Here is a 72,089-nt window from a genome sequence, read left to right as displayed (position 1 = left end):
GTAAGAAGGAAGCAATACATTTGGGAAGGCTGATGCAGCTTAACTGGTTCTTGCTTTGGGCTGCACCTAAAGGCACAGGCTTGCCTAAATAAACAATCATTCCCAGGAGATCTGCAGCACTGGATATGTTTCCATATAACAGCAGATAGGTTTGGTGAAACCTTGTGAAGAAATTCTGAAATCAACTTGTATAAACCCCTAAGATTATTACCAACTGACACATATTCTCTTCCTGCCAAGAATCAGTTCTACCACACCCAAGTTTCTCCTTGATTTTCCTAAATTCAGGAGAATATTGCATCAGACACCATGTAAATAATTGGTCAGGCAGACTTTGCTGGATGTGCAACAAGGATGTCCAGATGTCACTAATCTGCTGGTCACTGAGCTGTTTAAGTGTGTAACAAGCATCCCTGCATCTGTAAGAATACCACTTTGCACTTTCTACTATTAAAAACCTTACTCATTTCTAATATTTCAGTTCTTGTGGTTATCCAAGTGGGTAATTTTCCTGACTCACCACAGCTTTGTCTGAACAATATTCTACATTCAACTCTTCCAATTTTTGCATTTATGCTAGTACTTTAAAAAAATAAATTGGGCAGATACTTGAGGAACCCTAGCCATGTTTCTGATGCACACACTGGTAGCTGTGATCTTCCTGTAAAAGCTTTAGATCATACCTTAATCTCTATTCAGTTAAATTCACTGCTTCAGAGGAAGCAGACTTCTGGAGTTAACCATTTCCTATAATCTCAACAGAGAACAGAGATGAAAAGTTCAAAATTTTGATCCAAATTTGAACCAGACTTTACTTGCAGTTCAAAATTGTCTAGCCAACTGCTGTCTTCAATTTCTGTTCCTGGTTGTGGCTAACTAAGAAAAAATATCAAGACTGTCTCCAGAAAATTACCAGATTACTCTGGAAGATCAAAGGTATTGGTGCATTTCAAAGAAGAATCCCAAATGCTTGATATTGCACATCCAAATCTCATATTCACCTCTCATTAGAGAAAACAAAATATTCCAGTTGGTGAACACTCTGCAAAATAGGAATCCTTTAAACAAACCAATAAAAACTAAACCACACCATGACTGGCTTTGCAGATACATTTGTGATCTCATTATGGTTATTTAAGCTGAACATCTAAATCAGTAAGTGCTTAACTTTCAGAAGGAAATCAAGGAAGAATAAAAATTGATTTAGTGATATAAATACTGGAAGTAATAAAGACTTCACGTGATGTTTGACCTCCTGATAAACTGTGCTACTAAATGATTCCTAGTTTCAGAGCAGTGATGGCATAGTTTGGCAAGTAAGACATTGCTTCTATAATGTACACATGGGTAAAATAATTTATTCACTGTAGACTGAAGACAGACTTTTGGGGAAGAATTTAGTAGACCAAAAGGGATCAACCTCATACATGTTTTTCTAAGTCTGCATCCATCCAAAGCGTGTAGTGATTCCTCTGATGTGACTCAACTATGCAAAATGATAAATCCAGACAATTTTATTCTTTGAAAACATAACTTAATAAAATCCCTAGTTGCCAGCTTTTTTTTTTTTTTTTTAACAATACTCCTATCTTATACATAGTGGTGGAATATAGAAAGATGCTTTGGAGTCTCTTGCAAGATTGGTTCCATCCTTAGTTCTATTACAGGCTTTGCATCATGCTTCATCAGGGAGAAAAAGGCAAAAATTTTCTGGGGGGAGGGAGTTGGGCGGTGTCAAAATAGTACAAAAATAGAAAGAAAAAAAAAAAAGCACTATCAGATGCAAGTCAGTAAGCAACAGGACAGGAGAAATTGGGAGTTCAGTAGTACCAGGCCAGAAGTAGGGCATAGGACCAGTAATCTAGGTTTTCTTTTCTCCTTCAAATTTATGAAGTTTATATTCCCTAGGAGGCCCAAAAGTACTCCTTTCAAGTGTAAAAATCCCCTTTTGGAAGTACTAATAGTTCAGGAACAAACCAGGACTAGAGTTCAGTGGAGCACAGTGTGTGAACTCTTAAACAAGCCGGACCCCAAACTAGCTCTCCTATGCCCACAAATCCTTCTATAACCCTGCTGTGGAACACAGCTACTATACACGTACATATGGCAACCTCCAGTCAGGATGAATTTCTGGACAGAAAAACCCCTACCAACCAGCACAAGCAGCACTGCAGGCAAACTTCCTCCTTGTTCCCAGATTATTTTGATTTCTAACTATTTCAGCATTTTCTGCACATGGATCCTATGTCTCTTCTTTTTCCAGCTGCATTTAAAAACCAAATTCTAGTGGATTTCAACAGGGACTCTCAAAGGAAAATTAAACATATCCCCAATAGAAGCATCAGAAATAATCCTAAAAATATTCCTTAAAGATTCCCAAATACTTTCTTCTCTTCTGAAGGTTGGAAATAAAACAAGGGACAGTAGGGTCTCTACCCTCTTAAAACTCCTTTCACCAGATTTGTCAGTTTGAGACCATTTATTTATTTGAGGGTTTGTTAAATACTTTGAAACATCTTGCTAGTGGAAGTCCTAGGGAACATGCAAAGAAGAAAATGGCTTAATATTAAAAAAAAAGTGAAACCTGTGCAGTTAACCTTTGAACAAGTGCTGAAAAAGCTCAGTTTCATGATGTTGATTGAGGAATTACAGCACTTGATATGTGCACACATCAAATTTTATTCCCTAATTTGAATGACTAATATTGAATTTTACTAATGTTGTGAAGATAAAGTTATGCCATGCTTTGATGTCTCTTTGTTATAATAAATTCCCTAAATTCATTTAGATGACCTTGATTTCTTTAATCTATAAAAAGGGCAAAGTTCCACGCCACCCTTGTCTTTTAGCCCTGGCACATCACAGTTTTACATTATGTCATTTCAGTTGAGAATCCTCAGAATACCAAAAAAATCTCATTTGCTAATTCAAGGATTCCCTGACCAATCACTCCTTTATGGTAGGATTCAGTTAGGCAATATTCCACAGGAAGATCAACTCAGGAAATATTTTAAAGCAGAGTTTTCTCCCCTTTTCTTTATAACGTCTTTCCTATGTGGACACACGTATTTTGAGAACTGGTGGGAAGCTACCTCCTTTTCCCTTTATTTCCATTCAGGATAAAGCAGACTTGTCAAACCGTAATGAAGCCGTCAGCATAGTTCAGGTAATTAAGGTTAAAGCATGAACCTGATGAAGAGGAAGGGAAGCTCAGTACTGACATTGTCCCCGCGTGTGGGAGCGGCTAGCAGAGATGTTCACCACGGTAAGAGGAAACGTACCGAGAGCTCCACCGGATCTGTTAAGGGTTATGAGTGCCAGCTGTATGGAGCAGCTCTCATGACATGTTTGCACAAATGCACAAGCATTGCGGTGCTCCTTGACTGTTTCACCGGGCTTTAAATGTCACTCCCTCTCAGCCTCCTGCTCACAGGTGGGGCTCTCTAGAGCCACGTGTTGATACAGACACTTTTTTTTTTTCTGGGGAGGTCAGGTGTGTCATATGGAGGTGATTTGAAGGAGACATTCACACTACAAATCCTTATTTACATAAGAAGTGACATCCCACTGCCGTCTTTGGGACAAGCAAAAGTTTAAAGTACTTTTTACACCACACCATGATGCCTGACTGCCTTCATACTTGTGATCAAAAGTCTTCCCGAAACTCTGCTGGTTTTCTAGTCAAGCTGTTTAGTTATTGGTGAAGCCTGAAGATAAGAATGGGAGAGTGAGAGCAGGCTACTCACAGAAGGGTTTCCCTGTCACACTTGGGGCTGGGACCGTGCCCATACAGCAGGGACTGCTCCTTCCTGCCGGCCTCCCCAGCTGTACACCCGGCAGCATCGCCCAAATGTTACGGCCACGTGCTAAGTACGGAAACAATCAAACACCACTTCAAATGCAACATCCAAACCAGGACTTAGTTCAAGATCCAGGAACACTTCTATCGGCTGTAGCCATCTGGCCATCTGAAAACCAGGAGAGCTGCTCGTACCCAGAGTTAATCCAGTCCCCAAAGCAATACTGCGCCGCAGTTACTGGGAGTTATGATTAACTGAGGCTACGAAAGCACTTTCAAAAACAGCCTTTGTTTTTCACACTCATTCTTTCAGAATGTTTGTGAAATATCACCCTGGAGTTGACTGCAGATAGCTGACCTTAGGAAGGACACTTTAGAGCATTTACAATGTGCTAAATAACACTGTACAGACCTGCCAAGCCGTAGTCTTTCTGTGCCACGCTAGTAGGGAACTCCACGTCAAACAGCAAAGCCCTAGCACTGTTTCTTCCTCTCATTCTGCACTTACCCTGCCTGTCTGCATTTGGTATCAAGAGGCTTATGGAACAGAAACGGCCCATCATGACAAGAGCAAAGGAGAAACTGCTGCATTACAGCATTTCAAACATGCTTTACTTTGCTTTTGTTTTTTCCTGTTAAACAAATACCAAATACACACAAAGGCTTTTTGCTTTTAAAGAGAAAATAAATACACAGAAAGGCTTTTTGAAAGTCTCAGGAAAATACCCAAACAAAAAACAACTTTGGATCATGAATATTTACTAAAATAACTTTGTGCCTGTATGTCTTTCAGCTGGGGATTTCAAAGTACTGGTTCCCGAGGTGAGCATTGCACTCTGCAGCATTTCTTCATGCTCAACAGCATTCCTTTTTGAGCTGACCAGTTTATACCATAAAGTCTCTTAAGTTTAAAATGCCCTCATATCTGTTTTAATAGGGTTTTTTGAAACAGAGGCACAGAAGTTGCATCGACTGCTGTAAGTAATGAGACAGTATGGGTACAGAGCCTCCAAGTTTTGACTTCCATTACAATCACTATGCCAAATATTTTCCTCTGCATTGTAGTAAAACATTTAAAGATGGCCTTCTTTAAAGTCAAGGATACATACAAAGTAATCCTGCAGATAAACTAAATCCCTCTATCCCATACTAGTTTTACACCAGAAAAAGTCCCATCTGAATTGAATTGTCTGATGGGCTGGAATAACAAACTGCAGAAGCCCAAAGACAGGCCTAAATCACAGAGTTTGGATTTGACGTTAAACAGAGCCAGGGTTTAGGGCGTCCATTACAGGACCCTGAAATGTCAGGCACTGACCTAAGATTCAGAGAAGAGAGAGTTGTAGCTGTACTGGCCAATAACTGAAAAAACACAGGTTTTAAAAGACATCTCAATTCCTCTATCCCCTTCACATGTGAACAGACGTGGAAAAGTGCCATTTAATTTCCTTCACACTTTTTTTTGTTGCTGTTGATAAGACAAACTTTTAACAGTTTCGAGCTTTGCAGGGGTACGTTAAATTGCTTTGCAATTTTGGAAAGCGTACAGTAATTTATTTAGCTAGACGTTTGTCGTACATTGCCTGAAAGCGGCTTCCCACCAGGACATTCCTTCGCGATGAAATACCGTCTTACCCCCCCCAAACAGCAAAGCGCAACTGCAGGGGAAAAACGCTGACACCTCGTAACTGCAGCTGGTGCACGGCCAGAAACCGCTTCGCAGGCTGCGGCACAGTGATCACCTGCATCAACTGGAGCCTGCAGGACATCTTCACGTTATAAACTCAGAAGGGTTTGAATTTCTGGTGAACTATGAGGGTCAAATTAATTTGTTGGCTTTCCTTCCTCTGACTGTGTATCTGAGCAGCTAGAGTTTAGTTTCACCTGCAATGAAATACCCAGACTTTCTTAATGGATCTGGCCATTTGACAAATTAACCTTTCTTCTCCCCCCCACCGCCTTCCCCTTTTTCCTTTCTGAATACAGGTTCTTCCTTTTTTTACAAAAAATAATAATCTACAAGACCTGTCGCAGCACATCACGGCCACTTAAACTCCTCTAACACGCACATCGGTAATAAAACTGCACTATAATGCACAGAGTAATTTATGTGCAAATCTAAATGGATTCACATGGAAAAAGCAAAAAATTGTAAGGTACAATACAGACAATAAAAATTGCACAGACTAGTATCTAAAATCTGAAAACAACAACTATTACTGGCCCAGCAACAACAATAAAAGAAGATGCAAAAGATCACAAAGATCATGTCAACTGCTTTGATGGACTGAGTGGGTTAACATTCCCAAACTGTACTGGCATCCATCTATATGCCCAAAAGGCCAGAATTATCTTTCTAAAATAAATTTTAAAAAAAAATCTAAATATAGAAAACTATTGTAGAAGAGTTGGGAATTTTTTTTTTCGTCTGAAGAATGATTTGCAGCATTATTTCTCATTATTTCAGTAGACTGATACTTCCAGATTAATAGTAGATTAATACCTCCAGAAAACTAATGTAGAGTTACAGTAGACTTATGCTTCTGAGCTTGACCATTGTGTTTGAGGAACTGCACAATAATCTATTTTTAGTAAGTAAAAGGACCGATATATGCTAGGGAACCCATGTTATTTGTTAACCGAGATCAAATGTCCATACAATGAAGCTGGAAATTAAACATAGCAAGAAAAACAATCCCCAGCAGTGACTGAATTTCAGATGAAGGTATCTGTAATCCTCTGTGCTGGAGTGTACCAGATTTGTTCCAGTATAAGATACAGGTGACCCACATCACCTCTGTGTAGTTCCAGGTACTCTTTAGCCCTGCATGATCTTGTAGCACAGGGGGACCAGCCAAAATCCACTGATTGACTCCACAGCTACAATATTGGAACTTTTCTCGCCTCAAAAGACCAAAACAAAAGAATTTTCTTAAGACTCAGAAAACTGTTTGCAACTGTCAACTTTCAGAACTTGGAAAACTCCGATTCCCAAATTCTCTCAATCAACCAAGTTTCATAACTTCTGTATTCAGGTGAAACCATTTTAAATGGCAGCGTAACTGAACAAGCTGTGCATCACATTCCAGTCCTGTTAATGCACTTTGCATCCACTATGAAACCACACAGAAAATACTCTTCATTCACAGCTAAACTAAGCAATGTTCTACATCAGCATAGAATTCTGCACCCCAAGTTTAGCAGATATTAATACTTGCACACTGTAAATTGCACGTGTAATAGTAACACAATAATTTTAAACAGTATTTCCAAGACAATGCCAGAAGTGCTCTCAAAACTTTCTGGTTTTCAATCCGAGCTGACACAAAATACTCATTTCAGCCCCTTAACCGCAGTTGTTACTGTGCAGTTGCACAGTTACTGACAGTGGCTTAGGTAAAGCCGGCTTCATGAATGAGCATGTCTTCCCGTATGCGTGTATAGTAAAACTGAAAATACAGTCATGAATTCTCTCCATTTTGCTCACCTAGCAATGCCCATTTAATTTTGAGAATTTAATCCCTTACAGCCATTAAGAAATACACATTAAATTTGTGTTTCCCAAAAGTCAGAAGTAATTTACTACAACATTCTCCCAACAAAGACCTGAGTCTGGAAAAGCAAACTGGCTCCTAAAGGCCCAACAGGCTAAAGGCAGAGGGGTCTACATTAAGGCTGGAAGCAGTGAAGAAAAAAACCCCACCAAATTAAAAAGCCCCATAGTCATAGTACCTTTTATGTTGCCCACATAAGCTGCCTAGTGTTGATACTCTTTGTAATTAGAAGTAGTCCAAATAAACTGCTTGGGGGAAATGAGGAATACTTGCTGATCAAAACACATGAGTTTAGAATTGACTGCTTTACCTAAAGTTTGAACTTCTTTATGTTGAGATTACATCAATCCCCATGACAAGGTACAATTTTTAAACAGGAACAAAATACTTGAGATACTGTATTTCATTAGGAAACATTCCATCCCACGCATTTGTTTTCTTCTCAAATGTTGAGAAGCCCCGATACAGTGCCTGCAGTACCGCCAGGGTCTCCTGGCAGAACTTCAATATATAATAGCAATAATAATCATCAACTCAGGCTCAATCATAAGTGTGTGAAAGAAATGCCACCATCATGATTTATCCTTAACCAGACCTGCACACCTCAAAACATTTGATTAACCTAATGAAAAAATCCTGCAAATTTTCAAGCTGCCATGTCAGAAGTTTTTCTTTACTTTCAGAGGTTTAAGGTTTCCAGATGGTCAAATCAGTTTATCGCCGAGACATCCCAAAAGCATGTAGGTCCAGAAACACGCGGTTACTGGCCTCTCCTCTAGTATTACAGCTTTGTCTATGACCTGCTGGGTAAGAAAAAGATACAAGATACCAACAAAGCCAACCCACAAAACAATACTTCTTTTTGAGAGAGAGAAAATTACTAACAAGTTCTTTTGAGTCCCAAACATGGTTTATTATTCGGTAGCCTGAAATTAGTAACTATCTGTCCACTAGTTTTATAACGTTGATTCATAAAGCTTATTACATCTCATTTAAAGAAAGGTATCTAGTTACTTAGTTTCTATGCTTGCCGGACACATTTGAGACTGGACTTTTAACTAGCATAAACTGTCACAGGGCTGCTGACTTCAATGAAGGTATGTTAGCTAGTTTCATTTTTCATAATATTTTTCAATACATAATATTGATACTAACATATTCCCAAATATAAACAAGACCTTTTTTCAGTTAACAAAGAAAAGCTACCAACATATTTAAACAGAAAATTGAGAGTATTTCTCTCTTTTGAGAGAAAGTTTGAAATGGAATTTTGTAACTGGGATTTGTAAAAGTCTTTTGCTCTCTAATGGGAGAAAAGAACAAAATTCTACATTACATATTACAAAATTTTGAAACACACAGGAAAACTGACACTAAAAAATATCCATGATTGAGTAAAACTTACTTTGCAGCGGATAATGCTTTCAACAACAACTCCAACATTCATAAAAGCTAACTCTTCCTAAGTAAAAGTAACCTTTCTGGAGTGAGGGAAAAGAAACCTTAGGTCCATTTGAAATACAGATTATCACTTAGATTTTTCAGCTGTTGCAAATCTAGGTAGCTAAAGTGATTTCAATTCCCTTTGACTTTAATGGAGCTCATTTTGAGTTACATCAGCTGAGGACATCCCTGTAGATGTATTTACTTATGGAGACCTAATGCAGCAAATCAGTCAGGGAATGATGGTCTGTCTATGGGGGCTGCAGAGCTGTAAATCAGCATCCTATCAGCAACTATAGGGATGGCCAGGAACCGAAGCCATTTGCGTGGTTCAGTTCTTGGTCATGTTTGGTTTACGAATGTCTTGTTTGCTTACAAATCAGTGCCTTGTTGCTTTGTAGGAAAATTGTTCAATTTCTCCAGAGAACTAGATAGCAAAAGAAGGCACAGAAATTTTCCCTCCCCACTGATTAAAGGATGCACAGCAGACACCACGAGTGCTCTTAGAGACATAAAGCCTCTGTATGCTTCTGTGAGGTTCACTGGTTCGGTTTCATGCATCTAGCCAAAACTCATTACTAGGAATGCAGCTGCCCTTAGGGTTCCTATCATAGAAGTATTTGGTTTGCTCCGTCAAATGCTCTTGCTATCCTTTACCTGGAAGAAAACTTTATTGTTTTCTTAAGTGACTTTAACTATGCTCAAAACGCCTAGATGGTTTTAATGTTTATATGAAATTCTACAAATAAAATTAACAGAAAAGATGTTTTGTCATGCTTCAATAAACAAAAGACATCCAAGGCTGAGTGATCAGTTCTGCCTACAATTGTCCTGATGCAAATGAAGGGGTGGGGATATTTGTACGACATGACTAAAAGCTAGCCTTGATCTGATCAGATGTAACTGAGAAAAGAATTTGGCCTACAGCTATGAAGCGTTCAAGTTTAAAAATCTAGCTTTATCCTCACAAGCACTGTCTGCACTGCACAGGCAAATGCAATAACATGTAGATTTGGCAAACAATGTACTGCTGGAGAGGGGAACGTCCCAGAGCAGCCCGTAATAACAAATTGTCACTGTTCAGGCTAATAAGAACAAGCACTGAGCAAAGTTGATGCAGAGAACTAGACTGATCTTTACATGGTAGCAGGTGACAGCAGCGACAGAGACATTTATGGAATTTGGAACAGTACATGGAACAAGGGGACTGCTGTCCTCCCACTGTGAGAGTGCCTTAGGCTGTACACAGAAGCATCAGGCTTTAATCTCCTCCATATTGCTCTGAAATGAGACCATAATCAGTATTAGGAAAAGAGGCATTTTCATATTTATTTGTGTTCTGGATGGCAGAGAAATACATGCCATCATTTGAAGCCTTAGAAATCAGATGTGCTAGGGGTTTTGTGCATGTGTCATCAAGTATTAAAGAAAAAGATCTCTCACTAATTTACTAAAAGCTGTGCTAGCAGTTATAAAACAACTTTATAATCATCTCTTTGTGGTGACTGCTCCTTTTCCTCTTTGATGTTGCATCCCAGACAGTACCCAACAGCAGAATACTTAGTGGGATCATCATTTTGTTGCATACCTAGAGTTCATCTGCTTGCTTTTCTCTCACAGGCAGTTACAAGCAGTAAGCCAGGCCTTTGTTTCATTCATTTCTTGCCCACGCTACATGGCCTTGCCCTTTAATTTCACTAAGCAGATACAGCAGCACATAAGAGTCAGAAAGAACATTTCTTACCACAGAAGACCTGAAAAGACCATCGTTCCTCCATGTCTGAGTGAGAAGTTGAGAAAGGATAAGAATAAGGATGAGAATGAGAGATGAGAGACGCATGTTTTGTTCATGGTTAGACAAGCACGAACGGAACAGTTAGAGGTTATAAATGTTTGCATTTTTTAATAGGGTGCTGAAAGTCATTTTGAAGATAAATGCAGACATAAAGTCCATGCTTTGAGGAGCTCAAAATCCAAACATTAAATTTTAGCCAGCTGTTCAGGGCAATGTTGGACTATCCTAGAACAAAAAGATCTTTCTTAACAACTGTTAGCATGTCCCAAAACTAAGACTTGATCTCTTCTATTGCCTCTCTGACCTGTGCTGAATGCAGGAGAGTTGGAAGCAGATGCTGTACAGCAACGCCCTACCGCAGCGTGACTGAGGAAGCTTTACAGACTGGAAATCTCAGAGTGCCCTGTGTAAGGCTGACCCTGTAAGCCAGCCTGAAGGGGCCCACTGAGTGCAGAATGCTTCTCTCAAACCAGGATAGTATGGAATACCTATCCTTTCAGGTCTGCTTCCAATTTACTGATTGGTACAGCAGAAAATGATCTTGATCTAAAAAGACTAGTGCGGTGGGTTTCTGCTAAGCCTGAGAAACTGAATCTCTCTCCAAAGTGGTGTCACTCCCAATGAAATACTCTGGGACACACACAAAAACGTTCCCAAGTTCATGTCAAGAGGCATTTCCTGTTTCTCAATGCTTGTATTCGCATCTCTTCTTGGACCTAAAGTGAAGTTTAGTGGGCACCTTTAGCTTAAGAACGTAAGAAAGACCATGGTAGTTCAAAGAAAAACCCCCATCTAGCTCTGTTGTGGCTGTCCCTGGTGGTCAGGAGTACAGAGGTCTAGAGAAGAACATAAGAGACAAGAAGCACATAGCATGGTTTTTCCTTTTATAAACTTGACAAGCTTCTAAGGGTCAGTGGTTCAGGGGCTACCAGAGCTGGAAGATGCCGTTAGACCACTTTGACAGCAATTGATTGATCTGTGAACTCAGTAAGTTTAGTATGAACTTGATAAGTTCAGTACTAGAGCTAGGATCAGGTCTGGCATTATTCACCATGACTGTATGCATATTCACTGACATTAACATTTCCTACCTCATCTGTGGGCCGTGAACATGAACTGTAGAGGCTGTATTTCACTGCTTAATGGAAGTGAATGATATATAGTTAGTCAGCTCACCTTGACACCCTTATTTTGCAGTAGTTCATAATCCTTCTTGCTCATAAGAGCTCACAGACCTGTAGCATAACAGTTTTCATCACCTCTTAATGAGCAACTCAAGCACCTGAGAAAACACAGCCTACTTGGCAGTTAGACATCATTCTTGGATCTTCTTCTCATGGTTCAGTGATGTGGTATTTGGCACACTCACCAGTCACAGTCAAAGGAAGCACAGAGTTACCAATGTAGCATTTGGGTCACAAGAGAGCTTGTAAAACCGAGGGGTAGCACTAATAACTGCCCTTCACTGTGTTCCCTTTACCGTATACAGCATGTATGGGACTCCCCTAAGTACTTCTGCTGTCAGTGTAAGTGGAGTAAAGGTCTTGTTTGTCTTGGATTAATTTTAAGTTTGGAACAGGGAGAATAAGTTGCAATTTCCTTTTTTCACCCTATTTCACTGTGTCACAATCCCATGCACACTTACCAAGTACGATAACACTTAGCATGGTTCCCTTCTCCTGACACTTCAGCACGGAACCTTTTCAGAAGAAAACCTGACTCAGATACCTCCAGAGTAGAAGCATTAATGCTTTTCAGTTACACATGGTTCCAGGTGATGTGTACTGCACAAGTGTCTGAAGGTCACTCACAGTTGGCTGTAACAAACTTTGATAGGATCTTAGTATCATTTCAGACATTTGTGATGCCTTCATTAACACTTGCTGCCTGCTGAGAGAAAACTATCTTGCATTGGTTGACACAGAGGACACAGAATAGATTATAATGCCAAATCTTTAGAACGTCTCTTTTTCTGCCATTAGTATAGATGATCTTTGAGTAAATACAAGTCTGGAAAATATATATTAACTGTAACTTCAGCAAATTCTGTTTTAAGAGAAAGGAGAAATTAACTTTCACCAGTTAACTTTACCCATGTGTTGGACATATTTAGATGAATTTAACATTCTTGAATTATTTGGGCTCCATATTCTTATAAATATTTATACTCAGTATGAATCCAAGACAGTGTCTCCTTCTAAAAATAGCATGCTGATTTGTGGCTTTGCAAATACGAGATGAGAAGTCAGAGCATTACAAACTACATAATGCAAGTATGTGTAATTCTGCTCATTAAAATACTCTAAGTGGAAAAATTTTCATTACCCTGGGATACAAGAGAAGCCGGGCAGACACCCCCTGGATACTGGTTGCAAGCAACTTTTACCAAGACCATGTAATCTCGTATTTCTAGCAATTTGCTCAGACTCTCAGGGACTTGCTTTTAGTAGCCCTGAAGCTAGAACCTGTCCTTGCAGAGCTGGGGCAGATGCACAGCCGCTTCCGAAGTAAATCCCTGTACAATTACTCTGTGGGTTTCTGGAAGGCTAATGGGGGAACTCTGGTCTGGACTTCCAAGTGCAGAGTTGGAATTTGAAAAATGCCATGGAAAAGCTCTAAGGAGTACATTTAGAAACCTGGTCTCCCAAGATTTTATTGTTTAAAAAGCAATTTGCTTGACTGCAAGCTGAGTATTTAGTGTTGTCACTCAATGGGTTCTGCCTACAAGTGGGATCTTTTGGAAGTAGAAGTATAAATGAAAACACACATGCCCCCATAAGTGCCATTTGTCCAATATTCTGCAGCTGCCTTCGTTAGAATGGACATTTTACTTTCATTCTACTACTGCCTGATTTGGTTTTAAAAGCATAAATCCTCAGTACACATTTTCTCTCCCACACATTTAGACTTTCTCCTTTTCTCCTCCAAACACCTTCACATAGTTTCCCAAAGATCCCAATATGATTCTGCGCTACAAAATGAGGGGAACCACCATCCTTTTCACTTCTCCTCTGAATGAAAGCACAGCAGGAAGAACTCCTGTAATAACGTTTATTCAGCTGTGAAACAGTCTTCTAAAGGAAGTAGCAGAATTGCTAACACCTGAGTCATTTTATCACAGTGACCCAAAGTACTGCAGAATGTACTTCTACAGTACTCCTCTACTAGCAGAGCAGAGCTGATCCTGTATTGTCAAAAACCTACAACCCCTTGCTTCCTTGTTTGAAGAATGCAAAATAAAATACAAATCAATAAAATAAAAGTTGTGCATCGATTCCTCTTATTAGGCAAAAAATGCTTTGTTAAACTGCTGATTCTTATTCTTTTCCAATCCATGTTGCATGGAAATGCACTCAGTTTCATGTCTTGCCTCTGGATAGGTGACTCTGTGCATAGCTAGCAGAAAATGGACACTCTGGAGAACACATACTTACCGAACATCTTAGTATAATGAAGTGACTGGAATTTAACAGTTTTAATCTGATCCCCCAACACACTTTCCTTCTAAGTACTTAGTTATAAACATAAACTTCTTGGTAAACTACTCTCTCTTCCATTTGTCAGGATGTCAGGTACGTTTTTAACACATTTACTCATTTCATTGGCACAGATATGTATCCATAGGAACCATAACATTTACAGTGACAGCAATCATAGTCCTAGTACACACGCTAACTATAGCACTTCTGCTGTATCATAAGTATAATTCTTTGGGCTGCAGCAGAAGCAGAAATAAAAGATGGCAGATAAGGAATCAAATTCGGATGGGTCCATAATGCCCCTTGCCTAACATTTTCTCATGGTCTCACCCATTCTCTGCACATGCAGAGATAGTACGTGGATAGAAATGGATAAGAATATCCATTCTTCATCGATAATACATACATAGATAGTAATCCAAAGGAGTGTGCACTTATTGACTGGTCAGCCTGTAAAAGAAGGTCCTGCTTGTGTTACTGGATTGCTAGCACTGCAATGCAACACATCTTAATGACCTAAATATCCAATCTTTTTAATTAATTTCATGTTGGTGTAAGTGCAGAAACTTCAGATTATGTCTCATTTTTTCAATTTGAATCTTCAGCTAGAGTAAGAAACATCACCCCATTCAGCAGTTGCTGAACCAAGTCAGGGTCCAAACGGTTAACCTCTTCCAAAAAAAAAAAAAAAAAAAAAAAAAAAAAAGCATTTTTCCTTCTGGGCTTCCTCACTATAGCTGAAACTGAAAACAGAAGTGCCAGTATACCACAATAAAAGCTGTCCTTACTGTATTTTTGAACTGACTAGAAGACACAGGAAGATCAAGAAACCCTCTGAGAGATAATAAAAGACAAGCGCTTGAAAACTGAATTGTGATGTGGCCACCAGAAATACCACTCTCAGAGCGAAAATACTTGCAAGTGCATCCCTAGAGAATGGACTGCCAAGCCCTGGCTCAGCAGCTCTGCTCTTTTTTCAAGATAGATTATGCAAGAATCTTCTGTGAGTGCATGGACTGAGAAAAGCAGCAGTGGCTTTTGTCAAGCATCAAGCTATCATGAAAATCTAGGAATTACCATATTAGATTAGGCTATGCCCCCTATCAAGTTCCTCTTAGCAGTCATTAGCCCCAGATGCTCCAGAGGAAGCTGAGACAGTTCTAGTATATCATATTCCCCAGGAGACCTTTCCCCCCAGTTTCCCATAGTCAGCATTTGGATGAAGCACTGAAGCATCAGAGAAGGACTGCCTCCTTCCGCGCTCGTAAGAGCTCCGAGGAAATGCATATAACTTGGCCCCTAAGTGGTAGGTCTCTGGATCCTTTCAGAGTAATTCAGGGTTAGCTCTAGTCCAAAGAACATTTCATTCGTAAATGTTTTTAATAAAGCAATGGAAGCCACCCACATTCTGCTGCGATAGTATGGGTTTGTGTTTCTGAGCTCTTGAACCATGTCAGCAAAAAAACTGATGCACACCAGGATCTTTTTAAATGTCACACCAGGCAGTAAGTGATATTTTGCATGGTGAGCTAATTAATTTTTTAATAAAAAGGAGTCATCCAACTAATTTTTTTCTATGAACACACACACCAGCAGCCCCAGCACAAATGTTTATGCAAGATGAGTACACAGCCCAGTTTTTTCTCCTATTACCTTTTGAGAGGCAGCCTCAGGCAGGCCCCTGTCTCCTTGGGAACGTCACTGGGGAGCTGTACCACTTCAGACTCCTTCAAAATAGGAAAACATTTCAAAACCAACCACACATTTTAATTACTGGCAATTAGAAATTCCTGGTTTTGTGTGTTTACAGCTGAAAAATGTTAATGTGTGCCAGTTGTGTCAGAAAGTTTGATTAAGCTCTTTAAACTGAACTTGAAAAACTTAAAACGCTCCAAACACTGTATGATCAGAGTATCTTGGGGGGCTTTCCAAAGTGACATGTAGAAGTCAGAACTGCTTTAATAGTCTCCTCACTGTTCCCAGTGGACCACAGCATGCCTCGCAAAGACACACACCCAACATAGTTGGCAGAAGACATTTCTATCTGGCAGTTTTACAAAGACTAAGCAGCATCTTAATCACGTCTAAGGTCACCATCTGAATGGTAAAGTAGAGTTACAGCCAAGGTTCAAGTGAATATACCTGGTGTGTAGTGGGGGATATGAGCAGCTATGACATGAGATAAAGGTGAGGCTGTATGGGTTAGCTTCTTTTTCAGCATGCAGCAGAGCTACGTTAGTAGTTCTCTTAGAAAATTAAAGACTGAAAGAAACAGCATCAATAAGAAAGTGGTGTTAGACTAAGTTCACAAGCAAAATACAAAGAGAACAAAAGGTACTTTTTCTGGCCTAACGGAGATTTTATTTCCATAGATATGTAAGGCTGATGATGAATGCTTGCTACAGAGCTCTCCATGTGTCATAAAACATGAGCAATAAAATAAAGTCAAAGAATTGAAAAGACAAATGACAAGCCTCTGTGCATCATTAATGAATGATGAGGGTAGAAAGGCAGAAGATAACCTTCCATGCATATAATAATGATGTCTTTGGTGGTGCTTCTCTATGCCTGCACGTTTAATAAAATGTGTTAGAATTAAAAATTTAAAAATCAAGTCCATGTGCTCCATAAAATATGAGAAAAGAAGCAACTCTACCCTAAGTTAAGAACTTGGCATTGTACACCCTATTAAAGAATGAGATGCCTTTATTTATGCAAATACTCATAAATGAAGCATGGCAGTATTCTAATAATGATAACAAAACAAATCATACAGTCAGTAATCTCATGTCTCATTAAAGGAAGAATTTTGGTACTTAGCAAAGAGTTGGTAGTCCACAGGAAACTATCTGTTATTGTATCAACTGACATTTTGTCAGCTGTTTTACACCTGAAGCTACTACAGACACCAGGCTAACTGGTAGGGTACTGTATTTTTTCCTGAATATCATGCATTAGAGAGAAGAACACGTTCTGCCTGTCACACTGTCCATTGCAAAGGAACTGGACACACTATTTAATGAGCAAACCCACATGGTAGAGTCCTTTCAGTATCACACGTACTTTCTAGAGGAGAAATGAAAGCACTAAAAGTGACAACTTTTTTTTGCACGTCTTTAAGGAGTAGTTTTATGCTGTGCTCTCTATTCCACTGAAATATAACCTAATGCTACCCAATCCAACACGCTTTTACTGGGAGTCAAAACTGCATTTCAAACTTTCTCCAGGACTAATGACATATCCACTATGTTCCCACAGGCATCCTCAAACACACACAAAACAGCTTTCCAGTTATAAATATTTTGGGGGCTTCTGAAAAGTAAGCCTTAAAAGGGTAATGTCAAAGAAGTGGAGGGATGGCAGTGGGACCTCTCAGAACTAGTCTCAAAAGGCAAGGAGACATCAGCAGCCATGGGAGATGTGCTGGGGCTCCTGGTAAGAGTCAGAAGAACATGCAGCTTTGTGCTGTTGATCATGGGTGATCCAGAAGACAGAGTCAGATTGGTCTGAGATTGCAAGTCACAGCTTCATAAAAGTGATAAAGACATGCCTATTTGCCTGCTTTTTTCCTACCACAGTGAGGATAAAACAAATTCACGTCACAGAATCCATAAAATTATGATCTTAGGGGGAAAACTGCACCTCTGCAACATCCAGTTTGAGAGGGATTACCAACCTCCTGCGGGATTACCAACACTCACCACTCCGCACAGCAATACTGGAGCTGGTAGCTCCCCAATTCATGAAGGGAGAGAAATCACCTCTTACAAGTAAATCAAGCCACATAACTACAGCAGATATTTCATCATCCTGTTGACTAAGTATTTAGTTCTTTCCCAAATATTGCCAGGAAGACCAAACCAAAAGGCACCTGATGTTATCCTAATCACACCCCAACCATGCTGGGTTGTTTCTGAATTATCCAGCACCATTGTTTGTGGTTTTTCCCTTTGTTATTGTTATGGGTAGGTTAAAAAATGTGATTTTCACATTCTACTCTCTCTTGTTCATATTACACATACATGCTTGGGTCACTTCCCAACCTGCCTTTGTTGCCTGTCACATTACTCTCATCCCCATGTCTCGTTCACCCAACTACTGAAAGCGCAGGAAAGAACAGGCAGTGATCTCCAGTAAAATATGCAACATTTCCTGTACTCCAGATACTATAGGCACAAATTAAGGTGCCAGTATTACACCCTGGGACAGATTTCACGAGGCTTGGCGTCTCTGCCACCATAATCTCAGCTGAACTTGCTGCCTAAATGGCACTGACAACTGTTTTGCATTACCAGGCAAAAAAAACCAAACCCCAAACCTCCCAATTCTAGCTCTGTATATTAAAGTTGTGCTGAAGAGCAAGGACACAGCAGGTATTTTCTGGCATGTCCAGAATTTGAGAATCTCAGCTCCCCTCGAAGTTCATTTGATTTCATGTTTTCAGACTTAGGACAGGTATTTTGCAAAGCATGCAGCAGTGTCTGCTTCCCACAGGCTAGCGCCTCCAAGGAACATACACATTTGAGAAAGAAGAGAGGTAACTTTGGAAATGTCATATCTGAATGAAACAGTGGCTATACGTTGCTTAGAAGTCTGGGATGTGGCTAAATCATGGGATGGGAGGCCCCCGACTTACCTTAACAACCGTTCAGCAAGTATCTTTGACTTAAATCACCAACAACTCAGTGGTTAAACCACCACAGCTTGGATTTCATTATTACAGCTGGTGCTAAACGTTCTGCCCAAATTTGCAGAAACAACTAATTAATCTCTGAATTATTTTGTACTATGACCTTGACAACAATAAAAAATGGGATTTAAAAAAGTGCTGGTCACAAAAGTTTCTTGTAGTAAAGTAACCAGAAGTAGAAACAGCATGACTGCGATGGTACTCTGAAATGCCATTGCAGTGAGTTTTATACTGAATGCCAAGTGCAAGCTGTGCCTCTGGAGAGTGTGCTGGAGGGGCAGAAAGAAAAGTGGGTGTGTGCAATCAGATGATGGGGTGAGGCTGAAGTCCTGGAGGAGAAACACATCATAAAACAGGTAATGGAGTAAGAGCATGTCACACCTTTTAAAAAGAAAGACGCACAATCCATGACGATATCGTCATAACTTGACATATTTTTTCTACAAACGCCATTAACAACTCTCTTTTTTCCCCCTCCAAACTTTATTTGAAGTTAAAAATGATGAAAATGTCCTTTAATGAACCACTAGTGTCTCTCAATGTCTTCCAGGCTAAGTCTACTCAATTTACAAAGCAAAGCAAGTGATTTTCTTTTCTCCTTTTTTTTCCATGCGGCAGCTCTGCAAATGCAACCTGGAATCAGAATTACAATCCTACGGGCTCAAGTATCATCACCAATAATCTAGTAACTGAAGTTTACCTGAGAGTGATGCTGTTAAAGTGCCAGACAGAGCAGAAAACCAGTTCACTTTCCCACAACGATATTGTCTCTTAATTGCTAGCAATGATAAAAAATGATAAAAGCTCATTTCCGTTAAGTAAGCAGATACGTCAGACATATGGAGCACAGGTCCAGGGGGCAAGTGCCATTGTTTTATAGTCATTTCCCTCACTGTAACGGCATTTAAAAAGTTACTTGCAGCATGTAAACTAGAAGTAGGATATACATGTGGGCATTGTGTGAGAGAGAGACGGACTAAGAAAAGCATCTGGCTTTGATACAATAGAAATCTTAAACCTTAAAGCAATTAAAGGTCTTTAAAGTAAGGAACCCTGTCCTGTTCCCCAGTGAAGCAAATGGCCAACCTTCCAAGGTCTGCAGGAGGAAGAGGCCACTACGAAAACCTTCCAGAGTAAAACACCAGCTATTTGTTTAACTACACTTGAAAAGTTCTCCGTCAAAACACAAGGTTTTTGTTGTAAAGAACTCACAACGTTAAGGTTATGCAATTTTCCTTAGGTTCTAGAAATTCCAGTTTACATAATGAGAACAGAACTATTTTTAGCAGTGTATTCTACACAAAGCAGACTGTAAAAAAATCATTCTCATGATTCACAACGGGGAGAGACGAGAGGCAGCACCCTTAGCCCACAGGGGCTGGGAGAGAGAAAGGCATTGCTGGGTTGTATGATAAACGGTTCTGCCCATGCTTCAGGGGAGTATATTACACACCTTCTAAATATACATTGCTGCATAGCGCTCAGAATGAGAAGCAAGTAACAGACTTCACAACTAGTATTATATGCCAGTAAAAGAGGAATGATTTTTCCACATAGCCTCGCTTAGCCACACTTCTATTATAGCAGTGTGCTAACACTGGACAAGTTGACTTGGCCAGCCCAAATTTACTGTTTGGTGGAAGTGAAAAGCAGAACAAATGCAGTAAAATTTAAATCCAATGTTTGGTGTCATGGGAGAGAAAAAGGCAAACTTCTTATAAAAGGAATTTGGAGAATGGAGAGTAAGAGCTGTACGGAAATCATATTTTAAAATTATTTTTATCCAGCTGAATGACAGAACTTGTCACTTCTGTGTAGTATAAATGACTGAATAGTTGGGATGAGCAATAATACCATGGCAGATTGAGTCAAGCCAAGATTTGATTCTTAGCTCTGCTACCAATTCATGCAGATAAATCATTCAAAGTCTTTGTGCTTTGACTTTCCCATCTGAGAAAGGAGATATTCAGCTTAGTTCACAGAGGTGTTGAAATGTTGATCATTTTTATGCACACAGCAATGTGAACTCGTTGGGTGAAAGGTGCTTTGGAAGTATTAAATATTCTTCTTGCTATTACGCCTGCTTTCCTCTTCGCACTGCTTACGAGTAGTGCTATGCTTTTGACTGAACTTCAGCCCACTATATCTTGACAGTATAGAATTTACATTCTTTGCAATGATAAACGCATTTGATTTTCTTCAAGCAAATACATTCCAGTTCAGCATGTAAGCATAAGACTAATCTCTTTTGTCTCACATGACTACTCAGTAAAGTGCTCAAGTGCTTTGTCAAATTGAGGCCATAAGAGTTTCTGCAAGAATAAGCATCAGTTGGCAGTAGAACCCTGTGATTTGAAAGAAGTTCTCCTCCAAATCTTGAAGAAACTATAAATAATTTGGTTGCCATCCCATCAAAATGGATGTGGTGTAGTATCTGTACACACAGGTTCAAAAAAACCAAAACACCAAAAAGATACAAGTTTCCCATCATAGTTTTGACTCGTCCTGTAGAGCTGCAATATCCCTGTTACATCTTGCTCTGACTTTGGAGGGGAAAGCAGCACTAATTGCAGGTCTAAGAAGTTTGAGGGAAGAGACGGACTCTTCCCTTCACCATCCATACAAGGAACAGATTTTCTTTTGCGGTTATAGCAAGTGTGGTGCATTTCTTAAAACTGTGAGAACCTAATACACCAACAATGTCTCGGACCATTTCTGCTGTCTTCCTGTTTTACACATCAGTAGTAGCTATATTTCTCACACAATCAAAAACTTGATCCAGGGTATGAGGAGGTTTGTGTGACCTATGAGGTATAAACTCATGAATTCCTCTAGAGTACATGCAGTGAAACAAGCTATATACACGCAGATCTGCATATTCACATTAGTAACAAACAGTGTCTATGAATCAGTTCTCATGATATCTGCAATAAACCAGAAAGTAACATAAACAGTGTTCACTTAGACTGGTTTTCCCGAGACGCTGTAGTAGGTCAGAGACTCAGTGTGACAAGGGCTGCAGTTTGTAATCTGCAACATTACAGATTATTAGGATTTCATCTGATTTCAATATACATAGGTTTCCTTGATCAGAATTAAATCCAGAAGGTTGGGGATGATCTTCCTTTTTTTTTTTCCCCATATCAAAACTTTGAAATCTTGAGATATGACAAGCCAAGCAATCATAGCCCCAGTTCTACACACAGTCTCAGGGAAAATTAAAAAGCGTGATGAACTTAGGTGAAACAAATGAAAATGGAAGCTTCTGTGCATACAAGCTAATGTACCTATGAAACAGCCTAGCACAGAACAGCCTACAGGTAAGTCATAGTAAGACTGAATTAATGAGCAATATACACACAAATATTCTTTGAAATGGTGAATTCTGGGAGGGAAATCTGGGCCTGCCTTTCTGGCAGAAAACCGAAAGAGCTAATGTGTAAAAGTCTCCAATGGACACACAATGCAAAACTTAATAAAGCATTTGAGTAGCTGGGACACTTAAAGAGCCCTCCTTCCCCCAAAGTGAGGTGTTGTTAAGGTAAGCAAAAACTAAATTCTCTCATCGGGAAAGGTATTGGGTCAGTTCTTTTAGAAATACGGTGAAGATTAACTTATACACAATAGGCAGCAGCAAATGCTGAGCGTCACTATGCTCAGAAAGGGGTGGAGATGGAGGACTGGGTGTTGGACCAAGAGTGTGAAAAAGCTTCTTGTCTTAATTTATGAGATCTCTGGAGACAAAAATAAATGGTAAATCACTTATTTCATTTCCCAAAGAAGCCTAAATGTCCTACCTTCCCCTTGAGAACCCAGGAAGTTTTTTTTCTAAGGTTACAGATTTCTCATTTGCAAATTACCCAAGTGAGATTTGTAGATTGCAGGCACAAGCACCAGAGGAGTGGACAAAAGCAGCCTCCAGAATTTAACCAGTGTTCTGGGTAAAACATCATGTCTCGTCTCAGGTGACATGTGGACTGCCATTCCCAAAGCTCCTCAGGAGTTCAAGCAGAAGAAGATAATGAACTATGACTGTTGAGGTTGCAAAGACTCTCAATGTGAAGAGCTGAAACCAAGAGGACTTGCTGCATTTTAAAGTATGTCCTTTCCTGGAATAGGAAGATGACTCCATCACAGATGGCAATGCTAAAAAAAAAATAAATAAAAGAAACAGTAATACTGTACAGACACTGCTGCACCGTAGAAGATGTCATGTTTTCAGTAATGCCTTTTAATCCATCATTGTACACAGAAGTTCCCACTGCTTATTTTACTATCATCAAAAAACGTGTATTGATTTGCTTACGATCATAATTCCAAATTCAAATCTTTCTCTATTACATCACAGCAGAGTGGAGAAAAGGAAATGCAGAAATAAAACCAAAGTAAATCTCCATTTAGATTTCAGTGTAAAACCTTAAGCACTTTATTCTTTGAAACAGAGGAAAAAAATAGGTGATCCGGATTTTGTGTGCAGCAGTAATAATATTATTTAATATCATCTTAAAATCAGGAACAAAAGCCAGTATAAAACTTGTGCCAATGGCCTGAGAATCAGTCTTCCTGACAGGAAAATGTAGACATGCTATATGGCCCATCAAGTTGCCTCTGGAAGTAGTTTAGCCATTTATTTGCCCTGTATTAAAAATGGTCAAGTATGAAAGAAATTAATGGCTTATAAAAAGCATAGGAAGTGTAATAAAAATGTTGAGAGACAAAAAGTTGGAATTTAATCCCTTTATAGAAACATTCTCACTGATCATTAAAATGCTGCCTTTTTTCAGGCATTCCCATTAACAACTAACACAGATCGCGAAAGGACAGGCAGGTGGTGCCGCTGGTTCAGGTTTTCACTCTAATGGAGGTTTTCCTTTGAACTCAATACCTCCCTCCCAACCACTGAGGGTTGGCAGACTTTCCACACTTCTCCCCTTTGGGATTCCCATGGTGCCCTTAGATTTTTTTCCTTTCTGGCATCTTTCAGGTTGTGATTCTGTTCCTGAGATCTCCATGATGGACCGATGACCCAGTACGTCTTGTTAAAGGGAAAGAAGCTGACCTTGATACCTAATTATACAAGAAAGGAAGTCACTAAATAAGAGCCGTGAGCCTGATTTACTTAACAGGCTGCTCAAACAGCTGCTGCTACACGTGCAGTGCCAGTAGCGGTCTGAACAATCTTGGGATAGACACTGAACATACTTCTACACATCTGAGCTTGAAAATAATCCAAAGCTTTTCTAGTACGATGCCACAAAATGCTACTCAACCAGAAGAGAGTCTGCAATTAGGTGACATTTACTTTGGTTTAACAGTCTGAAATAGCCCAGCCCCAGCTGCCCTAAGAATGGCTGGACGGGCAGTAACAGCCCGGAGCTATTGACTCATATATCTGCCAGCCCAACAGCCTTAAATTATCAAATATGAGTAAAAGTTTACTGTAGCAAATTGACAATAAAAACAAAAGAAAAAACTCCCGACAAAACTTCCCCCATGATTGTGCCAGTTTAACAGTTTACAAATTGTAGTTTTTAGCAGTTGGTTGAATTACTGCATGAAAAGTTAGTAATGTAAAACCAACACACTTTTTGCAACATTACCAAGAGCAACCACTGAAGAAATCAAGCAATGTCTCCCTTCTAGGGAAGTTACTTTATGTTTAGAAGTTATATTTACATTTTTATATTTCTAACTGAGAAATTATTGCCACTGTAAAGGTAAAGATGGTAACTACAGACAGTTGAATGATGTTTAAAATTTGTCAAGCACATTTTTTCAGCAACTGCTGAAAAACTGTGAATCGTATTTTTCTACTGTTAAACCATTTCTACTGCTAGTAAATAAGACATTTCTGAATTTTTGCCAGCTTGCAGTGACTAATTAATTAAAATGCATTTTTTCCCATTATTCATCTCCCTCTCAAGGCAATTTTTTTGAAAGATCTTGAAATGACTTATTGAAAAATTTCCTTTAGTTTTCTTAAATTGTAAATTTTGTCTAATTTATTAGCTTTTGTATATGTAGCAGGTAGTTATTCTTGTTGGTTGGTTTGTTTCTGATGGGGAAACTTAGCACCCCAAACCACAAACAGAAAGGAAGACCAGATGACAAATCTTAAAATACAAGCCATAGTTGAAAATCAAAGCCACAAATGCCCTCTGAATTTTTACTCTGAGAAAGCAGAGTAACCAGCAAGACAATGAAGTCCGTTCAGAGAACTTCATGGAAGTTACTGCAGTAATGGGACAGCAGTATAAGTTTCCAAGATAAAAAACATATTTGATAAGAAATTCAGGTGAGTCAAGGTACACGGTAAGACCAAATAAACTGTAACAAATTCAACTGCCATAAGAAAACCACATTCTCTGGCACAACAGATTTAATCTACAGCAATATATTCTGCTATATATTTGCTTAAGTCCCATTACCATAACACAGGCCAGAAAGAGATGTAATTGATAACTGCACTCTTCAAAAACACGTGAATTTCCCCTATGTTGTCTGCGTGAAAGCACTGCCTCAGTTTCCCTTTATGTGAATAAGAATCCTTCTACTGCCTTGACAAGAGTCCTAGAGTAACTGCCTGATCCACATACATTTTAGCACCCCATCTCTACAAGCAAGAAGTATGTAAGCATCATACAAATTTGTGTCTGGTTGTTTGGTTTTTTTTTCCTACCAATACAAACATTTTATATATATGAGGATTTTAGAAGGAGAAAAGTGGGTGTGAGGGGGAACCAAATGACTGCAGGCCCCCTGGCCTTACCATTTTTTACAGAGTCTATAACAACAGGGACCTCTCTGTTTCAAAAAAAGCCCATTCTGTTCTCTGAATCTGCTGTAATGAAAAGGAATTTGCATTCAGCATACAGCATTAGTGGTCAGAGGGAATCACTGTCTCCATCAAAGATTGTGCACTTTAAATCCTTTGCTAGTTCAACTGCTATATATTTGATTTTAATTAAAGTTCTGTCATGAATTATAAAAGACCAGATCTTCAAAGTCATTAATTAAGGCCCCTCGGTGTCTGAATACTAACATTGTAATGACAAGTGAGATGTACAGTGCCTATCAACAAGCGGCTGCACGGCAGCAGCAGCAAAGCAAGCAGAACTATTATTCTGACATGTTCAGGGTTGCACTTGCCGATTGTTACAGCAAAGAGATCTCCCGTGAATACAAACAGAACAGCAGTGGGGAATAGTCAAGCTTTGGCGTGGCACTGTTTGTAAGTAATGTGCCTCTTCCCAGAATTTGAGAAATGGGTCACTCAGTGAGGTACTCCTTAGGGTCTGTCTCTGCAATGTGAAAAGCAGAAATGCCACAGCTCTGTACTATGTATGGGGCTTAGGAGCTGATCACACAATCACGTCAGCTTAGCTCTTGCTCTTACTATGTGTGCAGTAGTGGCTACCTTACTAGTTAAGGGCTAGATCCCATCCTGCTTACTCACTTCTTTCACTGCAAGGTGCCTCATCAAGATCAGCAGGCTCACTGACAAAATATGACACAAGCCAACACCAATATGGATGGCAGAATCTGTCCCCAGTGCTGGTTATGACCATGCTGAATTTACCAAGCTTAAGCAGATACGAAAGCATTGAGAATTCATTCTTCTGCTGAGCTACCAGTGATCTGGAGTTTCTTATAAAGACAAATTAGTTCTGCACATTTTATCCACAAGATCCAGTTCTTTTTCAAATAGAGAAGCCATTGGCCGGATGACATTTCACAAAGCGAAATACGAATGAACACAAAATAGTTAGGTGTTTTTCATACGTTGCAGCCAACTAGGCAAACTCTAATGGTAAGTGATAACTTCGTTTGTAAATTGCTGTGGAATTGGATGCTTGAAAATAAGGGGAAGAGTCAATACGTGAAAAGGGAGAAAAAGGAGCAGTGTAAAATCAGATACTAATAGTCATGATGTTTTTCTTTGAAATAATACAAATTGAAACTATTTCTCTGAGTACTTTCACAGTTTCACCATAAAGAATTGCCTCATATTGTGCTCCATTTATGGCAAAATTAGGGATATTTCCCCATTCGCATCCCTTGCATTATTAAACTACGTCATTTTTAGTGAAAGCACTATACTTTCCATTTTACTGGCATAATTTCCACTGAAGACACATTTCAATTAGTGAAGTTAACAATTAATAGGTCAGGCATATGCTTCTTACTATAATCAGTCTCTAAATGGACACACCTAAAATACATACTGTCCTGGTTTCAGCCAGGATAGAGCTGGTTTTCCTCACAGAAGCTAGTGTGAGACTGTGTTTTGGATTTGGGATGAGGAACTGTTGATAATGTGCTGATGTTTTGGGTTGTTGCTGAGCCGTCAAGGACAGTCCAGCTTCTTGTGCTGGCCTGCCAGCGAGCAGGCTGGGGGTGCACGGGGAGCTGGGAGGGGACACAGCCGGGACAGCTGACCCAGACTGGCCAAAGAGATATTCCCTACCATACGACGTCATGCCCAGTACATAAACTGGAGTTGGCCAGGGGGGCGGAAATCGCTGCTCGGGGACGGGCTGTCGATCACGGGGTGGTGAGCAATTTCTGTATTGGGCATCACTTGTTCTTATACATTCCTTTGTTGGTATTATCATTATTGTTCCCTTCTTTCTTTCTGTCCTATTAAACCGTGTTTATCTCAACCCACGAGGTTTTTCCTAATTCTCTCCCCCGTCCCGCTGTGGGAGGGAGAGTGAGCGAGCGGCTGCGTGGTGCTTAGTTGCTGGCTGGGGCTAAACCACGACAATAATACAAATTGAAACTATTTCTCTGAGTACTTTCACAGTTTCACCATAAAGAATTGCCTTATATTGTGCTCCATTTATGGCAAAATTAGGGATATTTCCCCATTCGCATCCCTTGCATTATTAAACTACGTCATTTTTAGTGAAAGCACTATACTTTCCATTTTACTGGCATAATTTCCACTGAAGACACATTTCAATTAGTGAAGTTAACAGTTAATAGGTCAGGCATATGCTTCTTACTATAATCAGTCTCTAAATGGACACACCTAAAATACATATTTTTTTTATTATATCTATTTTCCGTCTGAAATTCAGGAGTGACAAGCAGAAGTGTTTGAAATTGAAATTCCCAAAGGCTTTATGATTCCTGAACTAACTAGCTAGCAGAATGGTCAACAGCAATGAATAATCAGAACGCCCCGAATTCAAGTTACAAGAACTCACCAGATGTCCCATTATCCTACCAGATACTTGAAATCAAAATAGTTAAACCAGGTAAGAACTACATTGGGAAAATGTGTAGGGACAAGAGATAAATTTATCAAAGGAGTCTGCATTTTAAACCTTCTCTAGACTATCTGTCAGTGTTAAAAAGGCACAAAGTTTGTCCTGGCGACACATGTAAACTTGGCCTGGGGTTTTGCCCAAAGTAGTTCAGTGTATATTTCCGCTGAACTAATTCACCCAACAGCAGCTTTGCAATGCCAATTAGCAGCAGCTGAGGACACAAGCAGGAATTTCTGGTTCAGGCAGAAGCATAATGAAGAAATGCCACGGAAAATGCTTTGTTGAGAGTAACAGATTTACTTAAAATTCATTTCTAATTTAAGTAGCAAGCTGACAAATGAAATCCATGTGTCAACGGAACTTCACATCCTTAGGACCTCACTTCCCAAAACAGAAGGGATGAGAGAAACAAAAGCAAAAATATAATTGCTACCTTAAACGCTGAAAATCACATCTGGTACCAACTGTTGACCCTTTGTTCATTGTCCCGCGCTCACCCCGCCATGCACGCACACAGACACACTGATTTCCAACAGTTTAAAGACTCCCTCATGTGGTGGTGAGATATGGTGAATTAGATCACTGGAACCTGAGCCAGCCGTTGAACAGGCAGAGAGCACATCCCGATAACAAATGATGTGGATATTTAAGGTTTACGTTCTGTTAGGATCAACCCTTCAACACACATCCTAGATGAGCTCACTTGCCTGCAATATAAATTGCAATATAACTTGCTGAAGTTATTAGTCCTTTTAAACTCCAAGACTGCTGTGACTAATCATTGCTTCCAGAAAACAACTTTACTAAAACAGATAAACTGCTGATATTATGCCTTCCTCTGCTCCCGCAGGGGCACGTCTCCATCAGTTAACTGCAGCAGACACCCGCTATTTCTGTTACAGGCACTGCATGGCAGGTACTTGGAGCTTAGTGTCCTGCCAGTGCCAAACACCAGGAAGAATGTAGTCTCTTAGTATATTAACACTATTACTTGCATAGATGGTCCATCTTCAGCAGAGGTACCACTAAGAAAGAGCAGTGAGTAGATAAATGATACATATGCACCGCAGGTTCAGTGGGGCTTCAGTCTGGCACCGTGCTGGTAGCCTTGCTACTTTCTAGTGCAGTGCCCTACAAGTCAGATACGTGGCAAAATGCACCAAAATGCTTAGTCCAGCCCCATGCTTTCTTCCATAAGCCCTTTGGTTTCCTGTTCCTTATAAACTCCTCTTCCTCAGACAGGAAGAAAGAAGGCACTGGAATGATGATCCAGGAGAAATTACAGAACAGAATCTGTGCAAAGGAGAATGAGTCACAAGACAACCCTGGCAAACGGAGGAGGAGCCAAAGGCCTGGATAAACTGGACCTGGGATAGTCCCATGGGCACCTTTCCTGAAGCCCAGACAAACTTCTCCACCACCTGAGCTTCAGGTTTTCCAGTCACTTAGAGGTTCTGAATGAAACACTCTGAGAACACCACGTTGGCTCTTTCTGACAGTTTTAATCTGTTACTTTTTTTTGAAGAACACTGCTAAAACCAATGCAAGTCCATCTATGTTATTCAAATCTTTGTTTTGCTTCCTAAACTTGAAGCTATACATTGACAGAGCAGAACGGGGAAGAAGTAACAAATACAAGAAGAGGTTATGTACATGTACCGCAGTAGCTTACTTGGAGACACATATCCCACTGCACCCAGTTACAGCCAGCTGGCTCTGTAATCAGATGATCATCTGCTTTCTTGAGATCTTAATTGTCCTGATGATTATTTATTTCTTCAGCCTAGCAACAGGTTTCAGTTTAAAACATAAAACCCCACTGAGAATAAATCTATTATTCTCCCATGGACTGTGCTCACTGACACTGCTTAATGTATTCCTCTGGAATCACCAGGAACCCATCAGCTTTTGATAAAATTTTGGAATTAGTGACAGTAGGAATCGCTACAGTGCATGTCTGGATGGATGACTACTCTGTCAGCAAATTACTCAGGACACCATCTGAAGTCTAATCCCGAAACTTTTGCGTGCTCCTGAATAATCTCAAAAATAATTTTCTGAAAAGTGAAAAATCCTTTGATAAAAACAGCATGTTAATACACACTCATGTGTCCCTTATCATAGCCAGATCTACTCAGATATGTAGCTTACAGCTCACAGGACATCATGATTCCCTTTTTACTGTTATTACTGAAGTATGTCCTCAAAAGAGGCATTTGGTATCTCAGACTGTGTGGTTTCTGCCATACAGTTCCTATTAATGCATGAAAGTAGGCATTTAAAAATCAAATCTGGCATCTTACTCATAAAGTAGATGGTTTAAAATTTTCAATATGGAGTGGTTCTAATCTGAAACAAACATGTTAACTAGAGAGGAGCTTTTTATGATTCAGGAGAGATAAATTAATGTATATATCAGATAAATATCTTAACTAGTATGTAACTTATATGCAACATTGAAATTAATTTTTTCCACAAATAAAGGCTGTAGTTAGGTTCATTTTCGGTAGATAATCCAGAGTATTAAGGTAAAGAGAAAGGAGATCTAGGTTACTCTCTCAGCTCTTCCATAAAGGTGACAGATGGCCTTATGCTCCCTTCTCAGGCGGGTTTTTTCCTCATTCACTTTGTTTTGTATTGCTTCTTTCCTTAACTTTTAACTCCTAGGAATCTATTCAGAAGTCATTAATTAATGTTAGAGATAATCTCTTCAGAGTACGGAGTGTCAGGGAACGTTTATGCACTAAACATTAATAGCAGTTAAACCATCAATCTGTCAATATCAAAACACTTCCGTTCAAAAGTTTCAGAGTGTGTCTCCCTGCTTTTAAGTGCATCTAGTCTGAGAAGAGAAAACACATCATACCATGTCTTTTCAAATTCAGCAACAGTGGTAGGATCGTGGAATAATTCAAGCTGTAACAGACCTCAGGAAGTCACCTCGCTCAACCTCTGGCTCGAAGCAGAGGCCTGCCAGCAGCAGAATCTCCCTACTTTCAGGATTTAGCCTCACTGAGTTCCTACCCTGAAAAAGCAGCACCTCTGTAGCACACTGAGCACAGGAAGATCCCATGGAGCTTAAAGAGACATATAAGAGATAAGAAACATTTTACCCCAAGTTTAGTCATAATACGACAGGACTTCTACTCTCACAAAGAGGAGTCACCAGCGTTTATTTTGCTTTGCCTATGTGAAAGAGGGCACCTCAGCTAGGTTCTCATCAACTGCTAGTGACCTCCTGTGCTAATGGAAGAGGATGCCTTTCACTGAAAGGTCAGAAACTCAATATATGGGTTCACCCAATACCTATAAATCCAGTTTTCCATTACATATTACATTTCCTAACTGAACATAACTTGCTTAACTGATCAGTAGCTGAAGTAGTACCAGCAAAGCAGTTTACCAGCAAAACTGCAATCAAAGGTGAGAAACAATGCTTCACTGCACGTCTGTATGGTTTCTGTTGCTTTGGTGATTTTTTTGAGGAAATGTATTTAGAAGATGGCGTTCACCTACTCTCACTGCCAGCAAAGAAACAAAACACAGTGAAATTTTCAAACTGCACGGACCTCACAGCCCATTCAAAAGTTTCCTCATCCATTTCTGATGTGATGTCCATTAGGACACACTAAGACTTGAGCATTCATTAGATTTCAATGAGGCTTATAAGTGCAACAGGAATGTGCCAGGACACATTTGGCTTTAAATGGCTTCACTGCAGTGCCCTTCTAAATGAAAGCTACTAAGCCATCATAAATTACATTAAAATTCTTATGAAAATGATGTGGTCCTTATGCTTTATGATTTACAGCAGCCCTTGACCTACTGCAGAGCGCAGCAATAACTGCAGAATCTTGCAACACAACACGTAATATTTTTACTTGCTTAATTAAGGATAAGTTAAGAGTAACTTGGCACATCTAGTGAAGGCTTTCTTAGCCTTTGTTCTCTTACAGTTTCACGTGGCTGGACACAAATATGAGCTGTCATCACAAACAAAGCAGGAGAGTCATTCCCCACAACCAAGTGCAGGGCTACGGAAAAACTGGATCATATTTTCAGAACTGCCATTTATTAAGGCAACTCTTAAAAATGACTGTGGTTTTTTGCTGATGGGGAAAAGCTAAAAAAGAAGATGTGATTTCGAACCCAAACCATTAGGAGAAAGTTGTTCACCGTAACTCAAGTGCCACCAGAACCATACATGAAAGGATGAGAGAGTGTAAATACAAAGCTACTTGCTTACAAAGAAAGCTCCGTTCGTGTATGAAGTTCCTGTAACTCCTTTTCCTCTCTTGAGTGCTAAGTCCTGCTTCGGACGGCTGATTCACCCAGCGGCCATGCATACAGCTGCTGTGTTGGGTTGTCAGCAGAACTGTATGGGCAACAAAAGCTCCTGCTGATGCTTTCTCTCTGAACCCCTCAGCCCACCCTTTGAAATCCTTGCCTTTATGTAAAACTGTTCAGTTCATGGATGATGAGGTCAGCAAAATAGCTTGATATTAGCGTAAATCAAAGAACTGACAATATTAACTATTTAAAATCAAATATCAAAATGTTATGAATGAGTACCAAATACAAGCAAAGCGCTTCCTCTTCATTAACAGCCCTATTTGGTAACAAAAGTCATATCCCCAAACCTTTCATTTAACATTCAGTGGAAAGCCATGACAACCTTTATGCTGACATACAGCTCAGAGGAACCGTGGTGGCTAGACTCATTTTTAATAGAAACTGTTCTGTGACACTTGGCTGGCCAGAACACAGTTTGCATCCACACAGAATTGCCAGCTTCCCATCTTCAAAAGTCATGAGCCAATCTATCCCTAGACTAGGGATACTCAACTAAAAAAAAATATTCTGCTTGTAATATCATCTCAAACCTGGCAATATTATGAATGACACAATAAAAAAACCTGTCCATAAAAATGGCCATATTTACACCAGAATGTCAGACTAAGGCAACTGTACCAGTAGACCAAACCCCCAGCATAAGCAAACCCTGAATTTTCACAATTCCCCTGACATCAATCATAGAGGACAATTTCTCTTGCTGAATCTGCCTGACGATCTCTTACCCCATAGATTAAAATGAAACACCGTGCCTGTTGGTGGCAAAGCCTCAAGCTGGTTCTAAACCCAAACAAGCCACAAGAATCTTATTCAGAGTTCTGCATGTTCTTCTGCACAGACCAGGGAGGGAGCGATGCTCACGCCAAGCGCGGGTGAGCCCTGTGTACACAGACCTACAGTTTGTGTAGCCTAAGCAGGAGAGGGACAAGAAGCCTCACTCGGCTGCACTGGCACATGCAGGGCCTGCCTCAAAATCCGTAATCAAAATGTTTACTGTAAGGGACTGTGTAGGAGTGTAACCACATATGACTAAAGCAGACTGTTATGTCCGTGGCAAAAAAATAGGCTAAAAAATAATAAAAATACTTAACCAGGAAAATAATGTTTAGATATTTATTTATTTTTTGATTTAAGATATATGTAGGACACTTCATCTTCAAGATTAAGTCAGGTTTTGCTTTTTTCTGCTCTCCGGCATAACTAAACACGTTCATATATGCAAATGAGGAGAAAATGTGGCCTCTCTGAGCAGTAATAAGTATCTGCCTGTTGCTACCTTAAAATCACAGCAATCACATCTGGTAACTGCCCTTTTCTCATGTTTCCACTAGTTTTCAGACTTCCTCTTGTGGTAGCTTGAGACTGCGCATCTGGATGTTTTAAACATACAAAGGAATTGCTAGAGCAAGCAAAAGAGAAAACGGTGCAGAGAGTTAAGATGTGCAGATAAGCAACTGGTGCACTGTGCAGCTAAAGGAACTGACAGGCAATCGGGGAAAATCTTTTTCCAAAGAAGAGAGCACAGGGTTAGGCAGAATGAAGACTCACGTCTGTGGCTTCGTTTTTAAAGTACTATTAATCCAAGTATATCTTTTTAACAAAACTTTAGCTGCACCGTCACCAATCATTAAGTTTCCTGGAGACAGCACTCCCAAAACAGACAAAGAACTAGCAGTGGTAAGTGTTGGTTTCATCTTTGCTTCAGATTTATATTGTTGTTTCATAAGCAGATGTTTCTTTCTTGTTTCAGCTGAAGCTAAGGAATGACTGTAGCATTCTCTCCCTAGAGCCTCTGGAAGTGCCAGCTAGCTAGCAAAGGTATCAGCTTTCAAAAGTTAAAGCTAGAGCCAAGTAATGTCTCCTCTCTTAAAATTTTTAAAGGCGGCAAAGAAAGTCTTTTTTTGTCCTTAAGTCTGAACATACAAAATAATTTCATTAAATCATTGTGACTATAATCAAAAGATTGCAATGGTAAGAGGGGAGAAGGGCAAATAAGAGACATCTAATTTTTTTACTTCAATCAAGTAGAAGTGATGGCTGTTGAGACTCACTTAATACATGTACTACAGCTTTCAGAAGTTTGTTTTCCAGATTGTTTACCGTGCGTTGCATAAACACAGCTTTAAGGAACAATTAGAGTTGAAAGCTGGCTCGAGTTTCAGAAGCCATTGTGACTACTTTTGACTTTGAAAAAAAATCTCATCAGAGGTTTAAAGAAATATTATTTTCCAACTTCAATCTGGAACAAAAAAAGGAGTTGGGATTTCTGTGACATTAGCAAATTATAGCTATAACTCCACAGCATTTTATTCTAACCTTATTTTAGCCCTGTGGACCTTCATAAAAATGACATTATGAGGAAGTCCATTTAAGGGGAGATTGAGATGGATTGTCCTTATTTTAGCATGTAAATGATAGACATTTCTCTTCTTCAGCAGTAAGTCCATTTTAAGGAAGATTGAAATAAATTATTCTTATTTTAGGACATGGAGGTTTGAAAGTTGGTCACTTTTATTTAGCAGTTGGTGTGCATCTTGGGAAAGCTTGCCAGGTTAAAGAAGGTTTGGGGGAGGGTAGAGAGACAATTTCCAGATGGGAGCTGTGGTGGAAAGTTTAGGAAAAACAGATAAACTACCCAAAAAGGGCATTCCTCAGCCTTTAACAAAACAAATTCACCCAAGGTTTTGCCTTAGCAGCACAGCAGCCTGGGGATGAGAGGGGGGGATTGGGGGGGGGGGGGGGGGGCAGTGCATGTGGGAGAAGAGAGTGGGGTCCCACATGTCTAATAGTTATTTAACCACTCTTAAATAATCTATTTTATTAGACACAGTCGGGCTTTTATTCAGTAACAGCAATCCGCATCTCCCCTCATCTCTGTTTCTTTCGAACAACCTATTTATTATGTGTACTCAGAGGAAAATTACAAGCTGGTTTAACTCTGCAGTTGTTCTTTGTCTTTCTTGTAGTATTCCTGGGTAATGCTAACTGGCTGCCTTTCCCTCACACCCTCCATCGGAACAGCCCCAACACTCAGCATCAGAACACAAATTGCTATGTTGCAGCTGGACCCTGTTTCATTAATGGTCTGGATCAAAATTCCAGATCACCACAGCTCCCTGCTGACTCTGGGGAAACTGAATTTTGCAGCCTAGGCCAAGATGTGGTTTACATAGACACTACATTTTCTTCAAGATTCTCTTCTCATAGAACAGCTGGTTATGTTCATTTCTCATCTTCAGTAAAATCTCCATTTTAGGAAAAACTGAGAGGGGTTAGCTTTTTATTTAGAATCCTAGCAAGTAAAATTCTTCACCATGCCTCATTTTATATTTTTGGTTGTATATCTTACTCCCAAACCTAAAATGGCAAGAGCAGCAGCCTGCTTCTTCAGCAAACTTGAGTTCTGATGTATAGCCTATATATTATATCATGGTACCTCTTTGGGAGATGCAAGCAGAAGCATAATGAAATATAAAAAACTCCATTAAAATGAAAATTGGGATAAGAACAGATCCTCCAAACTGGCCTGTTTGATTATGTTCGTAATGCATTCCACACAATTTCCACCAGGCCTCATTATCTAGGAGCAGACAAGGTAAAACCATTCTGTGTCCATTATTTGCCAGTGCCACAGTCTCCACTGGAGAAATACCCCATCAGAAGTTATAAAAATCACAAAAACTTGTCATAGTCTGTGCTTAGTCAGTAGGTGGATGGAGGACCTTCTGAAGGAAATGGTGTAACATCTTGATTAAATCCTTTTTCTGAGTAAGCTCTGAACCATTTCCTATGCAGGGTAGATGAGGTACGCCTGGACTTAACAAGGAGGTGGGGAAATCCAGGCTTGACCAACTGCAGTCATCAAATACCCTTTGCTGTGTTTTGCTGATGTAGTGGTCTCATCCCTAGTCTCCTGGGTGACCTTCAGTCAATTAATTAGATACATAAAGTAAGGTTTCCCTCAGCGATACTTCCTGGCACAAGAACTTAAATATGAAGTCATCTTGTCAGGCTTCTTGTGATCCTCAGAAATAATTCTCTCTGATACTTCTGATACATTTTTGGAAAATATACCTTTACCTTATTTAGGGTGTTTTCCTACCTTGGATTTATAGTTAGTATTCTGGATACAATACCTGGAGGATACTTCTTCCTCCGCTACAGACAGTTTTACTGGGAAGATCAGTAAATTGCAACCTTCCTGTCTAACAGCATCATTGTCAAGGGCATCTCTCAGCTCTGTGCCACGCTGAGCACCAGTTTGGGTGGCTCACCCATCAGTTTGGGAACACCTGCCATTTGACATGGCTGTAGCTCTTCTTTTAGAGAAAGGCATAAAATATTGCAAACCCGGACTTGAGTGTGGAGTTCCTGAAAATTCTGTGCAAAAGAACCATAAGGTTCACTTATACTGGATAAAGCTTAGAACTCCAGATAGTTTAGTCAAGCTGTTTAGAACCTGTGAATGAAAGTAATTAGGTAATGATAGGTTATTATCATTATAGAAGTACCCAAACTAGTATCTTCATCATAATCCATTTATCTACTCCTCAATGAGGATATAAATTCAACAATCTAAAGCTGTATGTAATCTAAACAGCATGACTGTGCCTATCTGTGCAATAGTCCAAGCTAAGGCAACAGCTTGAGCTACAGGTTTTCTCAAATTCAGTCTGGATCCAAACACGGAATCCAAAACCTCTAGCTAGCCAGCAGCCTGCTGTGTGGCCATGTTTGTTAGTCTCCAGTTAGGAACAGAGCTGATAAAGGATTTTAGACAGTTGCTGAAGATATAACTTCTTGTCACTCTCTTTCATTTGAATGACTATGCTTTTATGGCAGGCTTCACCACGTGCTAGAGACTGCCGGGCATTCCCTCAGGGCTGGTCCCTACCCCGAGATGCTCACAGTTATTCTGCCAGTCAACACTGAACTTACAAACACTGAATAGTTTGTGCGATCTCACTTGTGTATTGCACAGAAGATGGGGACCATGTACAGATAATCAGGACCACGGCTGTTTAACTTTAAATATTATATTTAAATATTTAATTCATTTAAATATTATATTTAAAATTATATTTAAACAGTTTAGTTTAACATAATTACACAACTTATCAACACACATCTGAAAGACACGGCTGCTTAACTGAAACAATTGCCAGGGAACAGACTAACCCATTGCTCAGACTTTTTTTTTTCAACTGCACTTCACCTGCTAATCACTACACCTGCTAATTGGGTCATACTGATCAAAATGGAAAATGGAAGAGACTTGGGTGGGTATATTTTAAATAAGAGATTAAAATAATGGTATTTGTGCTGTCTTTTTGATCCCTTATGACCACAGTTTTCAAAGGAGAGATAACTTTGTGATCTGCCACCATGGTGTATCAGAAAGATCAGTCTGGCCACAATCTGCTGGAGTGTTTGATGGAGTTTTAAGTATGCAGATCTTGTTCGGCTGCAGTGTCCAGCCAACTGAGATGTTACCAAACACCTTCTTCCTCAGGTCTTCGCAATGTTTGACTGAAAAGCAAACACACACAACATTCAAATAGCTCTATGCAATCTGAATAAACAATGTTTTTTTTCTTTTCCATTAATGTGGTCTCGTTTGTGTGGTTGCTTTGATACCTTGACAAGTTTCTCAATAATCCGTAGAGTCTTCCAAGAAAAAAAATACACAAAATCTAAAACTGTAGGCAGATTTATACATCATAAAGAAGCCAAAAAAGATAAAACCATTTTACTTTGTAGTTCTACATTAAAGCTCTGTGCTCTACTTACTAATAAAGCAATTCATTAAGTAAAGGTGATACCTAATAGTGGAAATGATTGCTCAATTAGCAATGTTGTGTGATCAAGGATGGTTTGTGTCAGTTAAGGAGATTCTGCTGGTCTCTCAGTTACTAATAATAGTAATTTTGAAAAGAAAACTTGCAAATTAGAGATGGAAATCTAAGATGAAATTACAGTATTTATTTGTAATAATTAACTATTTCTTTTATGAATTTTAAAGTCTTTGTTCTGTGCTTTTTTCCCAAGCAATACCTGAATAAATACTATGGGTGCCCAAAGGACAATTGCAATTTATTTGTCCTGAAAGATACTTTGAAGAAAATGCAGAAATTTTTTGGGCTGCCTGAAACAGGAGATTTGGATCAAAATACTATTGAGACAATGAAGAAACCCCGCTGTGGTAACCCAGATGTAGCCAATTACAACTTCTTTCCAAGAAAGCCAAAATGGGAAAAGAATCATATAACATACAGGTACTGACCGGTGATGTTGGGTTTTGCTCACATAGAACCATAGCACTTTCAAGAACCAATCAAATAAGACACTTCGAAGTGAGTAGCTGCTTAGAGGGCTAGACAGGATTTCCTGAATTAGAATCTCTTTGTGTTTGGATAACTACCAGATGCTTTAGCAAACACCTCTGAAATTTCAAATTGAAAAATGTCAGGGATAATCATCTAAAGATCAACTTTATTGTTCTGGTTGAGACTAAAGAGATTTCGGTTTTATTCTTTGCTCTGCTGCAAGCATCCTAAGGGGATACGGGAGTATCTCACCTGTCCATCTGCTCAGTGGGGACCACAGTATTTACTGACTGCAGAGGCCATGTAGGAGGACAAACTCCTCTGCATTCAGCAGTCATAAAAATGAAAGTCATCAAATAAATTTTGAAATGAAACGATTGTATCTCATATCCCTACAGACATGACTTAAAGCAAACCTATTGCAACAGGTTAGGCCCATTTTAATTTCTTACTCTGAAGAGTTAGGGACCAATATAGCTCTCACTGAATTCAGCAATAAAAAAATCTCACTACCTTAGGTGGTCCAGGAGCAAACTTTTAGCACCAATGAGATCAAACAGCAGGTTTCTCTTAGTTGCTTGACTTGGTCTGCTGCTTCCTCACAAGTTGTGACTCAAAGCACCCCTCATGCTGCAACTAGCCTAATAAACACTGAAAAAACCTGTGGCAGCTCTCACAGCCCCCACTTGCTGACGTGCTTTCTCTAATTCTTCCTCATTCTCCTTAGGCACAAAGTAGTTTCCCTCACTATGCACAGCCCCAGCAGCAAAGAATTGGAAACTTATCTTTTCATGGAGGTTAGCTAGCTATAAAGCGCTAAGAAGTCCAGTTAAAATACATGAAGAAAGCAAGGACAAATAAGAAAGAGTTTGTCCCTTTCCCATGTCAGGCCAATGGCTTTATCTTACTTGCTTTTACCTCCTATTTCCCCATGTATCCTATTGCCAATGTAACCAACACACTGATAAAGGATTAGCATTCAACCAGGATGAAACAACATACAGCTAACTACAAAGGTCAGGGAGAAGGACTGGTTTTCTGTTATTATTAAAGACCAAAACCGTCCACACTTGAAACTTTCAGAATGTTATTGAGCTCTTTGTCTAGCAAATAAATCTTATATATCCAGATGTGCTTGCATGTTCATGTCTAAAGTGACAGTATGACTTGTCAGAGGCTCAGCGCTGATGAAAACCCTGAATATTTTGTGCAAGGCCCACTGCCATACAGGCTTTACAGCCTCTGGCTATATAATTTTCTTCACGCTGCTGCATCAATTCCAAAGGAAAATAAATAGTAAGTGCCACATCTAAACACATCTCTGAATCAAAGGAACTGTTTAGATCTCACATGCAGCGGTGTTACCTCTTAACCAGTTTCATGACTGAGTCTACTCAGCAAACAACAAATACTGGGAGGGGGTTTATGTGCTGTTTAACTCTACCTTTTACCTCTAAGGATTATAGGCTATACCCCGGATTTGGATCCTGAGACAGTAGATGATGCCTTTGCTCGAGCCTTTCAAGTCTGGAGTGATGTCACACCACTGAGATTCAACCGAATAAACGATGGAGAAGCAGACATTATGATTAATTTTGGCCGATGGGGTACATTTTTCTATTTTTACATATGTTTTTGGTTTTGTTCCTTTCATTAATCCTTAGTATTGGAATGACCTACCCTCAATAAGTAGTATATAAGTAGCCTTTCTGGCAAACTTTGTCCTAGTTTGCTCTTGGCTTATACAGGCTAAGGTCTAATTTCACTAAGATTTTTTTTTCTTTCTTATACACGAGAGAGAGGAGTATTTATACAATATCCTTATACTATATTTATCTTTCCAGAAGACAATCACTAGGGGCAACATTTTATTTTTAAATTTACAAATCAGAAATAGAACTGGGAAATATTGTTACAGATCTTAAGATGATGTGAGCTGGCTTCCTGCCACAGAAGAGAATAGAATGCCATCATACTGCTTATTTATAGCTCCGTACTCAGTTTTCCAGTGATAGTGGTAGAGGTCCTACCATACTGGAGCTTGAAAATGCATTGGTGGCTTTCAATTTTGACTCCATAGCTGGTCTCTGTTCTTTAGCACAGCAGAATGCAAGCTTTCAATGCATTCTTTGGTCTTGAGGAATTTAAAAATATGGATCGTAAGCTGAATTACGGTTTGAGTCTAGCTGATGATAGGTGACGATTCATTTTTGTTGTACGTGCCTTCTTTATTAATTTTGGTTTCCTCTGAAAGAATGTTTATAGCTTTTCAGGGTAAACCTGGCGCATTTTAACTTCTTATGGACAGGCACAGAATTTTTAATACTAGTGAAGATACTTGTGCAGCCAATCACTTGGGAGGTAGACTTTGCAAGTGAAGTGAACAGTTGAAAGAATAACTGAGCTCTTTGTAATAGCCTCCATTTCAAGCTGGTTTGCTTTGCTTTAGCTTCTGATGAGTTGACCTCAAAACTTCAGAGATTCTGTACAGCACTCAAAACTTCAGATCCTCATCCAGGCTGGCTTGGTTCGCAAAAAAGAAGTCTTACAAAAGCAGAAGTGTTTCTGCTGCTTTTAGTACTTGCTGCTTATAGTTGGCTCAGAAACAGTGGGAGAAGAGCTGCTTCTACATTCACTCATTCTTATCCCTTTACTGCATGTCGGATTCACAGGAGCTGGGCCATCCACAAGCTTTTTCATTTTCAAGATTTTTCATTCTTAACCGAAGGATCTACTTTGAAATGAATAGGAGTAAAGCATCTAATACATGTCAAAATCTTCTCCTTGACAACTGACACACTAGTTTACTGAAATGAATGAACTGAACTGGTATTAAGAGAGTGACACTAGCATAAAATCAGTGTAACAGAGTAGAGAATCAGGCCTGTGTATTTAGGGCTTCTGTTAAATGGCAAGACATCAGACCAAAAGGCTTGAAATGATGCAACTGGAGATGCTGGCAGCCAGCTTTGATGCACAGGTCAGTGTGGTGGGAAAGCTATGAATACCAGGGTTATGCCCTTGCCAGCCTGCCTTACCCACACGCGGCGTATTTCCAAGAAAAGCCTACAGTGTAATAACAGGAGAGCTGCTTAACCTGCTGTTGCTGTGTGAGAGGCCCGAGTCTCAGAGCGGTTGATGTGGAGGAGGAATAGGCTCATTCACAGGACTTGGAGCGCTGAATAAGAGCTAACTTTCCAGAGGCTCACTACTGAGACACTCAGCGGATTTGCTTTCCTGCTTAAAGTAGTCAGTATTCTGCATAAAGAAAAGAGCACAGCAGTCTGAGGAGCAGCAGCAAAGTAGCCTGCAAAGAGATATCTCTCTTTTCTTTCCAATCTCTGTGTTGGAGACTGGTATGAATTATCTGAAAATACTCCTCATCTACAACACATATTTTACAGCTCCTACCAGTCTCCATTGAGAAATAGCAGTGTGTATGCAGTTATACATCCAATGTACAATGTTTCACTGTTCTTCACTGTCTTTGATACCTTTCCACAATACTTATAAGATATAAAATAACATGCTGTGACAACTGCGGTACTGACACTTAATGTTCTTTGTAGGAACTGGCTTCTTCTCTTCTAGTTCAGTCTTGCCAGCACAACCCATAATAACAAACTCACTCACTGGAGTATTCTGCTGCTGTCTTGGATGGGAAAGTACCCATGATAATCATCATTCATGTAAAGACTCTGACAGAGGTGAAGAAACTGCTCTTTTTTGTCTGCTTCCTCCTGCAGAACATGGTGATGGCTATCCATTTGATGGCAAAGACGGTCTCCTGGCTCACGCCTTTGCACCAGGGCCAGGAATTGGAGGAGACTCCCATTTTGACGATGATGAACTGTGGACTCTTGGAGAGGGGCAAGGTACCAGACTTCTTAATGTTTCAGAACATATAGCTTGCTAGCTGCTATGTTTTAATGCTGTTTCAGGCATTAAAACATAATGCATTAAATGTTTTCATTGACATGTCAATAAAAGTTAGGGGATGAAAATTAATGTATACAATTTAAATTGTTCTCTACAAAATACTTATGTAATTCCTAAATAAACATTACCTAGGATTTCCCTTTCTGTTCCTCTACTGTTGCCCCTTGAAAAAGTGAATTAATAATGGGCCTGATGCTGCACAACCTTCATGAATTGTGGGAAAAGTACAAGGCCACGACTATGATTTTGAATGCTTCAGTTCTCAGGTACCCCAACTACAACATCTTTAAGTTCATTTGTAAGAGGCAGACTGGCCAGTGCTGTTCAGCTTAGCCTCTATCTGACTTAAGCTGTGGCTCCCGTTGTTAAAAATGGAACCATCCACCTGAATAAGGATTTATATACTCATGGTATGTGTCAAAAACAAATAGGATATAAATCCCTTATGCTGATGACTGAAACAAAATCAACATCAAACAGTGGATCAAAAACATCTCCAAGAATCTTTAACAGGCAGTTTGCCATACCCTGTAGAAGAAAACAACTGAAGTCCAGATAATATCACCCAAACTAGACAAACAAGACCAAGTATTAGTAGTTTGGAACCTCTTTTTTTCTGCTTGAACTTTCTTGAACTTTATGCCACAATCATATATTTCTAATTATCATTCTTCTACTGTAAAATAATTTGGAAAACTTAGAATAAGAACTCAAACTCATGTTTGCCTTCCATTTCAAATTTCTAGTTTTCTCCCATTTAAAAAATAATAGAACTTTAATACCAAAATAGTCAATTTCTTTCCATTTGGCTTTCTTTTAACTTTAGCAGAAGCACTGACCAGCATATGTAGTAACCGGAGTGGATCCCTGCCTCAGACTAACAATGAACAGGAGGAAACTGTTTTCCATATTAGTGGAAACACTGCACAAGCACCCAGTCAGTTACTGCCATTAAAAGAAATGCTATGGATAAGTGAATTATCTATACATTAACATATGTTACAGCACCAGTACTTAGTCTTAGGACTACATGTGACAAACAGAAACAAACCCCAGGACCTGGGTGTGTCTGCATTACTACCCAATCCCCCAGTGCCACTTTTGATCTCATTCAAGTCAAATTGGAAATACCAAAGTGGTTTATGAGGCACAAAGCATGTTCAGCTCATGCTCAACTGCTGCCTGGAACCTTTCAAACTATACTGAAAGCTTTAGACCATATTACCAAAGCAACTAAATTACTAAATCTATTAACAGCATGTCTAGAAGTTTGCATTGCCATAGTAACAACAACATATATATTTTTCTGGGCTGATTCTAAGGACTGTTCATTCTAACACTTCACCATGAGTAATACCCATGTAATTCTCTCAAAATTACCACTTATTATTTCAGCTATGATCATCTTGCCAATAGAGAGATCAGCAGCATATTGAATTTCAAAGTGGAAATTCAGACTGGAAAAGAAGATGTCCAGAAACTGTATTTTTCATATCAGTTGGTGGCTAATCTCACCACTGTATTTGTTCTCTTTATAGTGGTTAGAGTGAAGTATGGAAATGCAGATGGTGAATACTGCAAATTTCCCTTCTGGTTCAATGGCAAGGAATACAACAGCTGCACAGATGCAGGACGCAGTGACGGATTCCTTTGGTGTTCCACAACCAAAGACTTTGATGCAGATGGCAAATATGGCTTCTGCCCCCACGAGTGTAAGTAGATCATTGTTTGTACCATTTTTTTCCTGGTAGACTGTTCCCTACTTATCTTGCCGATCCACTGCTTCTACTCTTTCCACTTCCTTTCTGGCAGATTTAGATTTACTGCTCTTTAGTATCTCTGCAACATCTAAGCAGACAAAACTCCCTAAAGGCTCCCTTGGTGTAGGAGAGTTTGTAACTGATGACGACCCCGGCCAAGGCATTTCTCTTGTTTTTACAAGGACGTATTGGAGATATGTCAGAAGCAGTGTCAGCCCCGAATATACATCAGAGACACTACGGGTTCCGTTTCATAACCCAGGTCAACCACCTTTTAGAGTAAGGATAGGGCCAACACACTAAATGACAGGAATCTCTCCCTAAATTGCAGGCCATTCCACTAACAATCGCAACTGCATCTCCTTCAAGAGCAGTAACTGACAAAACGTAGCAGTTAAGGATGAAACCCATTAAGCCAAACCTCCGTAACTTCACATACGAATTTTACCAACTGGTGGCCCAGGTCCTCTGAGTCTGAGAGCCCTCTTAGTGTCACGTTGCACTATTGTTGTCACAAATCACCCTTTAAACAGCCTCATACTGATTTTCAAAATAAAAATGATTGAATTTTAAGTATCTGTGCTGGTACTCAGTTATTTGTACGTTGGTACATTGCAGATTGCTAGCCAGGACAGCACTCACATTTTTAGAATTTAGGTTTTTATTTTTAATGCGGGTCTTAGGACTCTTACTCATGAAGCAGTTCCAACAGCTCACTTTAGATACAGGAACAACACTGTATTTCAGAAATCACAACTCTGTATCAGTATCTGTACAAAACTGTTAGAGGGCTTAGAAAAGCTAATATTGTACTTAATTTCTTTTCGGAATGTGAACAGAATCCTCTGTTTTACAAGCAATTTATTTCATATTTGGAAGCACTCATTTACACATTAGACAATGTGTATAATGCTTTCATGTAGCCATAACTTTTTAAAAATATACACAATATGATTATTATCTTTCCAATGAAATTCTGACAGTGTGTTTCCTGTTAAACATTGGGAACATGTATTTATATGCTTGAAAATTTTGATGAGTCTACTGGATATAAGATTTCGGACAATTTATTATTATATGAGTGTTAATTTGATCTCCTGTATATCACACTGCAGCAAACCTTTAGAGAAGCAATTAAGTGTAATTGGCTGTAGCCTACTGTGCTATTTTATCAGCAGTGAGAAGAGTAGAGAAGGTAAGGGGCTTTTAGCTGCCTGTTCCACCTCCTGTTTGCCAGCACCTATATTCACAGACATTCCCAGTACTGCAGTTTCCCCCATTCCCTTTTTTCCCTTTGTACATAGGAGTCACTAAAACTCCTGCCTGCTACTGCTGTGTCGTAACAAATAATGAGAGAGTTATGAAAGACAACGAAACACAAAACAATGGAGCTTTTGTTTGACACATGCTAATTCTGCTTGGAAAAATAGTACTAAACTTATTTATAATATTAGGGCTATAGGCAGTCAGTACAAGGAAAGAGAATGCAGATTGCTGAAAGAAAATTAGTGATGTTTAAGATGCAAAGCCAGCAAAACAAGACATGTTCAGGTTTTTGCCAGACCAAGAATGCACAAGCACAGCCCGAGATGTCCCAGGCAAGCTCAAGGAGTATTGTAAAAACACATGTATGTGCGTTAGTATGTATGTGTCAGTCAAGTACACATAATTTTTCAAAGACCAGAGATATGTGTATGTAGAAGAATTTCAGATATCATGTCTTCAAAACTTTTCCAGTATCCTATTGTAGCCAAACACTAAATGGATTCCTGCTTGACAAATTTTGGGGATTTCTCAAGTTCATTTGCAAGACCATACAGTTTCCAATAGAAGATTACAAATTTTCTGCATCAGGATGCTCGGGGTTTGCAGAGATAACCAGATGTAGAACATATCAGTCTTCTAGGCCTAATCTGATGAAAAAAAAATACTCTTTAATTGCCAAAACCCTAAACGCCCATTATAGATCACATCTAGAGCTGGGATCTACCATGGTGACAGCTGTTTATATAATTATAGGGGATGAACAAGCAGGAGCGTAAACTTTTAATAGACTTCAGTTAATTGAAAAAAAGTTATTGTTAGCTACATAACTTTCAGAACTAGCTTCTTTAGCCTAACGTTTACTGCAGTAGATCATATGCGTGCACACGCACATACCCACACAATCATTTATTTCCTAAAACTTTGCCATCTCCTTCATTCCCCATCTTTCCCCAAATCTCCTCTCACTCAGGTTAATCCTTCCAGCTGGACAAGAGCAAAACTGGGCTTATTTCTTCAAAATACCCCAAATGCTCAGATATAGTCAGATTGAAGCCTGGATTATAGGTAGCTGGACAAACTGAGATCCACATACCCTGACTGATACCTTTGTAAAATCCCAAAGTCACACAAGATCAAAAATGTAAGCAGTGAAGCGCTCTTATGGAGAGCTGATTCTGGAAGCTGATGTTCCTGGAAATGCTTGTGTCAAGGTTTCTGAAACGGAACAGAAGGGTTTCAGCCTTTTGTTTCTGATGTAATTGTTTCGCAAGATCCTTGAACTGTTATGCACAGATGTTTCTTATTAAATTCAGAGCAGCATTGTTCACTCATTATTCCAAGAAACCATTTGCTAAAACCCAGCTAATAAATTCAGATAGGGGAGGATTTACATCATAGAATCTGTGTTGGAGGTGACATTCCTGGTTGTCAGTGTTTGTTTCTCCCCCATATAAATCACTGAAGTTAGTTTCAATTCTTTTCAGAGCCATGCTGCATATTCGGAAACATTTGTAACGCTATGGTACTGCACCAAGCTTTTCTAAAGTTAATCCCAGATGTGTACCCTCATTTTGTAGACTGATTCAACTATCATTTGGCAAAGCAGAAGAAGGGAAAGCAGAAAGTTACCTACCTACTACACAAATCTTACGCAGGTGTGCTGAACCTCTCCTTTGCCATATGGGATCAAGGAATCTTGAACCTCCCTCTGTACCAAACTCCACTGACCCTATAGGGAGTTTAGGCTCCTTTGGCCCTCTGATATCTATTGTTACTGGTATCTGTACTCTGCCTGTACTCCCGCACACTGGTCACAGTTCTTGTAGGCTGCTGTTCAACTGCTCTCCCAGGCAGAAGCCTCATGTAGCTGCAGCTACCTCCACCTCGGATCTGTGCCACAGGGGTTTTATAGCACCCTTCCAGACTGAGGTTACCTTACATTAAAACTGGCTGATTTTTCTGGGAACAGCTAACAGTGCAGTGCAGATTAGTAATGTCCAGCCTGAATCTGCTCTCACATCAGCATATCTTCACTGATTTTTAAGCTGTTGAGTTTACCATGATGCAGAATAAGAATCAGGCCCTTTAAGATCCCCTTACAAGTAAATAGAGCTTTTGTTTTGTTTTGGGGGAAACTGACCTAGTCTTTAACTAGTCATTTACATTAAAGCAAAGAATTTTCTAGTTGGGGCAGGATTTGAAAACTTAATAAACCGTTGCTGTTACCATCACATGATGTTACCTCAAGCAAAATGAAAAACTGCATTTTGACTGTGACCCAGAAAGACTCCATGCAAAGCAGCAAGAGATTGACTTTCCATAAGGTTTTTGCAACTTAGCCACATTTAAACAAAAAAAAAAAAAAAAAAGGCTATTAAAATACAGAGTTTGCCAGATTCTAGAGCTGGAAGCAGCTCATGTGGTAGATGAGTCACCTAAACTCAGTTTAATTTTGCCTTCCAATTCTATCATTTCTTTATAAAAATATAAAGTCTCTCCAATCACAATAGCTATAGTCCTAGTTAATGCACATTTTCTAACTTATTACAGCATCTGAGACAAATACAAACATTTGCAGCTTCTCTTTTGGGGAGGCACAGTGTGTTGCAGTTATCTTGATGAACACCTTTTGCCTGGAGATAGGACCTCTGTGTGGCTGCTTCCAAGTCTAGGGTGCAGAAGGATACAATGACAGCTCAGCCAGATCAGAAGTTCAGTGAACTTGCATTTGTGAGCCACGCCTGCAAAGCTCCAAGCCCTCTCCTTAGCAGGACTGGAACTTATTTCAGTAACTTACTGGTTCATGCCCCTGATACTGCGGCCAGTTACTGATTTAAGTGGAAAAGGCAAAATGAATCATCTGTGTCACAACACCCCGTTGCTTGAACCCTTCCCAGTCATCCTTCAGCCAGAAGAGGTCTTGGGTTTTTATTTATTACTACTCTAAAAAGCTAAGCACACTGATAAACAATGTCTCTTCCCATCAATGTATCAGACTAAGCAAAGGCAAAACCCCTCAAATCCTACAGAGACACTGAGGCTACAATGGCTTTTTGGTCATCAAAAACAACAACAGCAAAGTTAGAAATAACCTGCCAAGCCTTTCTACATAGATGTTTGGGTTTTAGCTGTAGCTTTAAACTGGGGAAAGGAGAGGGAAAAAGGTGTCCCCTTGGGCACCTTAAAAAAGGCCAAATCACGCATACTTTACACTGGGAATTCAAACAGGTGTGTTTCATTCTGAGGTGCTGTTCTTAAATCTCAAGGGGAATTGGCACATGGCTGCATGAAGGATTTTTTGTCTCTGTTCAGTGCAAGGCTTGGCCCAGTTTGTGCCCTCATGGTTTCGTCTCACCAGCACATAGCACCCACAGATACTGTCCTACCATCGAGGATTCCCACAGATAGAGCAGCCAAGAGAAGACACAGACAGATTCACAAGATGTTAGCTGCTCCAAGCCACCTGCATTTTCATGTAATTCAATCCGGACATACATTTTTTAAATAGCAGCATAAGAAATTTTATCTGTCTTCCTCTAGCTATTCCCCAAAGTTTACTAAAATCCTAAAACAGATCTCAGAACTTCTGGCTCAATTTAATCTATATTCCTTCATGTACAAGAGAGACTTCTGGTTCTCAGGGTTGAGCCATGGGGCCTTTTTTGTGTATAAACAGCCCTTAGAAGACCAATACACTACATTTAGGGACATTAACGAAGCAAAAGACAGGAGAAGCCTCCAGTGTTCTGCCTTGTTGAAGGAGTCATATTTATCCTCTCTTGCTTATCTATCAAGTGTTTGAGCCCAGGAGAATGGATTCTCAGAAACAAGAAGCAAAGCCTGGAGGAAAAGCCTACAGACTGACTTGTTATCCGACTTTGACTCTACCGTATGTCAGCATCTTAAAGAAACTGCAAATGACACAGATGGCCGTTGTGAAAAACCGATCTGTCTTGTCGGTGGCTGTGTACAAAGTCTGCCATTTTAGCTAACGTTTTTGATGCAAACGAATCAGAGAACTAAGGAACATGAGTGACTTTCTGAGAATCCTCTGTCTAAACGTTGTTTCGAGAAGCGATATTAATTTTATGTTATGAGGCAGGCTATAAAGGATATACACAATTCAAACCACATTCAAACAGCTTGGTAGATTGTTCTTCATTCCCAGGTGATTTATAAAGATCAACCAGGCATTCCTTTCTATACACTATCTTGCCAAAGCATTTCATTGTTGGTGTAAAACAGAGGTTCTAAGTGTGAACTGCATCACGCACGATGGCTGTCTAATCTCTGTCAAGACCTTCGCACATTACCACTGGCACATTGCAATTCCTTGTTGATACCGAGCATTGCGTATTGACGTTTTTCTCTTTCGTTCTCCTTGCAGCACTTTTTACAATGGGTGGCAATGGTGATGGGCAGCCATGCAAATTCCCCTTTAAATTTCAAGGCCAGTCCTATGACCAGTGCACAACAGAAGGCAGGACAGATGGATATCGATGGTGTGGAACCACTGAAGACTACGACAGAGATAAGAAATATGGATTCTGTCCAGAGACGGGTATGAGGAATGTTGCTTGCATAACACAGTCTAATTTGTCATTTTTTAAAGTAACAAAAGTCTCTTTTTTCACACCTTCATCAGGGCACACAGAAGTTGATGAGTTAGGCACAATTTCAGCATAGGTGGCCACAGAGGTAACCAGAACAGGAGCAATAGATGTAAACGACAACGGTATGCCATCGCACACCAAGTTTATCAGGGATACACAAATGTCATTGAACCATAGGACTAAATGTCCACCATTGCAGGATAATTATGAGTAGATTACAATTCATTAATGGCCCTGGAAGTCTCATGCAATGGAAGAAAGCTTGAATAATATTTTAGCTTAATACTTACCATTTATACTTGAAAAAAGAAATCCTGTTTAGTATGTTAAGCTTGAGTTAATAGAACTTTTCAGCAATCGAAAAGAACTAAGTGAAATGGTTTAGCCAGGAAAATAGATTTCTGCTTTCTTCACAATTTTTTGTACTTTTTAACTTGAGTTTTATTACATAAAGGAGCAAAAATTAATTTATAGCCTTGTACAGCTTGGCAGGTGTTCAATTTGAGGCTACAGACCAAAGCCATAAGTATTTAGACGTAGAAGTTAGCTATGGCAGTTCCAAAATCTCCGGTTTTTAACAGAGCCCAGGGGAAGCCACAATCACCATGTAGCACCCCAAAGCTCAATTCAAACCTGCATGCAGCCTGGTTTTTGCATCTTTTGAAAACGGTCTAACCATTTGCAATAGGGATTTGATGTATTGGTATTTGACTTCCTGTTACTTTTGATAACCAGATGTAACCCTTCAATTTTACCTTACAGATGTTTAAAAAAAATAAAAAGAAAGGATCAAATTCGTTATAACTTGTTATATAGTTAGGAAGAGAAAAGTGTAAAGGATAGTTCAACAGACAAAAGATTCTATATATCTAGAATCAATATATCCAAAGTCCTAGGTAACACAGTCTCCATCACTGGAACCAAGAAATACACTTAAACTTTTTTCCAGCAAAAAATGTTATTGCTTGAGATTAAAAAAAAAGTCACAGTTAATTTCTGGCTTATTAATGAATAATAATGAATGAGAAATAAATAATAATAAACAGTTAGGGACACAACCAGCTTTTCCCCTCTGCTGCTCTCCTGTAACTTCCCAGAAGATAGACCATAATTTGAAAGGAACTGTAATTGCCAGGTAGCAGTGTAAATTAATTTAAAGGAGATTTATGTTCTTTATCTATTCTGTTTATGATACCTACTTTAAACTGTAATTTTAAATGTAGTTACACCCTCTTCCCTCTAGAAAATGCTTGTACGTGCATACACCAATGTTACTTCTTATATACTACCACCGTATATCACATAGATAAGAACACAGTTAGGGCAAAAATTTACAAGTTTTTGCAAAAAAACAGATTAAAAAAAAAAAAGTCATCCACGTTTGATTATCCTTTTCTTTGGAAAAATGTTTAAGACCATATGCTTTTAAACAGTATCCTGCTGTCAGCATAAAAGAATTCCTCAATTTATTTTATGTGACTGCTCTTCTGGACCTTTTTTTTTTTTACTTCAAAGCTTGTACTTCAGTGGGACACCTACTAACCAGGTGGATACTCAATAGCCCTTTAACCTTTCTGACACTAAACCTACCTTCCACCTACTTGAGACACCCTTTAAGATATCACCAGGAAAGACCATCAAAAGATACTTGCTATGCAATCACCTTGCACAAAACACTGTTAACTGCTGCTTTCTCAGAGCTGTGAACATGAGCCCGGGCCTCATTCTTATTCCCACCAAAACTACTGGCAAGTTCATTGCAACGGCAAAGCTTAGTCTTTTTCCTTTTTTTCAGCATCAGAAAATGTTCTTTTCAAATATTACTTTTAATCTTATTCCTTGTGTTCTTAAGAGGATTGCAGATTTTCTGTTTGCTTTCTGTTTTCAATGTGTGGTTTAGAAGAAGGTGCATGAGCTTAACCTCACAAAAGCTATTCCCTTCTCACTGTGGTGTTCTGCTGTTTTCCATAGCCATGTCAACAGTTGGTGGAAATTCAGAGGGAGCCCCTTGTGTATTCCCCTTCATCTTCCTTGGGAATAAATACGAGTCCTGTACGAGTGCAGGTCGCAATGACGGCAAGCTGTGGTGTGCTTCTACCAGTAGCTATGATGATGACCGCAAGTGGGGCTTTTGTCCAGATCAAGGTAACACAGTTTGTCAGAGCAATACAATGGTAACAGCATATTGACCACACCAATGACATCGCACTTATGATGACTTCATTCTTACGTTTATCACTCCTGTCTGGTTACAGTACTTCTCCCCAACCCAAAATTTGAGCAAAACCCCTACATTTAAATGTGAAACTATTGTTAAAGACTATTGCTAAAGAGTCAGTCCCAGAAATCATCTGCCTGAAACATTCAGATTTTCTAAAATTGGAAAAATGAAGTATCTTTCCAAAATATAATAAATAAATAAATAAACAAATGCTTTTCTCAAAATCACATGTAGTATAGTATTTCACTGGTATGTAATAATTATACTCTGATAGTGGCCAAATTAGGAACAAATGATAAAATGTAAAAAATTAATATATTTGTGGTTGATATTGCCAAAGATGAAAAACATGTTAAAAAAATGAGAGACAGCATGAAGTTTGTATGGTGAATATCAGTATTTAAAATCATATTGATTAATCTTTGTCCTTATTTGTGACAAGAGTAAAATTAAATATAGCAAAAGGCTTTTTACACACTTAGAAACAAATGCTAGATGGAGGTTTTTCTTTTAGGATGAAAATAACTGCCAAATTTCAGAGACTGTTTGGACATAATTGATAAAATGTCATCCTATGATAAAAGTTTTTTTCAACCTAACAATATTTGGTACAGCAGTACTGATTCAGGCACTGTTCACAGACACACAGATATAGGGACCTGTTTATCACTTGCATGCCATTTCATGATGAAAAGTAAGATTTGAGGTCTAGATTGCAAGTTTAATTCTCCTGTGCTTAAAAAAAAAGTCTGGTTTTATTTGCTACATTTCCTTTTTTCACAGAAATATTAAGACTGTGGTCAAAGTCACTTGCATGCGAGACAGCAGCAATCACCAGCTACAGAGGAAGTTTTAGAACCTGTCTAATGAAATGTCATTCTGGCAATATGTTTGACATTCACCATTGGAGGCTGTAAATAATAATTATGATATCTATTATTGGGAGATTTTTGATGTGTAGCAAGAAAAATAAAATTATAAGACTATGAATAACCTGCATGGTACACTTCTATTTAGAAGCAAGCAGCTAATACTATCTTGCTATGTTACTCAGGGTACAGTCTCTTCTTGGTTGCTGCTCACGAATTTGGCCATGCTATGGGATTAGAGCACTCTGAAGACCCAGGAGCTCTTATGGCCCCTATCTACACCTACACCAAGAACTTTCGACTTTCACAGGATGACATTAAAGGGATCCAGGAGCTATACGGTAAAGTCCTCCCCTGTCAGCAGAACTTATCAGAACAGCATGCAGCACAGGTTGAAATTTGGGACTCAGAACTTGCAGTAAATTACATACAGCACAATACCACCAATGCCAGAAACACCCTCTGTTCCTTTCTCCCTGCTTTCTTCATGTTATTACCAGGGCTCCTACTTCAATCAAATATCACAATTTAAGGACAAGGAGTCACTAAATTTACTGAACTCACAGGAGCCCCAAGACTCTCCATAACCAAACCTTTAGATGAAAATTTCTAATGCCTTTACCGAGACAGTGAAATGCCATGCTTTTCTCTCGCTTGAAATCCCTGATGTGGGTCGTTTTGCGTGTTACTGTCTACAACAATTTGAGCTTCCCAGATTGCAAACCACCTGTAATAGGGGAAGGACATTGTTTCCTGTCCCAGTTTGGAAACAGTTCACATTGCCTTCCCACAACAATTCAAGCTGCACCGTCGCAATAACATTTGCAGAGAGTGTGTGGGAGTGGATACTTCAACAGACATGTATTTGGCAAGCTCCTGGACAAAAAGTGGATTCAAGTATTTTTATGTTGGTACATCTTTAAAACGTATTATTTTCTCCACAGATACTCTTAGTAAAATGCATAAGGATTATTATGATTAAAGTTCCTTCCATATATGTATTTTCTACCTTGTATAGGCACAAGTATACCACAGTAAATTAAGCAGTCGAAGAAAACCTCTATCATTTCTCTTTCTGTGCTTTTCACTTTTCTACTGAGGTATCTTCCTAATTATAAGTGGCTATATTCTACAGTATTCAACACCTTAGAAATTATAATAAGAAAATAACAAAATGATTACCATGAGACACCTTTTTATCAAAAATCTGATTTGAATCTTCATTTCTTCCTTGTTCTTAGCTGCTTTAATTAAGATTGGGAATTGAGACATGGGCAAGGTTAAGTGAATTTTCTAAGCTTGCACAGCGTATCTTTGATAGAGTTCAGAATTTAACCCAGTTATCTCAAGGCACACTTCAAAACCTGAGACAAAACTATCTTTCTCGCCTCTTTATAACTGATATAACCCTTTACAAACTGCTTTCTATATAAAACAAGTATTCAAAACCACCTTTGTTTTATTCCATTGTAATTATCTCAAATCAGCTACACTCCACTTTGTTTCATACAGTGAATTAACCTGATGTGTAAGAAAAAAGGCAAACATCTCATAAGGCAATACAGCAGCAGTGAAATAATAAAATAAAATAAACCAGATGACAAAGTGCATGTTCTGAAGAGCACACTTTGATTATTGATGAGGGCAGAAAGATCATACAAATGGCTCAAAACGCATCTTTGTAACTTGCAAAATATTGGCACTTCCAGAAAGAAAAGAAACCCACTTCGACGTCTCTCTCAGTGGAGTTGCAGATAATTCTGAATAGAAGGGCTTTGAAATGCATTTATTTTCTTTTTAGAAGCCAGTAAAACAAAAATTGTAATGTTAACATTTGAATCCAGTATAGTCACTTCTGGACATCTTTCAACTTAAAGAGGCAGCTCAACATGGATAGCCACTCATACAGGCACAGTGCCTTGAATGAGGCCACACAGCAGAAAAAGGCAGGACTGGAAGCTTAAGGCCTTCTCAGCTGTACTCAACCACTCTTCTTCTGAAAAGATTTTATTATAAGTTTTTTCTCCTTCAAGCACTGCCTCCAAATTATTCCCCTCCTAGCAATTATGGTAGTTCATGTTCTCTACGTATCCTATGCAGCACTGTATGTCAGTGTAAGAGAATATCTCTGTTCACCGTTACAGAAGTATCAACTGACGTCGAACCTGGTCCAGGGCCAGGACCGGGGCCAGGCCCACGTCCAACCCTTGGACCTGTCACTCCAGAGCTCTGCAAGCACGACATTGTATTTGATGGAGTCGCACAAATTAGAGGAGAAACGTTTTTCTTCAAAGATAGGTAAGTGAGATAAATTGCCTACCAATGGGGCCTCAAGTGGAAGAATCTGCCAGACCTATTTATCAAAGTCTAGAAATTTATTATCAGGCACAATCTCTGCCCTTTATTCTGTGTGTTCAGAGACACACAATTTGTCCTGTGTGTCCTAATTAACTCCTAAGGGTAAGAGATGGAAAATTCTGATTTTATGGTTAAATCTTTGCCACAAGGGTACACTGCTGGCTCATGGTCAACTTGGTTTCCACCAGGGCCCCTAGGTCCTTCTTCACAAAGCTACTCTCCATCCCCCTCTATGTACTGGTGTTTGGGGTTGTTCCTCCCCAGATGCAGAACCTTGAAACTGGCCTTTCGTGAATGGTGTGAGGCTCCTGTCATCCCATTTCTCCAGGGGTCACGGTCCCTCTGGATGGCAGCACAACCCTCTGGTGCATCAGCCACTCCTCCCAGTTCTGGGTCATCAGCAGGCTTGCTGAGGGTGCACTCTGTCCCATCATCCAGGTCATTACTGATGATGTTAAACAGTCTCCTACCCCAGCACTGATACCTGGGGTACACCACTAGCTACTTGCCTCCAGCTAGACTTCTTACCACTGACCACACCCGCTAGGCCCAGCCAGTCGGCCAATTTTCAGTCCACCTCACTGGCTGCTTACCTCACCCGTATTTCAACATCTCTTTGAAAATTTTAGTTGGAAACAGGGTCAAAAACTCTTCTAACCTGCTCTCCCCTCTCTGACTACCAAGCCAGTCATTTCATCATAGAAGGATATCAGGTTGGTCAAGCATGACTTCCCAGTTGAGAATCCGTGCTGACTCCTCCCAACCACCTTCATGTCCAAAAGATTGTCTGTAATTAGAGATAGGTGAGATGATTATGCCATAAATTCACTTTTTCTTAGAGCTACTCTCAAACTGCTTTGAGAGTCTGGAATGTTGAACTTCAGTCATTATTTTAGGCAGTTTTGTGGTGGTTTTTAATTTCTGGTTTCTACCCCACACTGGGATTGCACATGCCAAGATGCTATGACAACGACTGGGCTGGTGGTAGTTCTAGCTAAAATCAGGACAAGGAAATGCCACAAACCTCACAAAAAAGCCTGTTCTCATTATATTTCTGCCCAATTTTACATATTGGCGAGCACAAATTAACCCTGGTGTCAGCCCTGCTGGCTTCTGAAGAGTCACATGTGGGTTGCTCAAAAGAGTGAAGTAGCTGGGAGACACATCCAAATTTCTAAATGCTTATGCAAACAGATCTGACCCCCAAAATCTTTAGAGATTTACCCATCTGTAATGTTAATCACAAAATTAGCGATGGAAGAGATGCATTAGCCTGCCAAAGAAGGATTCATTCCCTATAAAATATTTCTGAATGCCTTTTGTAGCAAAACCTAAAAGAATTGTAATTCTGCAATGGAAATCCCGTCACTTTCAGTGGAGTAGAGCTCTGGAGGCACTATCCTTCCTGGTTTCATTTCATATAGTCTGCACTCTAGGGGAAAGATTCAAAACTGATAGCAGGAAAATTTCTAATCTCAACTTCTAAAAACAATCCTCCAAAAAGTAGTTCATCCAAAACTAGTGGCAATAATCTCAAATGCCTTTTCCACCATGGAGACACTGTTTTAGCAAATCTTCAGTTTTTTCATAACCTGCATTATTATAGACTGGTCCAAAGAGGATCTGTTCCTTTCCCGTGTTCATAAAGGTACAATCATGGAAATAGGTGAGCAAAGTCTTGTCCCTGAGTGGCTTAATCCAGGTTATTAATCCAAAATCATTAAATACAGTATTATGTCACTCACGGCTGCTGTCATCAAGGACACCGGTGATTGGGTAGGCCCCATGAGTGCAAGGCCTCCAAGGCAGAAGACACAAAAGGCATTTTTGATGCAAGAACAGAGACATTCCTGATAAAATGAGGTGGCTGCACAGCTGCAGCTCCCATTGCCTTTGCCAGGGCCTGTATTACCCAGCTGCTCAACAAATGAAGAGCATCTCCTAAGGACTACGGGACTTGGCAGCACCATGGTGAGAAGCCACTAAAGCTCCTTTTTCTCCTGCCATAAATCAATGCCCAATCTGAAATCATTTATCCTCAGCTACCCTGAACATTCTCCCAAAGCCACTGAAGATCTAGGCCCACGCACATTCACTGTGCATGCCTAAATCAAACATTGTCTCCTATCATATAGAAACATATACAAGCATCTGAAGCTGATGGACGTATTACAACTCACCTGTTCATTGCCCCTTGCCAGACATCAGCTGAAATTTGAAAGGAAGCAGGAACCAAACAAGGTCCCCCTCACAAAACAGCAATTTAATAGTTATTTGTATCTCCTGGCAGTGTAAATCCAGCCATCTCGTCCAGATTTAAATTTTCCACTAGAAGATATGAAGATTTATTACTATGCTGCACGGTTTAACTCTACTCACCAGCGTTTCACAACAAAAAGTTGTGGTCAGTTGGATAATTTTACAGACTACAGTATACAGTAATTCCTTCAGCGCATTTCCTGCTAGTTCCATCTATGTGATACCCAGAATAATGGTGCTTTGAGTTTGAAGTTTGACTTAATGTTTAACACGGGCTTTGCACTTTAGCAATGTAGAAATGGGATTTAAAATTTCTGGTTATGAGAACAGAATGTTCCCCATTTCTATTACAGCTGTTAGGGGCAAAAAGGGTTCATTCAGTATCTCTTTGGGGACACCTGTGATACCTTTTGTACCATTCCTCTTTGCTCTGTCAGTGGCAGGCTAAGATTTGTTACAATCCAGTGATCCCTAATGGCAAGAAACAGCCCTTTCCTGGCCAGAGAATGGCCCCACAGTACCAACAGATGAGCCTCACAGAAAGCCAGCACTGGACCCTTCCGCCAGCAAGCTGCACAGAGCTGGCCCCACCACCCTGGCCTAACAAAGTTGCCAAAACTGGTGCCCACTTTTGCTAGCATAGTCATGAGAGAACTAAACTGTTCACTTCAGCTCAGTGCCTTCAAAAGGAAAAACATACTCTCACAGAAGTAAAAAACCTTTCAAGTTCCACAGTATTCACAGCATATTGATCCCCTTTTGCTCACTTGTGGGCCTTGGTTTTCAGCCAGACCTCCACCTTGCTTCTGCGTTTGTAAAATAGTAATCACGCAAGGCTTGATCCAACAAGGAACAATTTAAAACCCACTCCTGAATCAGCAAAGCGATTCAGTATTCTACAGAATCCCAACAAAACTGAAGTATTTTGCATGCAGATGCAGTTGGTCAAAAAGCTATGCAAACACCAAAACAACCTGTTCAAACTGACTCACGCTTTATCTAACGTGGCAAAAGCTGACAACTGTTGAACTGTTTTGCTCTGGAATGGCTTCGCCTGTCAGTCTTGCAGCTTTCCAAATAGCAGGCAAGCAGCATTATGACTCACTTTCGGAATTCAAAAAACAAATGTCTGTCATGTGTCGTGTGACTTTTATGATTCATGAAAACGACCATAGCATCCAACTGTCATATTACACAGCAAAAGGACTAAATAGCAAAAAGGAGGTCAGATCAGATTAATTCCTTTAAAAAAGTATTTTTCTCTCCCCCCTCAAAACAAGGAAATAAAAGGGAATTACTAGAGGTGCTGTTGGCCACAGAGAACAGTTGAGCTTTTCCACTGGCCACAGAATCCTCCAAGCAGAGTGCCCGAGTACAGCATTTACGCAGATGTTTTTGTTCTGAAAGTGAAAAAAATTCAAACTTCTGAAGTTAACAAAGACATTAAAAATGACCCACTGATTTGGTCCCTTTATATAACTGCATGTAATAATAATAATGATAATATTGATTATGTTAAAATATAATGTAAAATGCTTACTGTAACAAAGTATTAAATCCGTCTATAAATGTAATATTAACATTCAACCTGAATGAGTTAAAATATTTTAACAAGTTCAATGTGAAATGAGAAAGCCAAATAATCAATTTCACCATTTCCTCAAAATACCTCCTGCCCGATTAAAAAAACAAAAGAAAATTCATCTTTGACAAAGTTTCCCTTTCCACGAGAAAACCTCACCATGTTAGCAAGGCCCTTGAAATGTGTACTTTAATAAAATCCCAGTGTTCAAGTCTCCCTTGGCTCTGAAAAGTTTGGAATTCATACAGATAGTGATTATTAGTGCTGACTCAGCCATAAATCAGGTCCAAATTTGATTGAGAATTCTGTAACTTGGATTTTTAAAGTAGCTACTTTTAGGAATGCAGTGTTAGAAAGATTTGTTATATGGATTTCCATTTCATATCAAATTGGATCTGCTTTTCTGTCTAAAAAGAGATGCAGGAAACAAATGTTATTACCATTTACAGCGCTTCATATGTTTAAATATTGTCAAGAGCAAGAGTAATTAGCTAAATGTCTACTTCTTGCCTCTTTTTTAAAATGAAAATTATGATGAGTTATGCTCAGAGATATTTTTGTACACGTTAAAAATACATATATGTATGCAAAATGAGAGTAAGTTAATAAATTACTATCTTAATTATTAGTACCATATGTCAGGTTAAATTAATATGTATCTTTAATTAAGAGACAAAAAAACAATGCTCTTGCCAACTGTACTCTTCCTCATATCAAATGTTATAGATTATCGTAATTCAGTATGCAGCAACTAATCATACTGGCAAATGCATTTGAAAATGTTTTATTTGTCCTAGCTAGCTCTGTTTGCAGTCAAAATTCTGTTGATAAAAATACAGCAATTTATTAAATGAATTTAGGACTCTGTCTCCAAGTTTTAGGTAAAACCAAAATTCAGTTTCAGATCCTGGGTTTCTCAAAGGTATAATTATTCTAGGTAGGAATGGGTAATGACTATTTATACTCTGCAAAATATAAGATGCCAGTAGCACCTTGAGCTTCAGCAACATTGTAATGCTAAGAGCTGTTTGACCTGAAAATTTAATAGCTATAGCTTGGTGCAAGAGCAATTCCACCAGCCTGCTGATTTTTCATTTTATGACCATGGCAAAACTTTTGGTTTGTTGGAGAAAAAAGTTGTTCATTCCATGGAGGAGGAAATAGCAGTGCCATTTTTAATAGCAAACGCCCTCAGCAGAAAGCTCTGCCATTTACAGATAATTGCAGCTTTTTAAAGCTTAAATCAAATAATGATCCTACTTATACATAAAATAGCCAATAAATTACCCTCTGCGTTTCTCTAATGAACATTTTTAGTGCTAGCAGTTTCTTTTACAGCTGAGCTCACTTCCAAGCAGTTTGATATACTGTTATTAAATTTGAACTTTTAGTCACTACAATAATAATTGCAAGAGCGATTCAGGAAGTACAAATCTCTGCTTTTGTCAAACGCTCATCCATCTGCTCCATACACAACAGCAGCTCTAATAGTTTAAATGCCTTGTAAAGGAGTTTATTTGTATACTCGAAGCACAGAATACATTTGGCCCTGATGCAAAAAGCAACAGGAACTCCAAAGTAATCAGTGCAAGCAATTTCACCTGCAGTCCAGCATGCAGCTTATTGTGCAACTGTTTTAGCAACATGCTTCTAAACAAATGATTTGGCTTTTCAGTAGGAAAACAGTTACAAGTGTGTGTTGCTGCTAACACGTGTGTGTGCGCATGTGTGAATATGCACGCTTATGTGGCCTTTGCCAGAAATAACGAGAAACAGATGTGCTGGTGAATTAGTCCATTGTAAATCTCATACAATTTTCTGTTCTGCTCAGATTCATGTGGAGAACTGTAAACCCCCGAGGAAAACCCACAGGTCCTCTTCTTGTTGCTACATTCTGGCCTGATCTGCCAGAGAAAATCGATGCTGTCTACGAGGCCCCTCAGGACGAGAAGGCTGTATTTTTTTCAGGTATTGGTTTTAAGTTTTAAAATGTTAAGTAGCCATTTGCATAAATGTTGCATTCGAGCTCAGTTTCCTCTGAGTTGTAACAGGGCTGGAGAATGGCCTGCCTAAGAGCCAGGATAGCCAGCCGGCAGGGGTGACAGAGCTCAAACATCCCGTGCTGGGGGTTTTAGGACAAAAGTCTGGATCTGAAAGACTGAACAGCATTCAGCCTCCATTACAACAAAGGGGAGCTATAAGCACCTGGAAAGATACATTCAACTATAAGCAAGACTAATCAGGAGTCATTATTTAAAACAAAAAGCAACAACAGCGGGAGCTCTGTTTCATCAGTCACTGATCTGTTTTTCTTCTGTTTTTTAAAAACATTTTAAAGCTATCTTATTATTTTTATCATCTTAATAGTATTAAATATTATTAATATAATATTTTTAATATGACTTCCACTCTGGCTTCCAAGTATGTGCCTTGGTGGCTCATCAGGCAGAGGACACGGGCAGCTGTGCTAGCTGCCTCCTCAGGAGAGGAGGAGAACAGGAAGCACTCGCTACTCTGTCCATCGTAAGTCACACATATGGTTCAGCTGTACTGGCCAAATTCGGGGAGCTGCGAGGCCGTTTTCAACATGAAAAACTGAGCCAGCAAAAACTGGGCTCCAGCATCTACTAAAAACATGACTAAACATCTCCAACCATGCAAAAACCATATGGCCGATGCTGCTGTACATTTTCTGTACAGGAGGGAAAAAAGTGATTATAATCTATTCCACATGTCTCAAAGGACATTTGCTTTAGTTTACATGGAGGGTGAAAACAAAAAAAGCTTAAAAAGGTTTTATTTCAGCCAAGCCAAAACTCTTTAAATATTGCATATACTATATATAATCCTATTACATCTACAGCTCTCTCCCTCTCATTATAATTTCCACGAAAATTTAACTAACCTACTTTAAAAAAAAAAAATAAGTAAGAACTAGCAAACAAAGAAAGATTGGTTTGAAAGTTACCTGTAACCCAACTGTCTTAAAATACTTACCACTGAGACCTACCCTTTGCTCCTGAGTGGTGAAATAGTAACTCCTCTGGAATGCAAGCGTTATGCTTTACATTTTTCTCATATTAATGTTACTTTCTTACTTTCCCACTACCACAGAATCAAAGAAATGTCCTTTCATGAATGAATCTTTCCGTGTCTTTCAGTGAATCCAATGAAGGTATTTGCTAAGTAAACTATAATTCCATATAAAGAATGCAGAATACTAGTACATCTGCCACTAGCACATATTTGGAGAGACATTAGAAAATGTCATATGAGAAAAGACAACAGAAACAGGAACTCTGGGCAAAAACTTCCTGTTAATTGCTCAATAAAATCACTCAAGAAAACAAATGTAGAGCGAGCATGAGCTTCTGCATTTGACCTTCAGGTGCCCATGCCTGGTTTCAGACCACTTTCATCATACAAAAAATTACCAGTATTAACTATTTGTTTTAACATAACCCCAACTATATTGAGACAGTGTCTGCCTCAAAGATAAGGCAGATAAGGAGAGAGAAAGCAAGAGCACATTGAGGTGATGCCTTTTGTTGAGAGACAAGCACCCCTGAAGAAGCAAAAGCAGAAACTGTCATCACAGTACACCTGCACTCTAATCTAGTTCTTCACAGACAGTAAAATGCTAGAAAGACTAGTAGTAGAGTTAGTGCAATGAAAAGCCCCATAACTAAGCATAAAGAAGAAATATTCCTCTGTATCTGATTAATAAGCACTGTTTGTTTGCTTTGTTTTCTCCTCTACTTTAGGAAACGAGTACTGGGTTTATTCAGCCAGTAACTTGGATAGGGGCTATCCAAAGAAACTCACCAACCTGGGACTACCCCCTGATGTGCAACGTGTCGATGCAGCTTTTAACTGGGGCAGAAACAAGAGGACATACATATTTGCTGGAGACAGATATTGGAAGTAAGATGCATCGAAGTGGTTGTGGTGTGCTGTTAGCCAAGCTGTGTCCCTAGGGCTGAATGCACACTGAGGTTCAGGAGGCAGGAACCAAACACAGGGGGTTCATCCCTTGAGAATACAAAACGAGGGCTGCCAGGACAGTGCTGACAGCAGTGGCGAGTGAGGATGCTGAACCAGGGAACTAGCATGTATTTGAGAAAACAGATTGCAATGGAAGAGGATATCTGGGAGTCTCTGTCAGGCTGCTCACCACTAACAACCCATCCCTCAACCCCTATTGTACCAGCAACTTCCCCATGTCAGGCTCAGGCTCTTAAAGAGGGGCAAGCTGTCCCGTCTGTCAGCTCACAACTGCTGGGGAAGACTCTGAAAGGAATTCCTAAAAAATGGGCTGATCTCTAATCACTGGAAGCCAAAGACTGACCAGATTGCCTTTGTAATTCTTTCACTAAGCCGTCAGGTTTGGAGGCACTGGATGTAAAAGGAACAGCAGCGTGACTAGCAAAGCACGCTGGGGATGACTGTAAATCCTTTCAGCAGCTGATGTACCAGTCACTAACACATTTACTCTACTAACAGAGTTGCGCTGAGGAGATCTGAACAAACCTGTTAGTGCTTTGGGAAAAATCTCTGCTTCAATTCATTTTGACAGTCTCTACAACCCTTTTCACGTTTCCAGTCTATGCTCAGAGAAGTTTTTGTTGTGAAGAACACCACAAATGTGGTATTCCACAAACACCCACAAATGTGTGTAACTGTATTTGCACTAAGGTTTCTGTTGAAAAGACTGTATGAAAAGCAAAATATGATATAACATGAAAAACCAAACTCAGGCAACCTGCTACCACGCTCTATCCAGAAAAGATCTTGGGCTCTTAGATGAGGAAGGAATGTTTTTAAAATGCCTCAAGTCTATTACTATGGTAGAAATAAATATCCTACATCGCACCTGATGAAGAATCTCCTGATTGTATTTAATAGAATTTCATTATCATAACTGGTAGGAAGGTTTGGCGCAAAAGATCATCTAAAAAGCAGACACACTTCGGTGCTTTGAGGAACTTCATGAGTTACCTCTGTGCTGCCTGTCAGAATGGCATGAGAACAAAATGGAGACACTAACTCCTGCTGTCACCATCAGAAGTCTCTTCCAGGAACAGGACCTGAAGTCAGGAATGCAGACATTAAACGATACGCTGAAAGTTGAACCATTCATTAATGGACAATTTAGAGGAAAGTTAGACATCAGAAACACCCACCAGAAATCTAAAAAATTCTCCAAGCTATAAGGGTCCCTTCTGAGAGGTGGTCTATATAAAATATCAAAGGATGTGTCAGTATAATTGAGTCCATTTTATGTGAACATTAATTTCATGTTATGATCAAATTGGATGAGTGTCTTTTTTATAGCCTAATGGCTGTGGATTCCTGTAAGTAAATAAAATATCCTTTCACAATTGCCACTTGATCATAACTTTCAGTTACTTTCAGGACAGTACTCTTCTCCATTATCTAAAGAAAAAAAAAAAGAACTTAAAAAGCTAAAGAATGTTACTCATTTTTTAATGTCATATTGTAGAGACCATCTTAAACATTTGCAAATAGTTCTAATACAGCCATCCGCAATACTTCAGACTCCTACCAAAACCTACAGACTATGAGTTAGCAAAGCTGCTTGTCTCCTCTGTACCAACCACTGTTTTGATTATCTGTACTCCAGGGCCTCCAAGTAATTCATCAGTCTAATCATAGACAGTATTTCTGTCAAAGTACTTTATCAATTGCAGTCACTGCAGAATGCATAATTTATTGTTAAGAAATCAAAATAAGCTTAAGTGGTTTTTATCTCTGTAAAGAAGAAAGCAAGCGGTTGACAAATATTTCAGAAAAAAACCCCGCGTCTCTAACACAGATTCTATAACCCTTAAGTATGCGACTGTTTTGTTTGTTTTTCCACATGGAATCGAAATAGCTACATACCATAGTCCTTCCTGTACCATTATCTTACTTACTTTAAATGGATTTTTTGGAAGCCTTCTCCTCTCCCTCCTTCCAGCCCCAAGCTATCTAAGTGTTATTATACCAAGATTGTTAAGCAAAGTGAAGTTCTGTGAGGGAGAGGAAGAGGAGCTGGCTCAGATGCCACAGAAGAAGTTTTAAAGCTATCCAGCAAGCTACTAGATTTTCTTTAAATATCCAAGGGAAAAATAGTGAGTAATTTAAATTAATCATTTCAATTTATTTTGACCAACCTACTGCTCATTTGTACTGGTGTAACTTTGGATACAATCCATGTAGTTCCATACAGCAATGAGGGAAAGGTGACATACATACATACAGAGAGGGATAAATCGAAATCAAGAACATAAATGCTTCCCTCCCTCCAGCACTAGTCAAAGACAACCACTCTGCAGTTCACTGCTCCTGAAGCGGTGCTGCTAGGGTGAGGCCTCACATCGGAAGCCTGGTTCAAACTGCATCCCATGTCACTGCTCCTCAGGACACCTCCACTCCTCCTGCTCAGCACTGACTCCCATCTATAACGCAGAAAAATGGGGAAACCAGGCCACAGTCTTGCTCCTTCCATCTTCACTTTCAAGGACCTTGCACCGCTGGGACATTTATTCCCCATATATGGAAAGGGAGATCCTGGATTACTTGCTGGCGGGAGTGTAAAACTGGCTTTGGACAAATCCCTCTTTGCATACTGGAAAGCTTTTTTGCATACATCTTTGCATATGGAAAGCACACAGAGTAAAAAAAACAGCTGATCATCTGCAGATGTGGATACAGACAGATCCACTCACTGATGAAGGACACTGCAAACTGGATCCAATTTCCATGGAATTAGGTAGTTTTACATCAGATGAGTTTTTCCTCTTTAAAGCATAGATTATGAAAGCCATTGTGGTTTTGGGTTGGTTTCCATTCACCAAATAACAGCATATATTTTTAGCTTGGCATTTATCTGTTGATCACCACTGAGAGAGAGAGATGGGATTGTGTGAAAATAATAGGGTTTTTAATGAAATGTTAGGGAAAGAAATTAGTAATTTAATAGCAATCCATCAACTACATGGACTACAAACATATTTCAAATAAGATTTTTAAAAGATAACCATTTCACATTAAGATCTGCTATCTTCAGATGTTGGCTGCTACCTGAAAAAGTTACCTTTCCTTGAATTATGTTTGGAATTTTAAAGGCACATTTCTGAAAAGAGTTTTGCGTAGAAAGTGTGTTTTCAATTCATCAGGGATTGCATTTCCAAAAGGAAAGATGAAAATTTTTATGGAGTTTTAAAGGAGTTGGGGAATAATTATAATGAAATAGAAACAATGTTATAATCTCAGTTATTATATTTCTGTTTGATTGTTTCATATAGTCATATTTGCTGAGGACTCCCTGAAAAATTATGTTAAATTTTAACATTAAATACAGATTCGTAATGCAGGGGTATAATTTTCTTCAGGTACAATGAAGAAAAGAAGAAAATGGAGCTTGCATCCCCTAAATTCATTGCTGACTCTTGGAATGGTGTTCCAGATAACCTCGATGCTGTCCTGGGTCTTGGTGACAGTGGTAAGCTGTAATTCTCATTTAAGTCACTAACAAGCTCTCTTATTTGTCTGCTGTGAGACTTATTGGAGACTTTAATTTCTTGTGGTCCATGAGGAGGTGCCAAATTCCCATTCAGCTTTGCAAACTACTGGTTCAATCCAACTTTTTTTGTCTCTTCCCAATAAATATCAGTTGATAAATAGCCTACTAATCACAGTTTAAACTTTACAATGAAACATTTAGGGAATACAATCTCTCCTGAATATTTTTATCCAAGCAAATAATAATATTAATAATAATAGTTATGGTAATCTCCCTTTTCATGAAGCTCATTTAATTTCAATCTGCTACTACTTACCACTTGTTATCAATTCCTTGATGCTGAACACTTTGCAAAGCTTAAAAAGGCAAGAAACAGCTTTTATTACTGTCTTCCTTGCTTTTTTCTTTTCTTTAAAAAAAAAAACCAACAAAAAACAACGTATACACTGACTTGTTTAAGTGTCTTGAAGCATCTTATTGCTTTCCCTTGCTATGTTGTACAGGTCTAGAAACCTGCTATACACGTCAGACAGGACGTAGAGGAAAGCAATCCGTGATGCAGTCACTTTTATGTCAAGATGTCCCTGAGGCTCAGATCTGGGTTCATGTTGGTTTTCCAACTTGAGCATGGGGAAAATGAGCTCTGTGGAGAATTCTCCTTCTGGTGTAGTTTGAGACAGAGACTAAAGCGACTCCTGCCACCCAGTGCCTGATGCACAGCATGTCCTAACACCAGGAGGCATGACCAGGCCAGTCCCTATGGCTTGGAAATTTCCCAACTTCTTGACAGCTCCATAGGTTCCTCAGTACCAGCATGCAATCATAGCATCATTTCAGCATCACCCTGCTCTAGCACAGCCAGAACTTAAGTATGATAATCTCCTTGATCACAGGCACAAATAGGCCGTATTTTGCCCTTTTTTTTAAACCTCCTATCAACTGCAGCTGAGATCCTGGCTCATGATTTTAAGTGGCCTCACATTTTGCACAGATATGCATAAATGTCTGGAAAAACTGCTGATATCACATGACTCTCAAGTCCATTACGTGTTCAACATCTCTTTTGCCAGCAAATATTTCTTCCCAGAATATTCTGGCTCACAAAATGGTAACCTTACTTCAGGCTTCATTTAACAAGACCTCTCTTCTCCAGGATGGGAATTTTTATGTGTTTTTAAAATGAATCTTCTTTATTATGTATAAATATTTCAGGAAATAAGTCTTCCAGTTCATTAAGCTTTATGAAATCAAACAGACAAAAAAGCTTTGATCAAGTATTATATGCTCCATAAACTAGTATGCTTTGTTATTTACCTTTACAGGATACACCTACTTTTTCAAAGACCAGTACTATCTACAAATGGAAGACAAGAGTTTGAAGATTGTTAAAATAGGCAAGATAAATTCTGACTGGTTGGGTTGCTGAACTGTAGGAGATATTAATAACCAAATATTTACTTTTTTGTTATATGCCTTATCTGTAATTAGAAATAGATCTGAATGCTGATTACTGGACCAGTCTGGTACTGGCACCAAAACATTAAGTACCAGTACTGTACACATCAGATAATTTAAGAGTGTTTGCCTCCTCAGTATACAAAAGATGTTTACGTATATATTCTGGTACAATTTTTCAGTTTTCATGCTAGCCATAGTAATGCTAGTAACGGAACATCTATCGTTCTTAATTCCCCTGGTGCTTAAACAAAGCGTTGAAACCATTGAAGACTGGATCGTGCCCCGGTGTTATACACATCCCAAATACGCTCAAATGAGATGTACCAGCAGTGCACTTTGATTTTTTTTTTTTTTTTTTTAAATACAGCTCTGTTATAAATAGATGGTTTGTCTTGATGTTTTCCACCCTCTTGCGAGTTTGATCATTACTTCCATTTATTTACATAATAATACAGGAAGACTGTCAAAGGCACAGGTTGCCTCAGGATTTGATTTGTGTTGATGCATGATGGAATCATGGCAAGAAACTGTGTTAAAGTATTGTTTTAAAGTACTTTTTATTTTAATACCTTAGTTAAATTTAGCAATTTGCTTCATGCACTTTGTTATTACTATATAACTTGTTTATATGGATGGAATGACTCAGATTTTTGAAGTCAATGCGTTATACATAAAAGCCAAGTATTATTGTTTAACTTGTTTTATTTTTTGTTCTTTATAATATTGGGGTTTTGTTCAGTTAGGTTTTTTGCTTATATATTGGGCAACAGAAAATGTTCTTTTCACAATCTGATGGAGTATTTCTCATTTAAAAAAAAAAAAAAAGGGAAAAGAATGTCCCACACATGAAGTGCCAAAGATACAAATAAAATCAAATTACACTGTCAACACTTCTCATGGCCAGGCTTCCTTGTATGATTTGAAATTAGAAATTCAGTAGCATGTTACAGTGAAATAGCTGTCAAAGGAAAGACAGTATTACCCCAGTATGTAACTGCATGCTGGATTTATTTAGAAACCTAGGTTATTTTCTCTGTTAGTTCTAAGATGTAACTGCAGCAATTTACATTAAAGAAATTATATGGTCCCATGCCTCCACAAAGCCTGCTGGCTTCTCAGAACAGTTTACATGCTTGTATCATCCATGTTCTTTCTCCTTATCAACAGGCTACCTCACCACAACCCAGACAGGAAGAGTCAGCACAGACACAGATGTATACGTATCCTGTAGGGAACGTAAGCTTGAGAAACAGAGATGTAAAACCTTACTCCTGCCCATGAGAACAGAAACCATTTAGCCAAGGATCTTACCCAGTTTCATGAACATGAAATGCTTTGTCAGGCTCTATGGACTTCATCATACAAGTGGTCAACCCAGATCCTTCTCATCTCACACTGAGTCCATGATTCATAGAACTGTCTAGTAATCAAGTAACCCCTGAACCAATGATCAGATGGTTTCTTGTCATGTCCTCTACAACTTCATGTTTACACTCAGTGCTTTCCTGTTCTAAGCCAAGCTTTTTTACTATGGTATTCTGAAAAGATACTGCTTCTAAAGCGACTGCATTTGCCAAATCTTCTTTCCATTGTACGCTATCCAGATATACCTCCCACTTTGGGAAGCTTTTGATTACTACAGACAGTTCTCACCTGGATGAACTGGTACTATTTTCACCTATGCCAAAAGAAAAGGTGGCTTATCTCCTTCTGAACATCCTCATTCTCTTCAGAAATCATTAATCGCTTTGCTAATTAGTAAACAAAATAAGGCACAAAACAAAGTAGTTGTAATTGTAAAATGTTAGTGTTGCAGCTTTTATAGCAACCTTCTCGGGGTTGCAGGATCTATTGAGCCATTGCAGGGATGTACGGTGTGTCCTGATCACAAACGTCTTCCCGTACTAGTGTTGAAAATATTCTGTAGCTATAACGACTGCCAGGAGTTCCTTTCGAGTGTTGCAATAATTTCTCCCTAGAGAATTTAAGCTCTAACTGTTTTAAGCACCCTCGATATCCATCCCCTCAAGATTTTTATGGTTTTGTGTCAATACTGCCCCAAACCACATGCTCTAGCATCTGTATTTAATATGGAAGGGTTTTGAGATGTAGATATACTAGAGGAACATTTGCAATGGGCCTTTTCGTCTCTGTACTTGCTAAATCACATTTCTACTGATAACTCAAAGAGTTTCCTTTTCATCTACAGCTTACATGTATGTTTTGCAACATTGGCAAATCTACCAGCTTACCTTCTGTAATATTAAGACCCTAATCCTACAAAACTCCACACATCTGGTGGTTTTAAGGAGTTCTGCTCAGGTCCTTTTTTGTTCTTGCCTGTGTAAATCCATTCCCCAATAACTACATCACTGGCAGAAAAACAGAAAAAAAAATTCTATCCTTAAACCAACTCACACTTTTTGGGTTCAGTTTCAGACTGGCAACCTTAAGCTTACCGCAGGTCATTTGTTAACACATCTGTATCTTTTAATGAACTGTAACATTTGCCAGGTTATCACCTACATATATCAGACGAGCTGGAGGAGTATACTGACCCTTCTCATGAACCTTTCACATTTGACCTGTGAAATCCCAAAAGTCACAAAATGTGTCCTGAAAAGGTCTTTGGGTCTAATTCCACAGCCACTTTTAAAACCTCACTGTTGGAACTCAGAAACAACCTGCTCCACCTCCAGGATATCGCCTAGTCATGATAACGGAGAAGAAACTTTTAAGTTACTTTAATGCATTTTTTGCAGCTAGGGATGCTTTTCTTTTTCCTGTGACCAAAGCTTAAGAAGTTGTACATTTCCTCAATGATTTTGTACCTCCTCTTTCCTGTTTGTAATGAGTTAACCACAAGATGGGAAGTCCTTGCCTGAGCAGCACTGCAGCTCTGCCTGTATCTGTCCATGTCCCATGCCGATCTGCCCCACTGACTTGCTTCCCTTTTTGAATTTGGACCTGCCCGAACACCATGGGCTTTTCTGGTGATCCAGATCCCTGGACTCTTGGCTGAACCCGACCACACTCCCCAAGCCTGCTCTTTTCACCTTTCTTGGGCACTGCGAGACTGTGCCCTTGTCAGCAATGCCACCTCCCTTGGCTTTCCTGCCCTCAACTTGTTTGTCCTAAGAGTTTTTCAGAACTGAATCAAGATTTTTACCTACCTTCTTTACAGAAGAATAAACAAAGGCCAAAAGCATAAATGTTTGTGTCAAAGGCATATAAAACCCAGCACAAAATTCTATCAAACCCTTACCTAACTTGTTCTACAATTTTATTAAATTGAAGTCAGGTTCACTTTAGGACTCTTGGTGTCAGGGTAGAGCGGCACACATGATGCACGGAGATTTGTTGCAACATGGATAGAGCTCAGACACTCTCGCTTCTTGAACTGAAGGAAATTTTCTATCAGTTATTAGCAGGACAGGCTGTACGCACCTGGCAGGGCAGTTCCAATCCAATGGAGTAAAGGGCAGTGGTTTAGTAATCGCTCTGTCACAATACATAAAAGGC

At 39.3% G+C, this 72,089-nt stretch overlaps 1 protein-coding gene across 1 annotated transcript; it reads left to right on the top strand.

The window, feature by feature from the left end:
* Nucleotides 1-33,924: 33,924 nt before the first annotated feature.
* Nucleotides 33,925-69,823, top strand: MMP2 (matrix metallopeptidase 2; the record flags this gene model as incomplete). The annotated part of the gene is made up of 13 exons (XM_082005753.1): nt 33,925-34,065; nt 38,437-38,663; nt 40,173-40,321; nt 42,461-42,589; nt 44,192-44,365; nt 50,067-50,240; nt 52,264-52,437; nt 53,568-53,723; nt 55,527-55,680; nt 61,413-61,549; nt 63,346-63,505; nt 66,979-67,088; nt 68,432-69,823. The coding sequence occupies 13 exons, from the start codon at nt 33,925-33,927 to the stop codon at nt 68,533-68,535; spliced, it is 1,989 nt and encodes a 662-aa protein (XP_081861879.1). The 3' UTR covers nt 68,536-69,823.
* Nucleotides 69,824-72,089: the final 2,266 nt, after the last annotated feature.

Source organism: Phaethon aethereus (assembly GCF_964289735.1).
Source record: "Phaethon aethereus genome assembly, chromosome: 13".
Lineage (NCBI taxonomy): Eukaryota > Metazoa > Chordata > Aves > Phaethontiformes > Phaethontidae > Phaethon > Phaethon aethereus.
Note: the sequence above shows the minus strand (reverse complement) of the source record. Positions and strands in the feature narration are given on the sequence as shown.